We start from the raw sequence: 68,934 nt of genomic DNA, 5'->3' as shown, positions 1-68,934 counted from the left end.
TGAGTACTCACGATAAGGGAAGTGATTCAATGGCCAAAGGACCTATTATCAAGAACATACAACATGTAAAGTAAGTGCCTGCTCCTGGGAAAAGATAGTGCGGTGTTAAAAAAAAAAAAAAAAAAAAAAAAGTATCTATGTTGTAATTAAAACTACAGGAGATAATGTGAGTGCTATGCATTACTTTGGCTGTCAGCTATAAAACTTCTTATATCTTCCACTTTATTACATGATTTATTTTATTCTTGTCTGCATAAAAAATATGTATTAGGGATGAAATCCACGAGAATGATTTTCAGATAGACAGGCGTCGAAATAAACACACAATGAAGGGTGACCTTTCAAAAGGGGGATTACCTATAAATAGCAATGGTTATCCCTGACAGTCTTATGACATAAGCCTGCTGGGAGTATGAAAAGAAGACCCCTTCCACCAGTTCCTTCAATATGATTTCAGACTGGCACATGACACGTTTTGGCCATGAATAGCTGAAGAGAATTTGCAAGGGATCAAGAAAAAAGCCTCAGCAGCTGGCTGGCTGTTGATATTCCCCTGTGTTTAAAAATTAGCTCAGAACTTCCTCTTTTTTTTTTTTTTTTTTTTTTTTTTTTCCTATGAACAATGGCACATAGTTCTCTAGAAAGGAATATTAAGGTTTCATGTTTGAAATATGTCACTCTGGGAGCTAATTTATGAAAAAAAATTAATTGTAGCAATTCTTAAAATTAACCAAGCACTGTCAGCAGAGTTTGTTCAAACTCCAGAGGGTTTAGTACCAGGCAATTCTTAACTATTATTTTAAATTCTTCTCTCTGCCATGGATCTATCATATCCTTTATTTGCGATAAGGAAGAATTGGTATTCCTGGTCATTTACTGTTGTTAACGAGGTGAATAAATTAATCAGGAAAAGATATAGTCTGTTCTGTTTCTAATACATACTCTTTGCTTATTTGTCCTGTGAGATTATCATAAAATATTTCAGAGTTCCTATTTGCTGAGGTTTGCATGAAATAAATTCCCTGGCCACACTGCAAGAAGGTGGTGCACAGAAGACAGCAGTTTTGAATGCTTAGAAGTGGTCGGTGTCTGAAAGCCCATGTATCCATTGCATACATTTGTGCCTCTCTCCCAGGTACATCCTGCATGCAGCCTGAGATCACCAGTGGTAACCACACAACATGCAAAGCTGTTCTGCGTTTCTGACTCTTGTGACCTGCTGTGCTCAGGATAACAATTCTGATTGAAAAAAAAAAAAAAAAAAAGAAAAAAGTGGCTTCACTGTTGTTATAGTCATATGGGTTAATTATGTTTAGCACCACTATTAAAATAATGATTATTAGTGACCAGGATCTGTGTACAAGACTGGAGCCCATGTGCTATATGCTGTTGGTAAACAAAGTAAGAAACAGTCTTTGTTGAAAGATATTTACTGTCTAAATAGACAAGCAGACAAGAGGTGTTATTATCTCCACTTCACACATGGTGACCAAGATGCGTGAATATGATGTGCCAGGGGACACAGGCAACCATGAGGGGGCAGGGAGGGAGCAAGACAGGCACTGATGCTGGGTTACCAGGCTGCCCTCACTCTGGCCACTCTTGCTATGGAAGCTGCTGCAAACGTAAGACATGTTGGGTTTCCCTTCTTCTGCAGATGCGGGAGCATGACAAGTAGTTTCCTCTCTAGCTGCACTGGTTTTGCACTCCAAGTAGATTGCTGACCAGCAGTACCAGGTTCCTGTTTACCAGGAAGTATTTGTGACTGTTTGGCTCCACAAAAAAAAAGATATTTTGATTCTGCCTTGCAGATGTTATTTCAATGAATATTTGACAGTTGTTTCTCAGCTTTACCATCATGATCTGGAGGCTATTCACTTTAGATGCTTACAGCTGTTGTTGCATTTAATGGCAGTACTTCATTCAAGCCTTTCCACAGCAGAGAATTCCTCTCTGAATTTATGGCAGGGAAAAGTTGCCTTAAAAAAAATAAAAAAAAAAATAGGGTTTTTAAGGATGAATTAGGGAAAGTGGTTATATAATATTGTGCATGTACTAGAAGCAGACTCTATGACCCAGAAGATAGCTTGCAGTCCTATGTTGCTGCTGCTTATGAGATAATGACTTATTTTCAGTGTAACAACACTGATCAGAGCAACTTCTTTTCTGACATGAAAGCCCCTAAATGGTTACAGAGAGCAGACCTTTATTTTTGCTATCATGTGTTCTTACTCACATGCAACCCGAGTCAGGGATTGATGTCCTATTATGACCTCTCTAATGAGCAGAGGTATGAAAATGATCCCTGTCCTCAATGACCAGGAGAATAGGAAATGCCAGCAGATGCCAACTGACAATTTGCATCTGGTTTTCCTTTCAGTGTAAAACTGAGGGTGGCTTTACCTTGTAGTTGCCGTGCAGCTCCACTCTAACTGGCAGGTTAGTTTTTAAATGTGATTTATAATGTGGATCTTGTTTCTGTGTTGGAGTGCTTTTGGATTACAACATGAAATTTGAATGTGTCTAAATAAAGGGAATGCAGTAGTGGCGGTAGCTGGGAGGCAGGGATTATATGAAAGCTTTCAGGACGCTCTGAGCAGTGTGCTGCAGTCACCGAGGGATTTTTACAGGCACCGAGGCACAAAGTAACCCCTCTAATCCCTTTCTCACTGGCTTACAGACTCTGAAGAAGCTTAATAATTACAGGGGAATGCAGTCAAAGTGTTTTTAAGGACATATGTGCAGAGGCTTATTTTAGTCATTTCCTAACAGCAAATGCACTGGCAGATTCTCAAGGAGAAATCTGAATGTAAATTCTCCCTTCTCTCCCCCCAACAAAAAGATGATGACTTACACTTCTATCAAAAATAGGCTTAACCAGTGAGGAGCTGGAAGAATATTTCCCAGCCTGTAGGTTATGATTCCTTCAACACCACACCACTCACCTCTCTCTTTCTGGTGAAATGCAAGGTGTCTCTTTCTTTTGTTGAGTTCCCCAGATTGACATATTGAAGCAAAAAGGCCAATGGAAGTTCTGCACATTCCCTTTAAAATATTACCTTTCTGGAGGAGTATTTCGCCTTCTCTGAAATTACTGGCTCAGCTGATGGTGACTTTACTGCATATGTATCATTACCCGTAAGTATGTCCCTAGCTGTGTCTGTGCTATATATATGCACAGGCAGGAGGTGTCCAGGAACTGTTTCTGTGCTGAGCTTTCAGTTTCACAGCTATGTCATTTCTGAAAGAATCTGTGCCTCAATGGAGAATGATATGGTGTTACTCTTTCACCCTGGAGACTCTGATTTTTTTTTTTTCTTTTCTTTCGTAGTCTTTCCCAATTCAAAAATTGTGGCAAAGATTTTCCTTTATTCTTCCTCTAATATCACTTCCTCTGTAAATTGTACACAAAAAAAAATGCTATAGCAGCATGATTTTTTTTTTTTAAGTGTTAACAGTAGAGGAGAATCAGAAGTATTACAAGTACACTTATTTTATGTTGCATGCTAAAGCAGGGTTTGATATCCCACTGTTGTTTGGATTATAAACTATAACAGAAGTGAACTCTTATATCTCATAATCGAACTGCTAACTAAAAATGGCCTATTTGTTCAGATTTATTATCAAAGATAAAGGTTTTGTCCATCTACTTGCCACTTCTGTAAGACACTTCTGAGACCTATAAATCCAAACAAAAATATATGAGGAAATACATGAGGTAAGAATTAACCTCAACTGTCTGGAATTTCTCTCTGACATTTTCAAATTGCAATATTTGCCTGCATCATCAAAAAGGTGCTGACTAAATTCTTGATCCTTTTCTGCTGGGAAATAGATTGCTTATGTTAGGATATCAAATTCACTTTAGTTTGAACCCATAACATTTGCTGTGCTAGGTCTAGTTTACTGTGTGTGAACCTCTGAGATGAAACAGCATAAACTAATCCAAGACCCGTGTTTCCTTTTTTTGATATTAAAAATTTGTAGCAAATTTTTGAGGCGTTGTTTGCTGAAGTGCTATGAACTTGAATCTTCTGTCCTGTGACCCCGAGCTTTTTTTCTGGAGGACCAACCCCCCCCTTTTCCTTATCACTTTCACACCAAAGGGAGGATATCCTGGCTCATGTGCTCTAAGCAGTTTAGATTTGGGCTGATTTGGCACATCCGCATGTTCAAGGTTGGAGTCTAGAGGCTGAGCTGAAGCAATAGTCCCGTGGCCTACAGTGCATGCTCAGGCCCTGGCTGGCATCACAGGAATGTGGGTGCTGTTGCACCCACATCAACCACCTCAGCCCTCTCAACCCTTCCTCTTGCTTTGCAAAAGAAATGCCAGAGACCTTCTTGACAGCAGTGGAAAAGAGAGAACTTTCATGTTGTGAACAGAAAGGTCTCCTTCCCTGTGTGGTGGCTGTACACCCATCCCTCAAACAGAGCTTTAAAGACAGAAAGCTTTCAGACAGACTCAGTACCTTTGCTGATTTTTTGTGGATGGTGTAAAGTAACCTGCTCAAATGTGCAGGTTTATACCAGTCCTGTGATTACATCCAGTATGCTACAAACTCCTAGACTCTGCTATCTAAAATTACTCACACTGAACCATGCTTCTCGTAACTGGGTCTGTAGACTTCTGTGGAATGACTTAGTGTGAGCACAAGTGGCTTAATTTGGCTTTTATCACTTAGAATAGGAGTTACCAACTTAAAAAAAAAAAAAAAAAAAAAAAAAGGATGGATTTGGATTTTAAATACCATTACCCCAAGGTGCTGGCTGTGATCAGGTTTTATTCTTTTTGAACGTTTCCAGAAAAAGTGCTTCCTGGGCAGGAGAAACATGAAAGATCAGGAAAGTGACTAACAACACAGAAACCTCAATGATGCCTATCAAGAGCAATAACTGAAAACAGTGGATTGTGGAAAGGATAACAAAATGGGCTGTTTAACACAATGACTGTAAGCTATTTTTTTTCAAGCAAATGTCTGAAAGTTGGAGATGATTAGTGTATAACCAGAAGAGGGAAAAAAAAAAAAATATATATATATATAAAGGGTTTGTAAAAAAAAAAAAAACAAAACAGGAAATAAAACACATACAAAATTTGTATAAATGTGAATTTCATTCCAGAAACAGTGATCCAAATTTACTCCTCATATATGGCAATAAAGTCAATGTATTTTCACTGGATTAGGTTTAATTTAACGAGCTCAATCAAGGGCTATCTATCTTTGGCAATAAATAATTATCTTTGCTTGAACATGTTCAGTCCTAGCTTTTACACCTTCACTCTGCCCCATTGGCTTTATTTGTAGAAGGGAACAGAGGTGGTATTTGCTGATGAAAGAACTGTAAGCCTTTGCAACAGAAACTTACCACTGATGACAACTCTTCATACAAAAAAAAAAAAAAAAAAGCGTCATCCAAAAATGCATCCGTTTCTATGTTGTCTGTCTGCCCCAGCAGGGACCTCATGTTACAGAAGGAATACAATCTAAAAGGCAACATGGCATTAAAATATTGATGGAACGATGTTAGTAGGAAGGAGAATGCATATTTAATAAGTGTCTAGATGCTTTTCATGTACACATGTGACACCAGATCTCTCAGGCTAATCAGAGTGAGGTTGGGTCAGTGCTTGTGAGGGGAAGGTTCCAGATGATACATGGGGATATTCTGTTGTAGCTAGCTTGAAGGCACCTTTCATTGCCTTGACAGGAGGGAAGGAACAGGGTAAGCAATGTCTTGAATCTAGCATCCTGCTAGGGACACTGTACTGGTACCTCCTCTCAGGTCAGGTCTCAAAAAGATCATTTTTTCCATTACAATCTTCTTTTTAAGGAAACACATACTCTGAGTTACTAGTGCTGTAGTCTTCTCTGGGATGATAAAAAAGGTTGGAAGATATAACACTCATTGTGGTTCCTCACCAAGAAACTAGCAGGTAGCAGGACTCCTGATCTACCAACACAAGGAAGTCTCTGTCTGCATGGAGAAAGCATCTGAGGGGGTAAGACAAGCAACTCATTGTGTCCTGAACACCTCACAGAGAAGGGTCAAGAACAACATGACCTAGGCAATTACTGGCAATGAGATATAAAAGCTGTGGCTTCTGTGTCATGAATCTATGGTTGTGACTAGGATGCACATTAGAACTTGCAAATTCACCTTGGCCTGTGCCAGTCCTCCATGTATGGGACTGTAAAAATGCACATAAAAGGGTGTGCACACCTCTGTGCTCTGGCTTTGCAAAGGTGTGAACTGTCAGCAGCTGCTAAGTTTTATAGACATGACACACCTTTCAAATAGTTGCTCATAGATGCATGAATGTTAGGCTTTAAATTGCAAAATTGTCCACTGTGTTAAAGCACATAAGTAGTCCCATGTGTGCTACCGTGTGTGCATGTGTGTTTAGGTACTTGCTCCTTTATTTGGCTAAAAGTGATTTCTGACATTCACCAATGGTCTTCTGTACATTTTTATTATGACCAGCTCTTCTTTAGTTTTCACACACCACACACTTGATATGAGTAATAAAAACTACTTCATTGTCCCAATAAAAGCAAATTTTTATGCTTGAACTTTGATATTGAAAGATTTTCCATCATAAACTGTTTTTGTACATAGACAATAACATAATGATTTCATAGAAGAATACTTGGAAATAGTGATAAACCTTATGAATGTCATTTATTGGTGACTAAAGTGAGCTCTAGATTGCTTTTCAGTCTTAATCACAGCCACCACATTTTTCCATATGAGAGTTTATGTTTCCTTTCAATCAATTAGGTAGTGGATAGAGAAAAAACTAATGTAATGAGAAAAAAAACAGTTCGCTTAAGGGAAGATAGTGTTTTCACAGAACCTGGACAAAACTGAAGCACACTACAGGCAATTATTTCCATTATATCCCAAGCAAAGCATACTAGCAATGCATTAATAGTTGTATTCTCCAAGCCAGGATGATGCTTTCACCATTAATGTACTCCATGTTCTAGCAGAGCAGCGCAGCCAAAAGTCTCTGAGGATCATTATGTTATCACAGAGTTCCCTTAAGATGCATTCAGCGATAATGTTGGTTATAAAGAGCTTTAGAAAAAGATGGAAATATCCCTATTAGGCCAACTTTTACATATATTGTCAATTTACCATTTATAGACTTGCTAAACTTGGGTTTGATTCATTTTACAGCAGTTTGTTGGTTTATAAAGTATTAACAAGAGTAGGAGAATTTATTTGTCATAGAAGTATTGGAAAGTAAGATGAAATAGAAACAAACTGGCATATAAATTTGAAGACTTGAAAACTTTTCTAGGTCCATCTTTTACTAGGATATTCAGGAAGTGTTGAGTAAAATCTTTTTATTTTTTTTTTATTTTTATTTTTTTTTCTTCACTAGAATTAGGTGAAAGTGCAGGACTTTTGAGGAATCAAATTACTCAAATCACTAGTGCCTGATTTTGACCCTTTCCTGGAGTGAAGGCATGACGGTGAAGAAATTTAACATGTGCATGGAAACGGACAGGCAGACACTAAAAAGGGGTCCACAGCAGCATCTTAATGTATTTATGTGGCAATTGAGATCTACAGAAGGAACAGAGCAGCCTATATAAAACACTTCCAAATGAGCTACAACAGTAAATATACATACTGATGGGAAAATTCAAAGCATATTACACACTAAAGTTGGAAAAACTATAGAGCAACCTCTGTATTACAGTAAAAATGCCAGTTTGGATCTATATCTAGTAAACACACAACAAGGTGAAAAATGTACCTTCATTTCCCTCCTGGGCTTCTCCTGTTTTATTTTCTGGGACAGACTGCCTCCAGTGGAAGGGGCAAGAGTGGCAATATATATGGGAGACCAGGATGACGCTGGTGTAGACCTCGTGCCCCCAGTGTTCACCTGTGACTTATTGCCCCCAGTCTTTATCCTGGAGGCAGCTGTTAAATGGGATTGTAGTTGCAAGGGCTATTAACCTGGCAGATGTTCCTGCAGTCCACTTATATTGAAATCCCTGACAGGGAGCTAGGATGTCTTTTGTATGGCTTTTATTTGCAAGGCAAGGTCAAAAGGGAGGACATACTTTCATATTCCTTCTTCCTTCTTCTCCTCTAGTCTTATTCCAAAGACCTGGTGCCTCACAAGGGTACAGGGGCAGAAGTTTGTCTGGCAGGACAGAGGACCAGACCTATACACAGAGACTTCTCTCTATGTGTTGATCATGAAGACTGGGTCAAGGGGGGCTGAGCTGCCTGGATCTAGATGAAGGTCTGCATAGCTAATCTTCCTGAATTGAAAGGATTGGACAGTATTTTACTCACTGCAGCTCTAGAGGAGAATAATTTGTGAATTAAAATGGATTTTCCACTAGGCAACACGTTGCTGAGGCTAGTTTTAGGAGGATTTTATTTCCTCCTTGTTAATAAAATAAAATGAAACTTAAAAAAAAAAAAATGGGACAGCTGTCTTGTGAAGGATCTGTATTCAATATTAGAAAGCTACACAGCTGTGGAGTCTGGATGCTATCATAAAAATTGAATAGTAGAGACATGGCATTTCTGGAGTACAATCCATTTTATAAGTGTGCTGGGTGCTTGGAATAGGCCTATCACACAATGAAAGTGCTGCTCTCATCTGTGTTCAAAGTAAGAGAACCAATAGGCCTGTGGAGCTGATGTAATGAGATTCAGGCTGCCCTCAACAGCTGAAATATTCCGTTCAGCAAATGGATATTTCAAATGTAAATATTTATATGGGCCAAGGGCTCTTTTTTGCTTTGCTATTTTGACATTTTCTAATCCCTCAGCTTTACTTTTGTTACAAAGATGGTCTATTTGCTGACTAGGAGAACAAAGGTCAGTGGCTAGTTATGCAGAAATGGTGTTATTATCGTAGTAAAATACCACTTCTCCCAACCCACAAAGGTTTGATTCCATATCCTTCAATATCATAACGTACATGTTGGAAATAATGCATCCCCCTGGTGGTTATGAGGAAATAAAATAAAATAAAAATAATAAAAAAAAGTTGGTTGAGGTCCTGATTGGATAGAATTAACGGTTCATCAGGAAAAAATGTTAAGTGCATTTACCTTTCATTTTAAAAACATTCCCCAACTGCTCTTAATAACCACTTGTTACATTTTACTGAACTGATATTCACGTTCAATACCATAGCTGTTGCAATTCTTCATTCATTTAACAGTGTGCTCACCTTTTGGGTTTCACACAGTTTAAAGATTTAGGAGAGGTTTTGAAAAGTTTTATTTTAGCTAAAATTATTATTTTCTAATCTCTAAAGCTTTAAAATCATCATTCCATTCTTTTCAGTGTCACTTATATGATTGACTCCATGTCTTTTTATAGCTGGGTATCACTGCCATTGTTTTTTCCTCTTCCTTTGTGTACCACCATGTTTTGACTTTCTGTCTCCTCACCTCTTCACTTCTCCTCTTCCCCCTTCATCTCTTTTCTGCTTTCTTCTCCTTTTGCCTCCAGTTTCTACTATCCCCAAGCAATGTGCCTCTGGCTCCTTGCTTCCCACCTTGCTGTCTTCTGCCATTCTCCTGGGCTGCTGCTAGCTCCTTCTCAGCCCACTTACACCAACTCAGATCCTCAAGTAGAGTTTCTTAGTTTTGTCTTCTCCCCACTCAGTGCTAAGTCTGAATTTTCTTGTTGGGATGTATCATTAGTGGGAACTGCTGAATTATATATAACAGCTTCTTGGAAACTTGAAACAAAGACTGAATGTTTACCAAACCACTCTTTGGCAGATACCCAGATTTATATTCATATTGTTGGACTTCTGCCATAAATTGTTTCTATAAAAAGAGTGTACTCATAGTTTTCCTGAGGAATATATACATCTGGAGAATAAATTCTCCCAAGATGATCAAAGAAATTATAGGGTGATATGGCCTTGCTGCTACCAGCCTAGGTTTGGTAGGTCACATTCTGATGTTATTTGAGCCCACTTAAATGTTTGCGACTTCAGTATTAATGGTTACCTGGTACTGCTTTTGGTGAGTGATGCATTGAGGAATCATTTTTCATATTTGATTGTGTTCATTGCCTAATTCAGAAACTGAGAGTTAAACTTTCAGTAGGACTCCAATTATGATTCAGATCTGGAACTGTTTTCAACTGGCAAAACAAAGTGTGGTGAAATGGTTCTCTGTAGGATTCCTTCCTCAAGCCTTCAGCATCCTGTGTGCACAGTCCTCTGCTCATTTCCTCCATTCATCAGCAAATTCTCAATCCTGGCAAGTGGTTTAGATTCTCCAGGTTCTCACTCTCCACCTCCCCCCAACACAGAAACCTTCCTTTTCAGAGCTAAAACTGAGCTACCTTAATTGCCAAGGGAAGGATATTTCTAAGAGATAGCTGTAGAATTAGCCTACTGTGAGAGTACATGGGAGGTCAGAAGCACATGGATGCCCTAAGAACATACGGCAAAGGTTGGGACAGTGAATATATATATTGTAGAGTAATGAGTGTAATACAGAACTGCACTATAATTTCAGAGCTCCAGCTACCCTTTTAAGAGAGGAAGCCTGAGGTAAGCAACTTCCATTCTCCATTTGTCCCTTCACTTTTGCTCAGTTTTCAGATATGAAAAATTATGTCATATCTGGACTGTGACTAACAATTGCATTTTTGATGAAAATGTTTGAATTTCCGCTTGGAGCTAATTGCATGTTTTGTTAAAATCTTTAAGATACTCTAAAGTCACAACATTGTCTGCATACTCTGATGGGAATGGATTTGGAGAGGCATGCTGATATGGTTGTGAGAGCAATTCCTTGATAACGAGGTGTATCATGGTTCAGTGGAACAAAAATCTCAGTCTCCAATCCTGCTTTGCCAAAGAGAAAGTAGGCACTGACAGCAATGCTCTCATCAGGCAAAGTGTTTCTTGAGAATGTTCTTTCCAGGTCACTGAGAAGCTTGGGTAGTTAGTGACTTCATTTAAATTGTTCTGGGTTTTTGTATATTTTGCTTATGTCTGCATATGCATGTACATTCTGGCTTGCAAATTGCCCTAGAAGAGTTGTTCATTGTCAAGTTTTACCTGATTATAAGGAGGAAAATCTTGGCTTTGTAGTGTCTCCATGCTCTTCTAAATTTTTTTTTTTTTTTTTTTGGGAGGCGGGCGGGGGCATCCACATTCACAAAGTTCAGGAGCTGTTCATTTTTTTTCATTGATTTCCTGAAATATAAGCAAAAGATACTGAGTTTTTCTTTTGGTCTCACTGATGTATAGTTGGAATTTTTTAAGCACCATCCAGATTCAATGTCTTTGGGGCTTTTTTTTTTTTTTTTTTTCTTTTTTTTTAGCACTCTACTGTCAGATATTTCTTAGTTTGTCACTAATATCACATAGTCGTAAAGTTTGTCAATGATTTCTTTCCTTTAAGTCACTACACTTACTCCTCCACTTCACCTACTCAGCCCTAGTGAGACCACAGCAGGACAGCTGGGTCTAGATATGGGTTCTCTAGTACTAGAGAGATGTGGACATCCTAGACTGAGTCCAACAAAAGATCACAAAGATTATAAAGGGACTGAAACATCTTTTATATGAGGAGTGCCTGAGAGAGCTGGAAAAATTGAAGACAATGGGATCTTCTCAATGTGTATCCAATGAATAGAAAAGAGGCAGTAGTCACAAATGTTTAAATATAAGAAAACACTTTTTTACTCTAAGGGTGGCTGAACCAAGTTGCTCCAAGAGTTTGTGGAGTCTTCATCCTTGAAGATATTCAAAATCCATCTGGATGTAGCCATAAGCAACCTGCCGTAGCTGGTACTGTCTTGAATGGAAGATTTGGAGTAGATCATCTCCAGATGTCCCTGCCAAACTCAACCATTCTGAAATATTCCCCATACTCCCATAAGGTCCTAATTCTTTTCTCATTTTGCACACCCTCATCATACACTATTTTGAGACATTTCATATCAAGAGCATTTGTGTGTACATCACATGTGGTACTTATATCAATATGATTTTGAACAAGTCTTTTCTTTTGCCATACTTTATATCTAAAGAATAGTTTGCCTAGTGATTTTCTTTCACATCTACTTATGCTCTTAAATAAAAAAATATGTTTCATATATATTTTTGATCAAATTTTCTGGTGCTTTCTTGGACTGTATATATCTTGTTATTATAGAAAAAAAATAGCTTGGTGTAATTTTCTGACTTTGCTTCTCACTGACATTTCCTTTTGCTTGTATGTGTTGCCTTGTTAGGTATTATGGTATGTGGTGCTTGGAAAGTTGTATACTCACAGATATCAAAGCATTACTTTGTCCCAAGTCCCACAATTCCACAGCAGTTTCCAAACAAACTTTTAATGGAGCACTTTCGGCTCTTTTGAATAGAACAAAATACCTCTCTATTGCCAGCACTACCTAAATGCCATCTGAACCACACCCCTGTATTTCTAGCAATGTTTACTCCCTACAAGAAAGAGCTTTTATGCAGGTGACTGAGAATCTCAGATCCTCCTTTGAAGGAGGGAAGAATGCAGCAGTTGTAGCTGCTTCTTTCATCACAAATTTCACCTTAAACTGGATAAGTGACTCACTAGGTTTTTGCAGAGCTTTGTAGCTGTCTTTCTCTACATCTTAACAAAATCAGTAGAAATACAGATTTCCTAAAGAACATGAAAAAAACATGGTGAGGTGAATGGCAAAATTTCCAAAGACTTCTGGGGGTCCATAGTTTTACCTTACTCTGTTGCACTTTATCTTCTGATCAGTTTCATCCTCCTCTTGGCTGCCCATCAGCTCCTGCTTGTCAGTGCTGGGAAAATCATTCTCAAGCACTTGAAGTTACTCAGTGCTATTGATCACTTATAAAGTCATTTCTACAACGCAGTCCTTCAGAAATGGGACTGACAGCTGGGCTTAGCTTGTTAGTACAAAAAAATCTTTCACAAAAGTGACTAGAACAACAATAATGCCTATTCTGATCCCTCTCCCCCCCCCCCTCCTTTTTTTTTGGGAGGGGGTCATATACATTGTACACCTTTTTTTTCCTTCTACAGACTCTTCCACAAAGGCAGGATTTCTTTATTTTCTTCCTGATTATAAGCTGACAACTGAGAAATACGTAGAGGGGAACAGAGCCCTTCTGAGCCATGGCAGCTGATAATTACCTTGCTCTGTGCAGGGCTCTCCATAACCCCAGCATTGTGAGAAGTGTACTTGATTACAGCATGTAAGCCCAGCTCGGTGTGAGAGTTCTGCTTCATTAGGGAAATAGACCTGCAGTGCTTTCAGTGATCTCATTTCCATCTCCATTTTTGCCCTTGCATGTAGCGTTAAACTACCTTTATGCTCAAGTAGCTGCCATCCTTTTGTCCTTGGAGAGCACTACAGGTAAATGCATGGAGGCAAAACAAATGGTGAAATATTTGTAAAATGGGGTAGGGTAAGGAGGGGATAACGTGGACGACCACGGGATGCTCTCCAGAAAAGAAAGAAAAAATTGATAGGCTTTCTCTGGGGAGATAATAGCATATCATTTGAGTGGGTTTATTTGTTGAATCTTGAAAGAAAACAAAACAAACTTCTATCCCACAGGGAAGGTGGAATGATCACCTCCTTGTGGACTAAGCAGAGACTAATAGTGTACAATGATAATGATGATGATGATTAGAGATCTTTTAATTGAGAAAAATGGATACATTGACCATTGTGGTTCAGCAGCCTGGCTCCAGCTTGGTGCATGGAGAGTCTGTGGCACTCCTGAGCACTCTATTAAAGTACATAAGGATGTGGTGCATAAGGGGGGCTTACCTAAAGCGATTGTTTATACAACAGACTGATGTTTGCCAGGATGCATATTTTCTTCTGCCAGTGATCAAATATTTAAATGATAATTATGTGGATTTCTGATTTGTCAGCATTTAGGACACTCAAAATGGCATTTAAAGGTATCTCCCCTCAGCTCTTTTGCTGTTTCTCAGCAGAGAGTGTGCAGCCCTGAAAGCAAAGCAGAGTACTTATCTTGGAGAGGAAAATTATTTTATCATCTTTAGACCTGACTGCAGATTTGTAATTAGTTATTCTTTCATGACCACTGTGTTCAGCCCTTAGATTGAGAGTATAGTTTCATTGGCATTAAAGGGATGATGCAAGGTAAAGGGGAAGTAGAGTGTACTTACAAGTATGAAGCAAGGAGACACCCCTCCCCTCTCCCCTTCCCCCCCCCCCCCAACTGAGGGCAGATTGTGGCTAGTGCATACACAGTATGGCACAGTCAGCAGCAACTGGTTTGAGGCTGAAGACAGGCAATATCCTCCTGAGACCATCTTGCTTCCAGATAATTCAAGCACAGATGGCAACTGAAGGTGGGAAGTAGGAAGAGTGAGTTTCCCCCTCCAGGTAACATTGCTCATATTCTATGCAACATAATGTGTTGCTGTCACATTTTCTGTGTCTGTGGAGTTCCCTTGGAGTCAGGGCTGGGTACGACGACTGTCACAGATCCAGCTTGGCTGTCACCCCACTGCTAGCATAGCTATGCCCTTAGTTTATCAAACCTCACTCCTATGTTATACAGACTATAAGGTAAGCTATTCAATTCCTCAGTCGTGTGTGTCTTCAGCTGATACTCCAAATGCTGCTTTTCATCTCACAATAATTTTATGTATGGTTTTGAAACCTGCAGCTATAAGAAGCTTTTCTATTCTATTCTATTCTATTCTATTCTATTCTATTCTATTCTATTCTATTCTACTATTTTATTTTATTTTATTCTTTTTATTTTATTTTATTCTTTTTATTTTATTTTATTTTATTTTATTTTATTTTATTTTATTTTATTTTATTTTATTTTATTTTATTTTATTTTATTTTATTTTATTTCCCTTTAGCCTATTTTTTTGCTTCATTTACACCATTAGCTTTGAAAGAGCTCCTCTCAAGTTAACTGTACAAAGTGAAGGAGGACTCTGATCTGACTGTCAGAAAATATGGGCATTAGCTCTCATTTACATGACCATTTATATCTGCTCCTGAGAACCCATTATAGTGCTGGGTCTGCTGTGAATTTGTGTGTGCTGCAGCGTATTAAGCATGACAGAAACAATGAAATGGGACTCATTGCCTTGCTATCTACCCATATTCCTTCTGCTTCCTTCCACCTTCATGGAACAGTGCTGATCCTCTGTGGCCTGTTATAATTTCCATGTCTGTAAACTCAGCAGCTTCCTCTTTTTTAATGTATAGAAAAAGAAGATCTACCACATCAAAGCTAGCCATAACGGTACTCTGAACAGAGTAATGTTATTTAAGTGAAGTCACCACAGAAGGAAAGAATGGTCCATGCAATTATAACATGGAACAAGAAGGTATTACTGGAAATAGGGTAAAACAAACAAACAAACAAAAAAAGCCCTCATTGCAAACAAATCTCTAACCTACTTTTTAACATTTTCCCAAAGAAGAATGAGTTTTATTTCCACCAGTGACTGAGGTTTAAAATAAGATCTTTCCTATTATGCTGCTCATGACCTCCTTAGATCTTGTCTCAGTCATAGTGTGTGGAATGAAATGGAGTATTACAGTGTTTGCTCCCAAGGGACGCTTGAGTCTTAGTTACCTTTTGAATTAACTAAACCATTTGGAAAGATTAAGCCATTCCCATGCTATTGTGTTTCATCTGGTCACTTTATTGTTTCAGTTAGCATTTTATGTTTTACCGACTTTGATCAATATTGTTAGGTCTCTCCCTGGATCAGAACAGTCATGAAGACAGTTCACCTAATCAAATTCCTCTCTGCTTTCTCACCTCAGAAAGGTCAGCAGTCACATCATGAGCAGCACACATGTGGCTGCCAATGCAGTCTCACTACCTTACTATTAAATGTAGCATTTTCCTAGGACTGAGGATATTTATAATATAAGGGATGCTAAAGGTGTTTCAAAAAAAATTCTTGCAAAATTTTCAACTCTTTCTATAGAATAAACACGGTGGAAACCTTGATCATGCACTATATTGTCTCTACATTTGAATATTGGCCCCATGCTCTGGTTCTCAGGTAAGATTCTGCTTTGAGTCAAGAATGGACAGGGAAGAGATATAGGCTAGGCTAGGTTTGTAAGGGCATTTTAAGGCCTTTTTGAAGCAGTGCCAAGGCCTGCCTACTTCATTTCTTCCTATAGCATTCTGAGTTTCTCTGTGTTGAGACACAGTCTGCTTTAACTGTTACCATCACTCCAGAGAAGTAGAGAGTCACCAGAAGAGAACTCTTCCTGCTCTTTGCCTGCATCCTCTTTCTGGTTCCATCTTGGATCTCACATTCCTCTACAAAGGGAAATAAACTTATCCAAGGCTCTTGTACAGGATGCAGGAGGGCTGCAACTGCTTTTTTAGAAATCATGTGGACTTGTTTTCTAGCTTAAACATTCCCTTTAGAAACCAGGGTTCAATAGTTTTCCCTGAATAATGGAAAATCACCCTTAGTACTTTTTTTTTTTTTTTTTTTTTATCTCCTTGGGCTGACAGGGTATATGGAAGGAAATATCATGCTGTGAGAGAAAACCTTCAAAACATTCTAGGAGCAGGGGTAGGTGTTGGTGTATTTTCCAGCTGATATAACTGGGGGGGGGGGGGGGGGGCAGGGGGGGGCTGGCTTCTTAGGAACATTTTCCTACTCTAGTAATGAGTTAAAATCTGGTGGGCAATTAAAGCATCTGATCATTCAGAAATTACCTTCATTTGATAGGTAAATCATTAACAGTTCTTAGGTAGGCAGTTGTGTGAGACCCATGGCAACTGGATGGTGCACTTAGCTGTGGCTGTGCCCCTCACGCAGTTATGTCTACACTATAGTCTGAAGAGATGCAAGACATCTTTAAATCAGCTAGCTTGAGTCTGGGAAATGGTCTGGTTGTGGTTAGAGAGGGTAATTAAGTCTGCCAAGAAACAGGGAAAGAATCACAATAAGGTTTAGGTGGTGAAGGTTTGTGCTATGCAGGTGAAAAACAATGGTATTTCAGTCATGTAATAATGAAGTCAGAGAGTGTTGAATCAGGCTTTTTTATTTTTAACCATGGGAAGCAGACACTGAAATGTGTATGGGAAATGCAACAGAATGTGCTATAGCTGAGGAATCTGCAGAAAACCTGCTTTCACAGTTTGGATAGACTGTTAAGGTAGGAGAATTAATAGCATTAGCAGCCTCTGAGGAGATACACAGCTTTCAGATTTCCTAAGTGGGTGGGTGTTAAAGCAAGGTGGATGATGGCAGGATGATTTTAAGCTTTAAAGAGAGCACCAGAGCTCCAGTGAGCAGCTCAAACAGCTCACTAGCAAGCTGAACAGCAGTGCTAGAACTGGGAGGGGGGGAATGTGAAAGAGGGAGAAGAGAGGGATGGAAGAAATAGCCTGCAGATTACCATCAGTCCCTGGCTGAGTTTACTGAAATACAAAAGGATGACAATGTTGATTCAGCTTCACCTGCTGCTGGGAACCTTCTCCCCTGCCCTCCCTCACTTCTGATCTCAGCTCTATATTTAAGAGTGTCAAGCACAAGGGAGAAAAGCTACTGAATATTTTGGCACAGACTGTTTCTTTGTGAAAAGTACAAGACATTTTGAGACTGAAACATGTCTCCTAGAAACACCTTTTCCATCTCCTTTCCAAACCAGTTGTACTTTTTAAATTTTTTATTTTTTTCCCAACATTTGTAATCTGGACTCAGGTCAATCTAATTTTAACTGTAAAACCTACCCTGATTTATCTTTTTCCCTGGCTGCTGTTTAGTAACACTTCCTTTACAAACATAATTCACAGTGCTTCAGCAATTATGGTCTTTTCATCCTCACCACTGAAATTGTGTAGTGAGGTATCATCCATTTTGTAAAAGTGCTACACTGGTATGATATTATGAACAAGAAGAGTGCCTTACATTATTTACAGTCCTTCCTCTACAGAAACATCAGACACTTGTGGATGAATATTTATGGTACCAGAGTAAAGAAGATGTACTCTTTACAGAGTCCCCTTTCCTGCTGAGAGAGACCCCAGCTGCTGGGTGCATGGGCCTGTGTTTCCAGCCTGTTCTGGGCACTGCTGCAGCCTGTGGCCCACTCCCAGATCCCTGCTTCTGTGGCAGAGAATGGGCAAGGGTGGGACACCTAGTAAATGAAGACAGATTTGGTTTGGGATATCTTTTTAAAAATATATTATTTTTTTTTGACTAGCTTGGCAAACGCATACATGATGAATCTGTGCTAGCACACGTTCCTCTCATTGCCACCCCCTCTTTGTCTGTTAAATGTACTTGTCAAATCCTGCCTTAAATCAGACTGCAGCAGGGAGTCCTGTGCAGGAACTCTCTCTCCTTTTTTTTTTTTTTTTTTTTTTTTTTTTTAATGATTCTTTATTTGTTTGTTTGTGTGTCCAGAGCCCCCAGGACTATGGGACTTCAGTCCTGATTAGTACTTCATCCAGTATGACTATAAAAGCAGGTCTTCAGCTCTCTGTCTATTAACATTGATTTTTGCCAGGTCCTCTTGACAGTTACAAAATGAAGATAGGAAACCGTCATTTTTCATGCATTCTTCCCTAATTGTACTACTTCATCTATATTTTAATCATCTTTAAAATGGATTTTTCTACCTAGAAGGCTGCTCTGGAAGATCACACTGAAGTGGCTGGGGCCCTGGACATGCTGCACAAAAATGTATTTGTGCCTTCGGGCCCCATCTTTTCTGCCAGTGGGAGCCTGGTGGCAATAGGCTGCCTGACAGACCTGACAGGTATGTGAGACAAATGTGAAATCTCAGTGTCTGCAGGCACTACATGTGTGCCAGGTCATAACTCAGCAAGAAAATGAGTTCAGGTCAAGACCCAGCTGGGTGGTGCTCCTCACCCTCCCTCGCTTCTGTCAAGAGAAGCTGAAGACCAAGAGGTGCCTCAAGGGAGGCTGTAGCGAGGTGGGGGTTGGTTTGTTCTCCCACGTGCCTGGTGACAGGACGAGGGGGAATGGGCTTAAGTTGAGCCAGGGGAGTTTTAGGTTAGATGTTACGAAGAACTTCTTTACTGAAAGGGTTGTGAGGCATTGGAACAGGCTGCCCAGGGAAGTGGTGGAGTCACCATCCCTGGAAGTCATCAAAAGATGTTTAGATGTAGAGCTTAGGGCTATGGTTTAGTGGGGACTGCTAGCGTTAGGTCAGAGGTTGGACTCGATGATCTTGAGGTCTCTTCCAACCTAGAAATTCTGTGATTCTGTGATTCTGTGATAGGTGGCTGATGCGTTCCTATGTTCCTGGATCTGGGTGAAAATGGCCTGTGCCTGTGCTGGGTTGGCTCTTTGCATGGCTTGGTGCCTGGCAGGGACCCCCACACACCACGAGGGAACCCCTGGGCATGGGGAACATGTGGGGCTGTGATGCAGCAGGATGGCCCCAGGGCAGTAGCCCCATGCCATCATGATGGTCACTCCATGCCATTGTGGTGGTCACCCAATGACACATGGGGTGATCTACCCATGCCATGCCCCATGTGACCTAAGGTGGCTGTAGTGCTCTGTGCTGCTCTCACACCACCTGGGACAAGTGATGCAGAAAGTTCTTTCCTCTCCTGGGCTGCACTGGCTATAAATAGCTCATGCTGAGGAGAGTGGAAGGGGCCACCATGATGCTGAGAGGACACAACTTGTATGAAGAGATGTGGCAGGACTGGCGGCAGCAGCCTCCCTGCCAGTGGCACCTCTCAAAGCCTCCTCTGTCTCATCTGGCTCCCTCTGAGCAGTTGCTAGGTGAAAGCAGGTGTGTCAGCTGAAGTAGTGGAAATTTCTATTCAACTTATAAATAGTTGAACAGCCCGACTTGGTGAAATGTGAACCAAGGAAACATCCCATCTTATCCTTGGAGGGCAGATCGGGATTCAGTCTATAGTGCTGTCATGTCAACTGTGTCAGCGTTACTGTTCATGATGCCAAGGCCCTATAAGTTATTCATGAGAACACAGCAAACAAAGGCTTAGCTTAACTGAGGGATGAACATTCCTCTACCTGCAGCTTTCTCCACCGCTAGATGCAAAAAGCTCAGAGGTCACTTAATCTGTGACAGAAATAGATTGCACTGTCTTTGGGGTCAGTATGCTTTGCAAGTATGGTAATACGACTGCAGGCAGCCCTGAGGGCTTCTGGCATTGAGTCCTTGGTTGTAAGAGAAAATGTCATTAAAATCCTAATGCAGTTTGGCTGGTTTACTTGAAATTTGCTAGGGAATTATAAATTTCCCTTATAATCATGTTTATACACTAGACTATTAGAAGGCTTTTTCCTTTTCCAAATCTCCAATGCTTCTTGAGTGAGTACATTGACCCTTGTTCTCCGGTGTCTTAAGACAGACCCCCATCAGAGGTTAATACTCCCTTTGAGACTGTGGAAGCTTTTCAGGTCTTTCTCACTGACTGAAGAGTTTCTGTACTTAAAAAGAAGAGAATTCACTCCCTGAATTAGAAGCTATACATCAGCTTCATAATACATTAAATGGAGTTTATTGTAGTATTTCAATCACAGTCAGTTTTAAAGAAAGAAGGTATCTCTGTGTTATTGCCTGGAAATCAAGGTGTATGAGCAAGCTTTCATATACCTCAAAGAATCAATTCGTCAATGGCATTTAGTAGTTAAAGCAGAGGGCTGTGAATGAAGATATTTAGATCTCAATTCTCCCATAAGACCTTTAGCTGGACTGACAAACCAATTCTTCCCATATCTTAGATGATAAGATTGTCATTCAGATGCTGAGAATATCTAGCACAGCAAAGCGTGTAGCACTCATGAGATTAAAGGGAGGCTGTATGTACAAGTTTTTACTTTCTTTTGTTCCCCTGTTAATCAGGTAGCATAATTTTGCCAGCCATAATTGGTCTGAGCCCCAGTGGAGCTCACACCTTCCATGAAGGAAGGGACACTGGAATTGCTCTGGGTAGTAGTTACTGCCAGTTATTGTGGTGACAGTGACTGAGGAAGATTCATTGAAACTGAACAAGTGTAAGGTTGGTGTACAAAACCGAGCACATCCTTTCAGCTGATTAGTATCTTGGTGAATGGCAAGGACCTGCTCTCATCTGCCCTTGCTCTGTGTAGTTGCTTCCAGAAAGGGGTGACTTGTGGCAAGCCAAAGAAGTGTGCTGTAATGAGGAGCCAAAGGAGGTATGCAAATGAAAACCAAGCCACTTAATACTGGATTGTGCTGCTAGTGTACTGTTTCTTTTTTTTTTTAGATCCACATTCACAGAAAAAGCAAAATTCAGCCTCAGCATGCTAGCTGCTACTTTTAACCAATATCTGCCTGTAATCTTATCAAATAGAGGCAGAACAAAATCAATCAAAATTAAGATAGATGACAATGCTTACTACAGTGCTGGTGCTTTGCCCTTTAGCATGCAATGTAGGCTGTTAAAAAACCTTCCTACCTTTCTGGGAGACAGGTAAATAAGTGCAGCAGTCATATTTAGCAGATGTAGGAACATGAAAGCTTATAGCTACAACATGAAGGGGGAGGATAAACAATTTATAAGTACTTGTAAGTGATGATGGCACAGCTCTGAGTTGCAGTTCTAATTTACTGCTCTCTGCTTGTCTCCCCCACAAGCTTCAGCCAGCAAATTGCAGAGCCATCGTTTTTTTGAGCTCTGTGCAGTTTCAGACACATGCCAAAGGCTACACTGTACGAACTGCACTTGCACTTTTGAGAACGTACACGAAGAGCCTCACCAAAGTCAGTAGGATGCTTTGCACAAATACTCACTCTGCACAGTTTACATAGTGTAGCACTTACGAGGTGAGCCACTTAGCTAAAAAATGTAGCAAATGCATAAAAATACAACTACTTTTTATATAGAGCTACTGTAGAACATTGGCCTTGAAAATCTTTGTTTTTAACATGATAAATACCTAGCTCCCAAGAGCAGTCACTACTGTAATGGAGTACAATCTGATACAGAATGGCAAACAAGGGTTTAATTGACGTGCAGTGTTGTGAAAGAATTCATGATTTTAATACTTCTTTCTCTACTGGTCTAAGCAAGCACAGTGTTCATCATTGTGCAAATAAATTACTGATGTGAACTTTCAATATGCATGTTAATATGGTAGTGCTTAAAGTGTTATGTGGGCTCAGTTAGATGCAAGAAGCTATTTCCTGACAGGATTGCTCATCACCTGAATGGAAGGATAAAGATTTTTTTTTTTTTTTTTGAGGAATTTTGTGCAGATCAAAGATGCTGTTTGAACTGTACCTTGGTGAAGCCTGGGAAATGAATTGTTACAGGAGATGTATTTAACTGTGAGGGAATATATATCTTACAGCAGGAGAAAGGAAATTGTAGTTTCCTTAGAACTTCAAAGGGAGGAAACTTTATAATGAAAAACTAATATACATCTTCACATAACTGTTCAGATTTTGTGTCTCCTGCCATTGTGTAACCTTGCATCAAAGGATACTTGGGTTATTACTTGAGGGAAGCCATTGGCAAGGACAGCAGCACAAGCTATGGAGGGAGTGAGAAAAAGGGAGGTATCAAAAAGATACATGATTAAATAAAAAGAATAAGGGATAGAATACATTTTGTTTCCCCATATTAAACTTTTATAGATGAAGAACAGCCTTAAGAAACTGTTTAGACATGTCATGTGACATAGTTACCATAAAAACATAAATCTTCATATATCATTAAAGTGATTGTTTCCATTATTGTATTGTGCTTGCGCATTGTATGAGATTTGCTTCACACTGATATTCATGAAAGTTCTTGGACATAGCGGCTTTCAAGCAAATGTTGAGAGATACTTTCAATTGTCAGTTTTTGAATTAATAAGATACTTGATCTAGAAAAATTCCTAAAATTCTTAAAATTTCTTCGGAAATGCATATATACACTCAGGAGGTTCTGTGGTGATGACTGTAGTGAGATTGTTCTCCAGAGAACAGGTTAACCCAATGATGTAACCCATTTAACCTTACAAAAAATTGTATACCACATTATTTGAAAAATATAAACAAAATAATTTTGAATAGTAATTGAAGACTGCAGTGTGATCATGGGCGAGCCTGAGTATATAAAAAAGAGTTATTATTATAAGGGGTTGTTTGACAAGTTTAATCATTTGCCATTTTTTATTTTTCATTTTTGTCTCTCTTTCACTTGAAAGTCATGAACAGCAACTTAAGGTACGTGTAGGTACTCAGAAATCACATGGCTTAAATTTATTTTATGGTTGCTTAAATTTTCTTAATGAAAACTGAAGTCATGCAGAAGCTACATAACATGATTTGTATCCTACTGTTCCATTAAATTTGGACAAATTCATAATGAGTATGCAGAGCTGTGAGAGAGAATCCTTCCCTTTCTATAGATGTTACTTGGAACATGAAAATACAGATTTCTCTTATACATTTGGAGTTAAGTTGGTGAGCAGCAGCAGCACTTGCTCAAAGCTGGTTTCCAAGGGATTTGTGTGGTAAATTTGAGTTCATATATAGTATCCATGAAGAAAAATGAGTTATGAGTCTCATTTTAACTTTCTCTTCACTAACTTTCTGGAAATTTAATAAATGTAAGATACGGATAGCCCATCCACCATAGACGGTAAAAAATCAGCAGTGTGTTCAGAAGCTATTAAAGGAACTAACAAATAGATACTTATATGGTATAATCTTTTTGTTTGTTTGCTTGTTTGTTTTCTTATTTTTTCTCTTTTTTATTTTTATTTTTATTTATTTTTTTTTCCCCCAACATTGAGACAACAGCCACCAAACAAGATATACTTCAGAAGAATTCCCTTGCTAGGTTTCTTCCTTTTATCTGCAACAAAATCATGTCCTTCAAACTTCAGTGACCACTCCTAAAAATCAACCACGACGTTCTTAAGCACACTTAGTAAAAGCGTAGCAGCTACGGCAATGCCAATGTTATTTTCAAGAAAGTTGGAAATACACTTGATGCTATTTACTTCAGAGAGAATAGAAGGAAGCCAGAGCAGAACACCAAAGAAGATTGCTAGGCTGGCTACTGACAGTATGACTAATTCAGCTCTGACTGAACAGTACTATCCTGCTTATATGTTGTGTTATGCCTTTTGCATATTTCCTTTATCAGCACTAAATGTGTAATTTTAATTTAAAGAGACTTATGTTAATAGTTTTGTCTTGTTAGCAAAGAAGGAAGGGAAGTACAGGTCTGCCATTTTGGTATGATAATTCATTATTCACCACTGGGATTGTAATGTGGTGCCCCCTAAGATCTTCCTGAGTGCAAAGAATGTTTTGGCCCCACTCATGTTCACCAAGCTGACAAAAAATTCTTAAAAAAAATATGTGATGGATTACTGATACTATGTATATGCCATTCAGCTATTTGGCTGGAAAGAGAACTCTTTGGCTCATGAGGAAAGATTTTACTATCTGAAGTCTCTTTTCCTCTCCCCTTCTCTTTGCACGATATTACGCCAATTCGGCCTAAGGTCATGGAACAGGAGAAGAAAAGGGACTCCATTTGCAGTGTGCAGAAAACTGTGTATCTGTGAGAAGAGAGTGTTTTAACAGTCTAGCTGGCACTTGGTAACATGCAGTTAGTTCCCTACCTGTAAATCTCTATTTTAAAATGTCCCAACTATAACACTGCATAGCTTTAGAGAACATCAGATACCAGGCAGTTTGATTTTACCTTTCTTGACTCCACAGGAATCTGCAAGAAGCATCTGTTCAGTATGCTGCTCTCTTGAGCTTTTTGGTGAACAGCCCCCACCTGCTCTCAGGAGAGACTGTGATGTCTCCTCAGCACCATTTTTTGTTTCTTTCTGGACCATGAGAAATTCTTCTTCTGAGCATCTCAGCTGAGTCAGAGCTCCATTGAGATTTATGGCTTAGTATGGACATAGAAAGAATGGAAAAAAAAGGGGGATATTATGCTCTGCTGCACTGTTGTTTTCAGACTAGCCAGATCACTCCTGGAAACTAGGACAAGTCAGGCTAGGCATTAATACAGCTCAGAGCTGTATCACATCCTTATGGAGCTACTAGATGTGCTGCTGAGCAGCTGCAAGGGGAGCCAGATCAAAGGCAATGAACATTTGCATGCTGCAGAGAGGATGGAAAACCATGCTCCACAGAGAGGCAGATGTCCATGCTAAAGAGGATTCCAGTTTTGAGGAAACTTTCTTTGAATTGCTTAAGTCCTAATGTTGTTGTTCCAAAGCTTTAGAGGATGTCTAGCGTGGCTTTAAATGTGAAAGCCCTTATCTGAGGTGCTCTGAAGGAGAAGGAAGTGAAGTATCCAATTCTTTTGCCTGAGAAATTTTTCAGTGCTCACTCATGACAGCAAAAGATTATGGAAATAGCTGCTTACTCTGGCATCAAACAGGAACTTTATCGATGTAAAGAGAATAGAGTTTTCCCCAATTTTTCTTTTTATCTGAAAGCACGTAAAGTGCATGACTGCAAGCTCTACAATAAAAACACTTAACATGCACTCTAAAATAAGAATCCAGGCCTACAGTAGTTACTTATGTTTGAAGAAAGATATAACCCAACATGAGTCATATCGAAGGATGGCCAAGGTTGTCACTAAGTGAACTGAGTATATTTCTTTTGGTAAGTATATGTTTAAATAGCTGGTCATATGCAGCAATCTATTTCTCAAGGAAATATTCTCAAGGAAATATATTATTGGGAAATAGTTCTAATATACTACAAGCTGCATTCTTATTGGTGGTCAAATCTGGGGTGTAACTCTCTATTCAACATTCAGATTAAAAGCCATCCTTTTGCCATTGCATCTCGTACAGCGTGGGGCAGGGTAGATGATTGCCCAGGGAGTGGAAAGACAGCAGTTAGGAAATAACACTGAGGATGGTAAAAACATAGTTTTGACACTTGGTGAAAATAGAATTACCCTGGTTAATTTTATTGCATCTTCTATACTGAACTGTAAGGAATAAAAAAAAAATACTGCCACAAGGCCAATTCCTGTTGTAATTACTTAACAGTCTGTCGTCTCAGGAGTTATGCTTCTTTCCATTGTATCAGGTCTTTTTTTTTTTTTTTTTTTTTTTTTTTTTTTTTTTTTTTTTTTAAAGCAGTTACACAATGAATATTCTGATGCCTGGTGAACTCTGTGCCTGGTCTATCTTTCTGGCAAGCATTCAAAGCATAAGAAATTATAAGTGCTTCTGGTAAACTAATGAAATTAGTGCTGGTGCTTGACATTTTTATTGTTTTTAACTTATCACTTCACAAATCATTTTACAGAAGAGTGCAAACAACAAAAATAGCATATTCATTTATTAAAATATCCTGATATGTACTGTAGATACTGAATTTTACAGATAAAATGAGCCAAGCTGTGGCTGTATATTCACTTAACGTTTGTTAAGGCAGAGTAAAACCAACAGTTTACTCAACCTATCAACCACAATGACAAAACTGGATTATGCCTAATAAGAGTAATTCATATATATATATATATATATATATATATTTTTTTTTTTTTTCCCTTGCCAAAATTGACATGATTTGAAAAAAACTTTTGGTCTTTAAAGTGCAATCACATGCACTAGGAAATCACTCACTAATATGTAGATGACTAGAAATACATTTTCTTCATTCCTACTGCATGCATTTCTGCATTTAACATGTGGAAGCACTATCTCTTATGTCGTTGATAACAAAACAGTGCTGTAAGAGAATTATTTTTATTATTATTATTTTTAAAGAGAGAGAATATATCCCAGAGTTAGATTTCCTTCCTGTTATTTTCCTAAATGCTTCTCCCCCCTCCTTTTTAGAAATGTACAATGAGCCTTTTAAAAAGTGGAGTTGCTTTCAGAATTGCTATCGTCATCCAGATCAATTTGGAACAAAGTCCGGCCTCCCGATCTATTTTAATTTCAATGTACACACTCTGCTGGCTGGCTGCCAGCATGGAGCTCAGGAAATGATAAATACCCATTTAGTCACAGACGCACAGACTTCCCTGGTATGGTAGGTTGGGGCTGCTTTAATATCCCCAAACTTACTGCAAATTTACACATTCATTAACGTCACTCAGAGTGATATTTATATGCTGGGGGTGGGGGGGTGGAGGGGGCAGAAGGGGGGGCAGGGAAGGACATAACTTACACATGCTCTTCAAGAGGACTGAAGCTCTGAGTCTTGTTTGCCTGCCCTGAGATGATAGCCTTCCACATCAACTAACTGTACATAACATGAATAGAAAATTAGGTTGGACTAATCTAATTTGAAAGAAGCTGCCCACAGCCAGATACTGTGAATCCCAAACAAACTTCTTAGGAACTGGTTATGGTAAATATTTGACATGCTCATTAAATATTGAATGCAATTCTCTATAAAGTACAGCACAATATGCAAGGAAAATAACCTGTATGTATTGACTTGTTTGCTTTTATTATTATTATTATTATTATTATTATTATTATTATTATTATTATTATTATTATTATTATTATTATTATTATTATTTCTTCCTGAGTTGCTGGGGAGATTTTGTTTTTCTGTGTTCATCTGGGATATTTCCAGAAAAGGGATGAGACTGGAAGATTTTTGTATATAGTTAAATATCATACCCTCTTTCCAATTATTTGAGAACTGGATGTTTTGCAGAAGCTGAATCTGAAGTTAGGGTACTTTCCAATATGGTTTGATTTTTTGGGTGCTTTTCTTGCTGGCATGTTACATAATTTAGTGCTATTAAAAACATCAGATTATTACCTTGTATAAAAGCTAGTAGCATGCAATGCAAGCAACCCCAACAACTAATATAAGGTTAATGAAGAATTAAAAAAAATAAATCCATTTATGTTAATAAGTAATTGAAAGACCAATTATTTAGTTAAAAAGTAATTATGGATGTTTAACTAATTATGTAGGCAAGAAAGGTCCCCATAATTAACTTATAGTATTGTAAAATATCTGATCTACAGTGACCCATGTTAAAAACACATTCTTGTTTTCATCAGCACTAAGCACAATCATATGTTTTGTATATAGGGATGATATATGGGCTGGCTTCTTTGGTGTCCTGAGTTTCTTATTGGTTTACTAAACAAGGGACTGCTGTGACTCTTGTAACAGTTTCTGAGTCCTCTGGTCCCATATTAATGCAGGTGTTAATAGACTGTTATATGGTCATCCATTATATGGGGATTAATGAAGTTTTGCTCCTTTTCCCCTGTCCAGCACAGTCCTCTTCCACATGCCTGTTGTGGCATCCATATAGAACCTCTTTATAATACTTGCCCTAGAGAGAAAGAGTTTCTTGAGGGAAAGCTGAGTGGTATTTCTACACCATTTACATTTGAGGATTGTCTCATCAATAGCTGAGTGAGCCAGAAAAAAGGGGACGGGAGGGAGGTCTTTGATGCTATATGAAGTTTCTGTCAGTGAGATTCCTCACTGCTGTCTACATGGGTACAAAAATTAAAAACCAAACCAAAACAACAACAAAACCACCAAGCACACTATCTATGTGAAGCATACACGTATCTCTGCCTTTATTTTTGTCAAGATTTCACATGGCTGCTGTCTTTTTAAAGTGCAAGAAATGCACTGTGCAAGAAATGCTTTAGGCCGCAGCCTCCCTCAGCCACCACCATTTTAACCAAGCTAGCAAAGCAATGATCACATTGCCTTGCAACACTCTGAGTTTGGGCTATGTGGTGTACTTCCCTGGCAAGAGGGAGCAAATGTGCTGAATGGTGGTATCTCCATTGTCTCACAGTTATAAGGTCATGATTAAAAGAGACACAGGATCAGACAGGGTTCACAACTTGCTCTGACTCAGTGTTGGCTGCATTAAGAAATCTGTGGTGGGATCATTTCTCTTGGAGGTCTATGCTGCAATGTTTGCAGGTGAGCTGGTTACTCTCAGTTTTCTTTATTTTCACTGGGAGAAACAGACATTTCTAGAACACAATTTACAGGGTTTGCTTTAGACAATATGGCCTGAATCAGCTTAAAAGTGCCTTAATCTATTGAGGAGAGACCAGGAGGATTTGTTTAGACAGATGCTTCTACATTATAGACATGTAAAGTCAGTGACATGAAATGTCACAATTAAAATGTTTAACTAGATGTTTATACTAGATAGTAGAGAAATTTTATTTTCAAAAATCTTAATAAGACATTGCTAAAATGGAGTTGCTTTTCACAGAGTGTTTACTAACATTATGACTCTGATCATAATGTGGCAGAAAAGCAATTTAGCTTAGAAATAAGTTCCTAAAGTTTTAACCAATGAATACAGGCTTTATAAGCATTTGGAAATTAAATTACTTGAGAATACAGTCAAAATTTTTAGAGAGACCAAAAGTAAAGAAGGAATCCCTGGTAAGTGTTGTTTTTCATGTTTTTCATGTTTCTATCGAGCCAAGAAAATAATACAAAACAAACAAACAAACAAAAACCACCAACAACAAACAACAGCAACAAAAAACTTTAGAATTGCTCAGGATGTGACTTTGTTAGAAAACTGACTTGATAATTAGTATTAATGAGTGCTAAATTTACATCTCACTTTCTTCTGCATAAAATATCCTTTTAGTATTTCATACACTGATATAGAAGAAAGAATCTAATTAGAAACAGGTGTTAAATTAGGCCATCCTTATCTCTAGCTCCATCTTATTCTTAAGATCTAAAAGCATTAACTAGTTTCAAGTGTCCAAATTCACCTGCCAAGCGTGAAAAAAGTTTCATATATAATTTTTTTAACTTTTCTGCAAATCAAAAAGTATGGATGGACCTAAGCCTTCTCTGGAAGAGAAGATATGTGACCACAGCCATGTCACTGGACATGAGATGTTATGCTTGTCAAATCTGATAACAACACGTGGGGGTTACTGCAGCTTGGACTTCAGCTTGTGCCTAACATTTTGTGTGTGAATAATTGCTAATTGAGATGCACTGTAAAAATTAACTTGCAATCATAATGACAGGAAAATATGTGCATATGCTTTGTGGAGTAGCTGTATTTCATAATAAATTAATATTGAAAATGTTTCACTAAGCTATATTTTCTCATTCCAACACATGCCAATTTTTTTGTCTTCTTATAATGAATAATCACAAGGGCACAGTATATTGACAAACATTACCATTAGAGAATGAGAGATGAAAGAAAAGTTCTTCTTATCTCAGTGAAAGGAAATGTATTTTGGAAATGGAGTAGCTGAGATGCAATAAATTAAGTTTAGCACTCACTCATATCTATACAGGGATGTTTGTGCTTTCCTAATATTGGTCTGTGAGTCATTGCACTCTTTATCTAGTAATATGGTTAAATTCCAGGGTTATCTTGGATTTTTTTTTCTTCCTCTTCAACGGAGACATGAAGATTTCCTTGAATGCAATATTCTACAAGGTCAGCAATATATTGTTTTCTTTCAGTGATCACGGAAGGAAAACATTCCTGGCCTTTAAAAATATGTATTGTCTATTGCTGGATCTGCAAAAGAAGCATAATGAAATCTGTGTGAATTAGAAAAGTTGTTTGTTTTGTATCAAAGCTATTTAAAACAAAAGGTGAGTTAATAATAACTTTTTTTTTTTTTTTTCAAAATTTACAGAAGTGCCTGTGAAATAGAAAACACTGTTCAATACTGGTACTTACAGGAAGATGACTTCAATTTATACTTTGGTCACCAGTAGAGGTAACATATATAAAGGTTATCTGTCTTAATGACTTCTAGTACGCATCTCTATCATAGTATGCATAAAAATACACTATGTTTTTCCACCCCCTCTTTATTCTGCTGAGAGAGCCTGGTAAAATTCTGGCTAAGTTGTACAAACAAATATAATTTAGTAATGCTAATTCTAATTTAAAATGTGGCTGGCAGTTCATCTGCTTACTGAATGTCAGGATAAGTTTTCCATGAACATTTCATTTGCTGAGGTTAAATTCCAAATATGCTTGCAGAAGGTGAACTGTAGGCTTGTGTACTAATGTGCATATAGGTTGTTTGCTTAAATGTTATACACATCTGGTGTTTTGGTGATGTGAACAAAACTCTGCTAACACTCAGTACCAATAATAAATAACTTTTCAGAATTATCTGGCTGTTTCCCAGGTATAAATTACAGAAACAAAGTCTAACGTTTTCCCCAATTGTTTTTGAGTTTGTAATTAATTCCATATGAGAAGAACAGCTTGTTGGATTGGAGTGAATAAAGTGGTAATAAAAATAACTTTAATTTCCCGGCCAGTCACTGCTTTCATTCCTTTGTGCACCAGTGGTCATTCCAGAGGTCTTTGCCAGATCTGCAGCCATGTCCCCTGGGGCTTTGGTCTTGACGTGTCTTTCAAATAAGCAGGACAGAAGATGTGAACAAGCTAACCAGTTACACAGAATGAAGTAAAGCTTCAGAAGGAGACCACAAAAAACTTGTTATTCTTCTTGCACCTTGGTATCTTGTTTTAACTATGTACCGTGGAATAAGACATAGATATATGTGTTTCAAGTGAGGTAGTGCTTAATTCCCATCCTTACTTATTTTGGGAATGTTTCTGACTAAACTGTGAGCTTGATTAAAATGCTAATTCTGCTGTATCTCCTGTTAAAGTTATCTTAAACATTCCCATTGCCTCAATGAAGTTGAAATCAAGCTTATAGATTGGCACCTCAAAGGAAAATGTGGGCACTACAAGAAAATGTTGTGGGTGAATCAGTAGGTGTCAGATCGCTGAGTCCATAATGAATAATTACCTCAGCATAATTATGTGTGCTGTTTTTCATACAAGATGTAAAACTGAGGTCCTTTTGTCTCTTAGTAATTAAAAACACATCTCTCATGCAATTTCACATTACAAAAGAGTCTCTCTGTTAGAGAACATGGTCTGCTAGTGGTATCCAAGGTTGGATAAGGAACTATTATACTGATAATTAGCATTGGCTGCCCTGTATAATTTTTAGTTCCAGCAGCTCAGATACTCATTTTTGCATTTTAATTTCAGCTTATGCACATATTTTGTAGAAGTAGCTCATATGTTTTACTTTCTTTGACTCTTTTTGTAGTTACGTTTATATGAATAGGTTAGTTTTGACACTCCTCCTAGGTCAGCATTGATATAGCCTTGGGTTCAAAAATCACCTGCTGGATTTCAAAAGCAACTGGATGCACACATGGGATAAAAATACCTAAAGGAATGTTAAACACAAAAACATAACTTTTGGCTCAGGATATCTCTGAGTTACAAACTGATAAAAATTGGAAGAATATTCTTGAGACATATCCTTGATTGCTTGCTGTTCTTAAACTCTTTCCTCAAAATCTGCTGTTGACAATTTTCAAGACAAGATCTGGAGCTATACACATTTTTGGTTTTATCCACAATGGCCATACATAGGTTCCTATGTAAGATAACAGCTGAAAATAAATGTCCCATCGTCAGGATATCATAACAAATCAAAGAAATAAACTTGGTTTTCAAAAAATTCTGAAAGTTCAAGTAGGTTATATTCTCTTGAAGAAATGTTATAGGGGAAATATTTTTTTTCTGTTGAACCATTTCTGTTCTTTTATATTTTTATGTTATGGGCATCTCTTATCAAGATGGCTTGTACTTTCTGCAAGTTACGGCATTTTTTTTTTTTTTTTTGAAATGACTCTTTTGCCTGCCCTTGGAGCTATTATGGGTAATTAGATGTAGGATACTAATTTCTCATTTACCATCCAAATTCTTCAGAATATCCTCTTGGATATGTTAGGTGCAAATACAATTATTTTGAGTGGAAGATCCATGAGAGAGGTGAGATAAAGCTATTAGCACTTTTGTGTGCCTATCCCACAGATAATAGTTAAAAGATACTTTTTTGAAGAACAGTTAGTTTGTTGAAATAAATTTGTGTTTCTGACTTGTGGCCTAGAGCCAGAGTTACCTCTGTACACAATGAAAAACAAGAAATTTGGGATTTTTCTAGAACTTTTTGTGTGATTATTGCATGACCACAACCAGTAATGGCTGATTTTGGCTTTATCCTTGATTTCCCATAACTACATCTGTACTGCCTCTACGTGTGAAGATTTAAGATGAATATATATTTTTCCTTGGTAAAACTTAAGGAGGAAAGATTAGAAGACATGAAACCTCTAAGTCTGATGCCAGTTGCAGAATAGGAACTCTGAGATGAAATCTATCTGATCTCTTTATTTCTTCATACCTGAGACAAGAATGAAAAGGATAAGGTCCCTTTCATTAACCAATGTGTGGGAAGAAAAAGAAGACAGGAAATAAAGGGTGAAAAAGATGACGTTGCTTGGCCATCATAATGGCAATTATGAGACAAGAAGAAAAACACTAATTACTCTGTGACCGATATCCCAGAGAAAGAACGGCCACATGCTTTAGTAATTCAGACATCAAAATCACTTATGAGACTCATAACGTGTCATGTTTGCTTTGCAACACTCATCAATGAGGTGGCTTTAAACAAAAAAAAATGACTTCTCTATGCCGAAGCTTGACTGATCAGTGGTGAATGCAATTTTGTGCTTATCAATAACTTAAAAATCATGGAGATAGACCTGCTTTTGATTATATGTTTTAATTAAGGAAAACTTGAGGCACTAGAACTTCCACAAAATATTTTGAACTCTTTGGAAAATGCCAGCATATATATATTTAGGTCCTCATCCCACTTTCTTGGTATAATACTGAATAATGAAATAAAAAATTATGACTTTATTATATTTCAATGCATCTCCTAGGCTGGTGGAAGCACAGAATCAAATCTTGTAGTCAGGTGAGGTCTGCAGTGAGCTACACCTGGGGCTCAGGTGTACCCTCTGCTGATTGAATTGCCAGACCTGAGCTTGCCACGAGACATTGTCAAAATAAAAAGACATGTCATGTACTCAGAGAGGTATGGAATAAGACAGGTCTCAAGCAGGAGGCAGAGGTGTTTTTTTCTCTTGCACTTGCCAAGTGCATTTACACATGGAGTTCTTGGCCGCCACTTGTGTAGACTTCCCTCAGAAACATTTTCCATCTGTCATACTCACATGTGAAAGAAACCCTGGAGATTCCACCCCTATCCCTGAAATGGAGCCTCTCTTTGTCTTTACAGTTTTCAGCAAGCGCTTTATTAAAGAAGTAGGGAGGAGAAGAAAAAAAAAGGCAGACAAGGTACTTTCTAGCATTTCATAATAGAAGCAGCAGCCAGCCAGATCACAAATGCCTGGGATAGCAACGAGAAAGAGATTCTATTTCACTTTGACTCCGTGTTTCATCCACCAGCAATCCTCCCTTTATCTGCAGCACTCTATGCTCCATCAGCTGCACCATCCGGGCCTACTAAGAATTAAGAGTCTCCTTATCTGTGGAGGACAGTCAAACAAAGTACAGCCAGAAATTCTTGACACTGCCTTCTACTATACTTAGAACTGCATGTAAAATGCCAGCCATCTTCTTCATAATAGTAGAAAATTATATTTTAATATGTTGATATTCCCACTATTGTACTACAGCTACAATAGAATGACTGAAAAAAACAGTCACTGAAAATATACCCCGGGAGTATCAGTCATCATAACCCTAATCAATAATGATGCAGGGGAAATACATAGGTTTATTATGTTTCTTTTCTTCCAAATAGTAAATATTTCACAAATAAACTTCTCCCTTTTCCAGTGATTATGATTTTCAGAAGATAAATTTTGTGACAATACTTTGTAATATATATAAGACTTACAATGAATGCATTGAAAATTAGTACATTAGATGGCAAGAAAGCCAGTTGGCATTAGGGTAACTAGTTTTTGTTTGCTTGTTTGTTTTTTGAGTAAAATGAGACTTTCTTTAATAGAATTTCCTTGATTTAAATCTCTGTTTTACATACTATGTGAAAAGAAGTTGTACAGAAAAATGGAGCACAGAGCCTATTTAAAATTCTGGCTGCTCTCCCCAGTATTGACATGGAAAGTCTGAAATTTCAATTGTATTGTAGTTATATTTTGGTGATAGGGACAAATAAAATTATCTTTAAGTATAAGTATATTGGAAATAAATCTCTCTCATTTTTCCAGTGGATTTTTTGGCTTTCCCTGTCTATTCTCACCTCCTGATTCTACACAAGCCACCACCCTCGAGGCACAGAAAACAATGGATTAACACATTTTCCATGTGGACATATTGGAAAGCCACACACGAACTGGTCTTCAGCTCTCCTGTGTGACGCCACATGGTAAGCCAGGATGTGGCAGGGCTGACAAGGCTTCATTATGTCTCATTATAACAGGAGGCACAATCAGCTGGTGCAGTGAAAAAAATACAGGTTTATCAAGGGTAAAGAAAACAAGTTATTCATGGGGAAATGATCCGTAACTGCTTGTTATTAAAGCCTTTAAGAATTACTAGCATAAGAAGAAAGGAGTTGCATAAGAAATTTAACTCTCTGATTTGTTCTCAGAACAAGAGTGAGTCAGGGCATAACTATCTTGGGAGCCAAAACACACAACTGGTGAAAGTGTTCTTCAGCAGGCCTCTTAAAGGTGTTTTTACTGAGTTGAATGCCATTATTGATTCATTCTGTACTAGGGAAAAAGAGGAAAAGAAGAGAGAAGAGAAGAGAAGAGGAGAGGAGAGGAGAGGAGAGGAGAGGAGAGGAGAGGAGAGGAGAGGAGAGGAGAGGAGAGGAGAGGAGAGGAGAGGAGAGGAGAGGAGAGGAGAGGAGAGGAGAGGAGAGGAGAGGAGAGGAGAGGAGAAAAGAGAAGAGAAGAGAAGAGAAGAGAAGAGAAGAAAAGGAAAGGAAAGAAAAGGAAAGGAAAGAAAAGGAAAGGAAAGAAAAGGAAAGAAAAGGAAAGGAAAGGAAAGGAAAGGAAAGGAAAGGAAAGGAAAGGAAAGGAAAGGAAAGGAAAGGAAAGAAAAGAAAAGAAAAGAAAAGAAAAGAAAAGAAAAGAAAAGAAAAGAAAAGAAAAGAAAAGAAAAGAAAAGAAAAGAAAAGAAGGAAAAAAGGAAGGTGGCAACTGTGTGAAAATTTCATTTTGTTTGAGAAGACAGAAGAAGGAATATAAATTGGAAAAGTTCCTTTGAGAGCTCCCCCCTCACAAGTCCAAAAAATGAATGCAAATCTGATGATATCATTGCTAATGAAAAACATAGGCATGAGAAAGTGCTCTCAGCTTTACCGAACCACCCCCATTGCAGAGCTCATCATTACATTCTCTTCATGCATTTTCAGATTTTTCTGTACATTAGTTTCTGCCCACTGTTATCCAGCATCCATGCTTTACCGCAGAAGAGGCTGCAGTTCAGTTTTGGTGGAAAGATTCATAGTTTGCAGGGATGAGAGTGGAAAAGGTAACACAAAATGGCAAAAAGGGAAGATAAATTTTGCAGTGCCCTCTGATCTCCACGGTCTGCTGCCTACCAGCAGTGACCCCAAGCAGAGAGCAGATGAGCACACATGGATCTATATCGCCAGTCTCTCTCTTCTCCCCTGCAGCCGGCTTTGCCTTGCCAGCTGTCTAACACCACAGGAAGGCATTTCTTATTCTTCAGCCTGCAGGAAGGAGAGGATGAGGGAAGGAAGAAGAGGCTACTGCCAGGATGTGAAGGCAGAGTCGTCCTGCCAGATGCTCCCCCAGCTTCCCCACAATGAATGTCTTGCTGTGCCCATCCCATCTCTGGGGAGACCTTTGGCCACAGAGAAACATGGACAATTAGATGGGATACATCATCCTGTGTCTGATGGACAAATTGCCATGTTACTTGCTTATATCTTGTATACACAGCAACTGGTAGATTAGTGCTGATCTTTCAAAACCCTGGACAGAGTGGGCCAAGACAGAAAAACTCATATATATATGTGCACACATTTTTAAAGATGCAAAAGGTTGATGCCATCTTGCTCTGAGTGCCAGAATAATTTATTATGGTCACAGTGCTGAGGTTACATCATGTTTATATTCTAATATCCTGCTTTTAATGGCTAATAACATTCAGTTTTTTTTTTCTCTGTTCCAGACATGGTTTCTATCCAAACGTAATTTTATTTGGAAAGTTTGGAACAAGAATGATTCTTCCTTTCCTTTTCCTTTTCCTTTTCCTTTTCCTTTTCCTTTTCCTTTTCCTTTTCCTTTTCCTTTTCCTTTTCCTTTTCCTTTTCCTTTTCCTTTTCCTTTTCCTTTTCCTTTTCCTTTTCCTTTTCCTTTTCCTTTTCCTTTTCCTTTTCCTTTTCCTTTTCCTTTTCCTTCTTTCCCTCTCCTTTGAACTTGAGGAAAGTGGAAAAACAAAATTGCTTTTAAGTAAAAAAAAAATAATAAATCAGCTCTATGCTTTGGTCATGGGCTGATGAAATAAAGGATCTGAGTCAGGCTAAATAATCCACCTGCTTTCTGTGAGGTTATGCCTAGGGAGAGGCACCAGCAAGTCTTCCATTATAATAGCCTCTGACCTCTGAACTTCATTTGTGTACATTGAGTGAGTGCAGGACAAAAAGTATCTCTGTCAGAGAGAAAGAAAGGTGTATGGTAAGTATGAGAAAACATGGGAGATATGGGTGCAGAAGAAAAGCTTGGGACATTTCTCTGGAAAAAAAAGGGAGGCAGGACAGAAGGGTGAATTACTGGTATCTCCGATCAAAAAGACATTACTGTATTTTAGTTGTTTCTCCTCACCAATTATGGCAGTTTCATTGCCTCTGGGAAGGCCCTTGGCATAACTGCTTACTTTGTTCCTGCAAATGACTTTCTGTCAGCTTATGGTGAGTGCTTCTTGTATACCTTGACTGAGCTCTTTGCAGAGCTCCTCCAGGGGCCACAGGGGTGTCATGTAGTCATGTATTTTTTTTTTTTTTTCAGGTTTCCAATGTCACTTGCACTGTCAAATCCATCAGTGAACAGAAATTAGCATTTTTTTTAACTGCTACTTGGAATGTGAATGCATTACTTCATTTATTATTTATTTTATTTTATTTTAAAATTTTATTTTATTTTTTACAGCAAAGGGGGCAGATAAGATATCCATGATACTGCTCAATCTTAAGTAAGTATGGAAAAAACTGTGTGGGACATTTCATTATTTTTCTGCAAGTACTCTGTGGGTGCCATTTTCTGCTGGTCTGCCTGTTCTTACATGATGTTACAGATGCTGCTCAGCAACGTGACTGTTTTCACCCCTGCACTATACAGCGCCTTCCTCCTGCTACTGACTCAAATTTACTTATGGCTTTAATGACTTGGATTAAACTCTTTCTGAACATTTTTTCACTTATATGCATGTGTTTCCCACCATGTATGTGTGTTGTGTCATTGCTCAAATGACATAATTTGTTTCTAAAATGTTTCTCTTTTCTTGTTCAACTCCATAAGACCAGACTCAGCTATGTGCTTTCTCTGCTTATTTATCTGACTAATCTCAACCTCTACCAATTTACTCTAGCCCATATGTTATACAAATCCTTCAGCTGGCCTTTAGAACATCATGTTTGGGGTGAGGACCATATGACTGGCTTTGCTTGTGCTTGCAACCACCACCAGCAGTTTCCTAGCAAATTGCCTAGGCATTGTAATTAATTTGGAGCCTATAAAGAGTGACACTTTTGTGAAATGTGATATTAGAGATTGTAAACTTATCTAATTGTTAAATCCTGCATTACATTACTGTCTTTGATGCAGGGAGAAGAAAGTTAAGTTATTTCTGTCTTTGGAAATAGTTATTTCCAAAGACTTAATAAAATAGTTGATTTTTTTTTTTCAAGCCATTATTGCAAAAGTTCAGGATATTAAATCACTTATAATTCATTTTTTAATTCAAAAATTCTGAAAGAAATTTAGTGATCAAGCAGCAGAAACTGGGACATATGGATAATTCAAATATTTCCAATTGAGTACATGGGAAAAAAGAACCAACATCACCTAACAGTCTTTTTAGATAGTTTTTAACTGTGTATGTTCAGAGTACCTTTTGTCTCTTATGCACAGTCATACAACCATATATATGGCTTACTGTGAGAAGGAACTTTCCCTTTTGAAATCCTAAATGAAAGGTAAGGCAAGAGATAGCTGCAGTGATCCCTACAGGGAAGCCATTGTACATCAAGGCATGATTGATCCACAACACAGTCTTCCTGACAGACCTGTCCTGTGCTGCACACACAGCATGGCCTTCAGGCCAGTGTTGTGCTACACAAATCTGGTGGCTGCAGGGCAAGCTCAGGTGGCTTCTTGTCAAGGAGGAGCTGCAGGGCAGCTCCTATTCAGTGCCGGTGATTATTTCTCTTGCATGGCCTTGCCTTTATCTGACAGTGCTGCAAGAAGTTCTCATGAGAACATTGTTTCTGTTTGACAGTAAAAATGATGAATAGGGATGTTTTCTTGTAAGAAAAGCCTGTAATAGCTCAAATGACTAAAGGTTGGAATCTGTCCTATGGATAGGTTCTGTCCTGTGTCACCATGGATGGACTAGAGTCTGTTTCGTGCTGCATCATCTGAGGCTCCTACCATCTAAAGGGTTGTAAGAATGTCTACTCTATACTTTCCTTATAGTGTTAGCTATAATAAGCATTTAGAGAGTCTGAGTGCCTTTCTTACTAGGATCGTAACAGACTGGCACTTCCTGGTGCAAAACATTAGTACAAAAAAGAATTGCTGTATAGTCCTCTTGTATGCACCAAAAGAACTTTTGATACAAACATTTATTGATAGGCCCAAAATATGCTTTACCAGATCCTGCCGTGCTGAATCTAGAAACAGAAAATTTAGGAGAGGTGACTGCTCTAGGAGACCAGAAGTGAACTGGCAAGTAGTTGAATGGAGAAGGTTCAAAAACTACAGATGCAGGAAAAAGTCAGACTAAATTGGATCAGTTTTTATGTAGGGTTAAAAAGGGAAGTAGAAATGTAGTGCTCCTTCAAAGATGCAAACTATTTTTGTCCAGTCTGAGAGTGACTCCTTTATGTGAGAAGCTCCACTTCAGGAAAGAGTTATTAATGAAATGTCTAACAGAGTGGCAGAGGTCCAGTTTTATTCTAATGTTATACACTTCATGAGCAAAAGTGAGGAAATGGTTATTACAAACATCACATCATTTGCAGACCCAGTGGCAGGGAAATAGGAAGTTTTTGATGCAGTGAGACACTTGCAATACATCTTGGATTCCTGTGAAGTGCTTCAGAGAGATGTCCTCAACACCCACAGACACCAAGGGCTAGAAAATCGCAACACAATTAACTTCAAGATACAAAATAATTTTATTTTATTTTTACTGCAAAGACTAGTGCTGAGCGGTAAACAATGCAATAAAATAATTGCTGCCCAATATTTACTGATCACCATAAATGACAGGGAAAGTGAGATTGGATGAATCCGTACTATATGCTCTCAGGAGTTTGAAAAACTGAAGAAATAGGTTAACAAAGATTAAGGTTTTTGAAGATGACAAATTTAGATTAAACCAATTATTTGATAAAAGAACTGGATATCTGGCTACAGAGCCTGTTGCCTGTGTTTGCTGACTACAAACAGGCGTACATATAGAACAGTGCCCTTCTACACTCATTATGAGTCACAGCTTGGAGCTGCACCAGTGGAACACCAAACTGGACATTTGGTTTATGAAATCTAAGGCGTGCAGGAGAAAGTTGTGAAAAACAACTGTAATGTGGATTGTCACAGCATCAAGAATGGCCACCAATCTCTGTTGGAGGGTAGTCCTGCTGACAGAGGTATTACTCATATGGTTCAGTGCAGCTCAGGAATGATTATCAGTGATCTGACTAACAGTTCGTCATAGAAGAGGATCAGAATTGATTGTCAATGAGCTTACAGGCAGCAGTAGCAGAGCACCTTCATTGTTAGGTAGTGACTTGTGCTTCAACAGACTTTTTGGATTCAGTGTGTCTGAAGGTGTTAAGTATAGGATACCAGTTTTCACTTGGTTTACCTCTCCAGAAAGGGACATATGACAAAGGAGTGTGCAGCTTCACTACAGAAAATGTCTCTGTCTCAGAGTTCATTGGGACTGACTTGAAAGGGCTGCTCTTGGAAACACCAACTGGAGATCAGCCGGTGCTGACAGCATGTGACAACTTCTCCAAGTATGAGATACAGCAGCCACACATACTTAAAAAAACCCTGACACTTAGAGTTACATTACATAGTCTATGTTGGCCTTCTGCCATCCTTTTTGTTTTTCTTCACTGGATTATTTTAGGACTCCAGGAACCTACGTTTCCTTCTTACCAGATCTCTGTAGCTTAGTGCTGTGGCAGAGTTGGTAGTTCTGGGAGAGCAGGTAAAGTACAGTCAGGACGTCACTGACAAAAAGAATTTTTTGATACTGAAAAGATAATAATGATGTGAACATTCAGGATATAGAATAGATGTGGCTAAACAGACAGAGAAAAGCAGAGGAAAAAACATCATAAAATACTCATTTTAATGTTCTTTTACATATCTAATGTGGTTGTTATGGATCCAGAAGTTTATTGGTACAGAAAAACACAGTCTGCTCTTTTGCAGTGTATCAAAACCTAGTATGGAAATTCCCTAGAAGTGAGAAGGGCCAATAAAAAGAAATCTCAGTGGCTGGAGGGACATGGAAGAAAATCTAGAAACACTTTGGTAAGTTCTACATATCCTAATATGTTTTGTTGCATTGGTTGTAACAGCAATTTGCAGCAGAGAAGGAGTTGCCACCTGAACCTCAGCTCACTGCAGTCTCTGCGTACCCAGAGGATAGGCTGGACTCTGCAAACCAGAGACCTGTGACCCTAATAATACAGATGCAAATTTGAATGGTGACTTTGAGGCTGAATTTAAGGCCTGAGCTTGTACACTGTTTAGGAATGCTATGTAAATGGATGAGCATGTGTATTCCTAGGGGGTTAAAATACTGATAAATGCTTACTAAATCTGGCTTGAAGAAAGTAGTTGCAAGGCTCAATACAGATAACACAAATAAGTAGTAATAGTTTTAAGTTCTGTGTGATTTTGTGTTGACATATCTTCTAAGTTATAATCTGCCTGAATGTGTTGGCAGCAGTATTTGTGTTATCACTTTAAATCAACTGATTCCCGTTTATGAATTTACCTCCATGATACAGTGCCATCCTTCAAATGGTTACAAGACTGTATTGGATCCAGTAGCTGTGTATGTGGGTATGTATTTCTTCCCTTAAATTTACTTCAATAACTAATTGATGCTCTTTTTGGAAAGCAGAATATAAGGTGTGTTGCATTCAGTTGTTCACTCCTAATTTTTGCATGAGGATACAGCTCTCAGAACTCCTATAAACATGTTTGATATTAAAATAACCTTTTCAGACAAAAGCTGCACTGGTACAGATTAAATTGCAGGGAATGGTGTGTCCCTTCCCATTTCTCTTTGTGAGCCATGTACATGTAAATATTTCCTCAGATGATTTTGATTTAAAAAAAAAAAATATTGCTGAGTCTCCTTGAGTGGAAATGTCCCACCAACAATCCCAGGAGGATTCTCACTCAGCAGGCAGAGCAGGCTTGTAGAGAAGCAGAAGTTGTTCTCTTCTTGTAACATGGTTTCTGATGATGATGATTTTCTAGTCAGGATGTTGTTTCTTTTTCATTCCTTTTGTTGAATGTTTCACCGATAGACAAGAGTAATTCCTGGTAAATGGAAGAGTGCAGCAGCTGGCTACAGCAGAGGCTTTGAAATGGTCAAAAAGTCTTCCTTCTTTTTCATAGAGGTTATATTAGCTGTCAGGACAAACACAAACCCTTGGGAATCAGCAGAGTTCAAGGAATCGTGGCCACCTTGAGCACAGAAACAGTGTACCAGGCCAAAGTCTCCTGAAGGCAATGGAGCCAACAACAGCTTGCAGGTCTGTGGAATGAGCTCCAGAGATGGATGCCAGAAACATCTAATTGCCTTCTGGAGATTACAAGGGCAGCAAAAGGGGCGTAGTGTCTTAGAAAACCACCTGAAGTCTTAAGCATGATTGGTTTCAGTTTGAGAATCTGGCTAGATTATTTTCTTGAATTATTTATTCTTCTATCACTTTGAGAAAAAACAAGAAGAGTGACTCAATCCCCTAGCATCTTACATCTGTCTTAGTCATTGTCAATCACAAAAAAAGTTACAGTCTGGTTCTCATGTTGAATTGAAACACTTCCTGAGAGAATGGGCATACTTGATGCAATGCTGAGTCACTCTCAGCTGCTCACCATTATTAGGTATTCAGCATTGCTAAATTGATACAATTAATTTTCCTGAAGTCGCATAAAAGCCTTTTTATCCTCCTGACACTATTATTTCTTTTCTTTTTATTACACTAGTCAGTGTGGTGCTAAAACAAAAACAAGGCAGCTTTTTCTCTTGCTTTTATATTTGAAACTCAGAGAGCATTTTTTTTAACTCTCATTTTTGTTGGTTTGTGAATCACTACATCTTTCAGAATATGAGTACGTAGAACGTCATGCTCTTAGGTATAAAGTGAAAGAAAAAAAAAAACAAAAAACAAAAAAACACAGAATTACACTTCATCTGTCATCTTCTGAGAAAGTCGCAGAAAAAAGTCACTGGAGAGGCTGACCTACATACCACACAGTGTCCCTTAAACAAAACAGAGTTGGAATAGTTTCAGTGCATTACCAAGGCAGATATAACCATTGAAGATATGACACATAGAAATAGCCCAGAAGGCTTTCTATTTAACATTTAATTCTTCAGTTCACTGGACCAATAACAAGTGTTCAAAATTTACTATCTTTTCCCTTCCCTTCCCTTCCCTTCCCTTCCCTTCCCTTCCCTTCCCTTCCCTTCCCTTCCCTTCCCTTCCCTTCCCTTCCCTTCCCTTCCCTTCCCTTCCCTTCCCTTCCCTTCCCTTCCCTTCCCTTCCCTTCCCTTCCCTTCCCTTCCCTTCCCTTCCCTTCCCTTCCCTTCCCTTCCCTTCCCTTCCCTTCCCTTCCCTTCCCTTCCCTTCCCTTCCCTTCCCTTCCCTTCCCTTCCCTTCCCTTCCCTTCCCTTCCCTTCCCTTCCCTTCCCTCCCCTCCCCTCCCCTCCCCTCCCCTCCCCTCCCCTCCCCTCCCCTCCCCTCCCCTCCTCTCCCCTCCCCTCTTTGACTTTTTCTTTTCTTTTCTTTTCTTTTCTTTTCTTTTCTTTTCTTTTCTTTTCTTTTCTTTTCTTTTCTTTTCTTTTCTTTTCTTTTCTTTTCTTTTCTTTTCTTTTCTTTTCTTTTCTTTTCTTTTTAGCCTTCACTTCTTATCATTTTTGGACATGGGTGGTTTCAAGTTATAAAAGGACAGCTTGAGAAAAGCTGGATCTGAAAACCTAACCCCAGGAGAAAAGCACAATCACCATGTGTGTCTTTCTCCCCAGTCAGAAGAACTGGATGAAGTATGTGCCTTGATCCTAGCATTCAAGACACTGTGACTCTGTCTGATAACAGCAGAAAGCAGGTTTCAGAAAGGAACACTGTGGCTGGCTTCTTAGATCTGCTCTAGCTTGACTCAGCTGCCAGTCTGATTTGTTGGGAGAGACTGATTTCAGGGGAGGCAGATCCCAAAATGTGGTTGCCCTCATTGGCGTCAGACAGTGAGCTCTGTATGTGATAATCACAACGTAGGGATTGCAGCTGTTAGAGGTCCACCTCTTCTTGAGGAAAAACGTATTACATTTTGCACTTCCTGAACAACCTTTCTAGACTTCCTATTTGTAAAGTACAATACTAGATTTCAAGCTGAAGGGAAACAACATCTCTTCATCTCCCTCTGAAAAACAACTGTTTAACCACGGAAAATTATTGTGAAATCCTTACTGGGGTGGAAAATTTTCACTCTCTTCTAGTGCATTTCACATGAATGAAAAAAACATTCCTGTACTTCAGAAGCTGTTAACAGGAAAAAATAATAATAAAATAAATAAAATGAAGACATTTTCCAGATTTTAAGTCACCTAACAGAGGACAGTAATAATCTTTCCAAAAGAGAAAGAACATTACCTCTGCTAATTGCAAAAGCTTCTTTTCTCCAGAAACATCATCTTCTTTCCTCTGTCAGTTCATTCACTTTCTTTTCTGCACTTTCTTGAACCCTTTTGGCCTGAACCCTGCAAATTTCTAATTGCAGGCTAAAATAAAGAGTTGAGTCCCATCATATGACTGATGAGCAAGGAAATGCTTTTCTTTTTTCTTAAGGGTGATGTAGAATTTGTTTTTAAGAGTTGTTTCCTGTTCAGAATCTTGAGTCAATGCAGGCAGTGAGCATCAGTGGTTCCAAGATATGGGGTAATGTGTTTTGGAAAATGGATTCCAGAGGAATAATGTTTTTCTCATCCACTGTATCTCATTCACCACCACTGTTTGTTCAGACCATCAGACCAACAAAGAATGAAATGACATCACAGCACCCATTTTTGTGACTAGGGTTTCCTCCCCACACCTTTTTTTTTTTTTTTTAACTGTCTAAGAAAATCTTCTGTGCAAAGATCTTATTTTCAAACATAGGCTAAATATTGTCACATCTTTTGTTTGTGTGGACCTTTCCCCATGTCAGATCATAGCTTGCAGGGCCTTGATAACGTCTCTTGAATCTGTTTGGAAGATAAACAGGAGTGAAACCTGAATGTAAGTAATCTGACTTAGAAGACCTCCAGACTTAGCACTTTCACCAATGTAAGAGTCTGGTCATTTATTACTGTGTTTCTATTTATTTTATTAGGAAAAAAAAAAAAGTGTGTAGTTTAGAAAGACTTTTATAGCAAATTCTGGACAGTTGAAGCATTTTAACACTTTTAATGAGAGATTTGCCTTAAGCATATGAAGTTAACTGTATTACACTTAAATTAATTAGGCCATTGAAACATTCTAAATTTTTTATACTTTAGATATGGATTTGAAACTCAGTAAATGTGAAATTGTGGCTCACTTAGGTTATATCTATAAACTTTTAGACATAGTTTTTCTGCACAAAACATAAATCTGATCACTTAATTTTCTTGTTCTCAGCTCTCTGTGGGACTTTTGGTATTTTTCCCTTCTAAGGAAGGCTGCTGCTTTTGTAGCAGACTGCAATAAATTTGTGAAATGGATACACATATGGTAGAAAACAAAGGGAGAATTTCAGCAGTTATATTTGTGGCCTAAGTTTGCTTTAGGCAGGAGGGATTTATGCAAATGAAACATTCTTACAGCACTATGATTTGTCTATATGAGGTAGTGGATACCTTTAATACTCTTTGATTTCTTTTTCTGGTAATTAATTAAAACAATTGTAATTCAAACTTCCACTTTCCAGAGCCTCACTTTATTATATTAAATAAAAATTGGAAGTTCAACTGTACCAGCATTATACAAACACTGTGATACCATTGTGTTGAAGGCAATTTTTCCCTTGTTCCTTTGCTGGAAGTTCTGCATACATGGGATATTAACTTTCACAATTAGAGACACTCTGAGAAAACCTCAGCAAGTCTTCCTCTTTTTGCTAGTACTACTCTGGGGGATGATACTGCTGGTATTTTGCAGCCACAATGTCACATTAACAAGAGAAAAAGAATCAGTTTCCACAACTAACTGATGGGCTATTGAAGGACTTTGTTCTATATCTGTGCCGACACCCTGTGGGTAACCAAAGTGACTTGCTTTATATTTGAAAGCTTAGAGAACTAACTTATATTCATGTTCTGTCCATTTATGCAATGAAAAAAAAATCATTAGCAGAAACAGGAAATGCTAGACAGAGGCTTAATTTGCCCTCTGTGCAAATTACGTGCTGATTTTCAGGGCAGGCTTAGAAAACTTGTTTCATTCTTCTAAAAGAAGGCAATGGAGGGAAAAGCACCATTGATTATATTCTTCATCTATTGCAGAAAATCTGGATTCAGTTTCATGCTCTGCCACGACCTCAAAACCTTATGTGATCCTAGAATATTTTTTTTCCTGAGAATTAAAGGGCATCCACACCATTTGCTTTTGCAAATGCATATATCTTTTCTAGATCTCATCTGTTCTAATGTAAATACATAGTAGAGCTGTTTCTGATGTGTGTTAGAGAAGCTTTTAAATGTTAGCTCTGTAGATAGGCAAAAGGAAATTACTTTGTGGACTGAGTCTTTCTAGCAATGAGACAAGAACATGGGGTCCTATATACTTTTATCATTTTGCCAGGTTTGCGTGAAGGACAGGCAGAATTACAGGCTCTGAGCTAAAAGTGGAACAGGAATTGTTCTCCATCTATTACCTCAAAAGGGGCAGAGGAGAATGGAGAGCAGCAGGATGAGGCCTCAGCCCCAGATTTTATTGGCAGCCTGTATAAAGGGAAATGTACTGCACCATTTCAACCCAGGGCTTGTGCTCCCCCTGTACTAACAGAAATTGGAAGTTCTTCCTTGGCTGGCAAGGTGCCTGCTGCCCCATTGATGGTCCATGCCTACAAAATATAATCAGGTATCTTCAGGTTACCTTTGAAAAAGAACATCTTATCTAGATAGCGTGAGATTTTTTGCATGTATATGAACTGCATTTATATGCATTATATATAATATACATATACCAGTATATGTTTATACCACTGTGGGCTGGAACTGCAAAAGAGTAGGATTTTCTTTCCAGTGTATCTGGACTTGTCATTTTACAGTGTCTGAAATCTCATTCTGACCATCATCTACAGGTATCCATGTTTTCTCTTGCTGATTGGAGCAAATTTCTTAAACACGTTGGACCCTCACATGTGTGGAGGTGCCAAGTTCTTGTCCTGACTATGGAGAGTGCTGCAGGCCCTGGAGCACTGCATATACCAGGACAAGACAACCTAGCTGTGGCATGCAAAGTACTGTAGGTATTTTATTCATTGAGGGGACTAATACATTAGTTATTGGTCATTGAAGTAATTGTGAAGGTCGTCTTTTTTTTTTTTTTTTTTTTTCCCCCTCCAATTTACCACCCTGACTGCTGTACAATCCTGTGATAACTTTGCCACACTGAGTGGTTGATAGCCAAGTTCATGTTGGAGCAACATGCCTGGAGACAGTAATGAGTAAAACATAGCCGGAGACCCATGTCATTCTCTCCACCTGTTTGCATGTATACTTATACCCATGATATACTGTTATATCCCCAGCTTATTTCAGGCTCATGCATCCTCCAGCTCTGCAATGCAGTGCTTTTAAAATTTATTTATTTATTTATTTATTTATTTATTTGCTTTTGCTAAACAGAATATAATGATCAGAATGAAAGCAACACATCAAATCAAATCTCACTCAAAAGTTAAATATTGTTCTCTTTTACCATGTTCAGATGTTTCAGTAAAACAATGCCTTTCTGACATTTTTGGAAATCATCATCTAGAGGCATCACTAGAATGACATATCATTTACTGTTGTGTCAGACCTGCAAGCTGTTGCATAAGTTAAATTCCTTTTTGGCCCTCAATGCTTAGATATGTGTTAGAGATCTTTAACATGTCTGCATGAGAGAGGAAGACACTGTGATGCAGTTTCAGTTTGTTTGCCCACTGACACATTTTCAGAGACTAAACAACAAATGAAAAGACCACATAGTTCTGTGTCTGTTTCTCCTGCTCTATATGTATCACATGTATCAGCCTTTCTTTTCAGGCTCAATAAAATGCTGTCTAACATGACATTCCTCAGCAATCAACACTCGTTCCTGACACATCTGCTTCTATTTGGCTTTAATCCTTCTTTGCTTCATCTGTATTTAGCAATATTTCAGAATTTTGTTGTCAGCTAGTCTCATACTCTAGCATGACTGCAATTTAAAATATTCCTGCAATTTAAAGTATTGCAAGCCTTGAGAACCAACTTCTGGGCTCACAGGATTTGTGGAGTTTGAACAAGTTTATAAACTTGTCCCTCTCTAGTACATGAAGACTTTTTTTTTTTTTTTTTTTTTTTTTTCCCCTAACTTTCCTTATGTACAGTTTGTGTTTTGTATTATGACATGGTGATCCCTCCAGATGCTGTGCTGGCAAGGCAGATGTGCTCTGCTTCGCTCAGATACATCTCTAGAGTGTATATCTGGTTATCCACTACTTCCCCTTTTCTTTTAAGCTTGTGCATTAAAGTCTATTGGGAACTTCAATACATACTTCCCCATACACTCAATATGAAACACTAGCTATGAATATTTCTTCAGTTAAGGTCTAAAAGCATGAACTGTGGTCTTCTTTTCTCCATAGCCTGCAGATGAACTCAGATGTCACAGAAAGAGCAAGACACATTAGCCCAGAATATGTACAATTTTTCTTAACCAGTTCTGTGGGATTTGCCTACTTCTTGTTTCTCATTCTCTTCCAGGGTTCAGCTGAATTTGATATGATTAAAGCATTAACATTCCAGACCCCACAAAAGATCCCCATGGAAGACTTAATGTTTAACAACAAAGTCCTTAAAAAGATATTTTTATATCATTTATAGGGATAAATCAAATTTTCTATATACATAATGAGGTTAAAGTACCGTAATCAGATCGAGCAGGTAGAAGACTTAAACCTGTAAGAGATATAGCTGAAATGTGGTGGACAGTTTCAAAATATCTTACATTTACATTATTTTGGCCACTGTATTGATAGTTTTCTGCCTGTTTGTGCTATCATAATAAATCTAACCTCTATTCTGATTTGTGATAACAAGAATAAGAGCCTATAGAAAGATAAAAATAACTGATATTCTCAGCTTTTTATCTATTTTTGCTTTTGTTTGTTACTAGTTTTGATTACTTTCCCATAAAGCATAAAGATTTTACTATTTTATATTTTGTCTCTCTGAAAGTTAACTCACCCAATTCTGTAACTGATCAAAAATCCTTCTTTTAAAAGGTCCTGTTAAAAATTTCCGAGGCCTCATGTTCTCATGGAGCCTGCAGAACAGGAAGAGATGGTGTACCAGTGGCACAACCTTTCCCTCCTGCGGTGGGACCTTGATGTACTTGGATCATCTACCTAGTGTGACCAACCCCTTCTCTTTTTGCAAGGGAAATTCTGAAGTGATGTTGGGTCATCCTTGGAGCAGTGGGAAATATTCACTTACAAGTAATTTTCTCTGCTGAGTCAACAACACACAGTTCACAACAACAGGAAGTAATTAGGTCTTGAAATTAATGGATTTCCCTGTTACCTCAAAATGCAATCTTTTTTTTTTTTTTTTTTTTTTTTTTTTTTCTAGCCTTTGATAGAACTGCTTTATTATCAAGCTTTGGACTGCTCATTATAGCTATTGTCTCAAACTGGGTGCTGGCAGATACTTATGAGTTTTATTAATGATGGAATAACTAATGAGAAAATGTTGTAGACCTTGTAGTTTTTTAAATTAATCACATTTACCTTAGAATACTTCTGCCTTTTTTTTTTTTTGATAGAATATAATTCAGCTGAGACATTTTTCTGCTGATTTGATTTTTTATCAGATATTTTTTCTTCTGCTCTTGAAATCAATTACTTGGATAACATAATAGGTCCCCATTAATCTCTATGGAGCACAGTACAATCTGTTTCACTTCAAGCCAAGGAGGCCCTATTGGTGTAAATCATGGAGTCAGTCATTTTGTTGCTATTTATAAAATTAGTCACCTGCAACATCATCCTGGATGAAGTCCATTGAATGAAACAGTGTTGGAACAGTCTATGTACAAGACTTAGTGTTTCACTGTCAAGCCTGCAAGGTGCACATAAATGTATCTTAATATAAAAATGGGAAGTCCCTTTCCATTCATTTTGAACCTATTATAAAAACAAAACAAAAATTAATGAAAGCAATTTAAAAATGAAATATGTTTTTCATAAAATTTTCATTTTTATAGAGAGATAAAATTTTATCTCTCTCGACTCCTTCCAGTTATTGAAAATAGCAAAACTGCAATTAGAAACATGGAAAATTAATATCAACATTTTGTGAGTCTAAAGGATTAAAAAGAAAGGAATCATATTTTCACTTTTGTAGTACAAAATCAATCTAGCATATCATCCAAGTTATACAAACCAAGAAAAAAATATCCTCAGAAACTTAATCTAGTATGACTTCTGTTTGCTCAGAATAATCATGACTTACATTCCTATTTTCTGTAAGTAGTGTAGTTATGACTTTCTCCCACTTCATTTTTGGTAGGCAAGATGAAAGACAGAAAGATTTTGCTGTTTTCTTTTACTTGTGATGACTACTGCCTTAGTAGTTTTGTTTTTCTGAAAGAATATACACAATTCTATCATGACAAGATGTGCTGTAGCATTAATAGTAACAAAGAAAATTCAATTCTTATTCAAAGTAATATAAAATGAGAGTAATTCTTATTCAGAGATGTTAAATTTACATTCACATCAGTGAAAACAGAACTTGTTCAACACGCTTCTCATGTAATAGAAGTTCTTTTCCTCCTAGTAGCTACTTGACCTTATGAGGTAGAAGTTGCATTGTGCCACTAACAGGTGCCAATTTTTCTGGGCATGAGTCAGGTAAGCAGTACCATGCTAATGCTCTTAGCATAAAGGCCTGCCAGCTGCTTCAGTTCAAAGCAAAATGGCTTAAATGTAAAATATGTATGTATATTTTTATACATATATATATGTATATATATACACAATTTAGAAGTAGAATTATATAGAAACAGTTTACTATAACCTTGTGCAATAAAGAGCTGAAAACTGAACTGATGATGCAGACATAGCTGGACTTGTTTTAATGAACTTGTTAAATGCACGGGCAATTCTCGGTGTTGGAATATGAATGTAAAGATTTGGATGTTTCCAGGTAATTCCTGGCAAACAAATAAACAAACAAAAACAACAACAAAAACAACAGCAACAACAACAACAAAAAACACTGACTAACCAACCAAAACAAAAACAAAAGCAAAAACACCTACAAACATTGATTCTCATTTGACTTAATATAACTACTCGTTATGAGCAGGAAATTCCTTCTTTCAAGAAAAAAGGAGGTTCTGCTGGAAAATGCTACTTTATCATTTACTTCGATTAGTGAATTCCCCTAAAAATCCTGGAGCCAGTAAAGAAATGCCAACAATCAACAAGTGTTCTTGGAAGTGTTAAATTTGATGATGAGCTGACACCACTTAGACTGGAACCCTGACTTATGCACTAATTTTGTTGTCCAACGGTAGGTGGTAACACTAGTTAGATCTGACTAATCGATGAAGTTATGGTTCATGCTTGAGTCACAAAAAAGATAAAGGGTTAAAAATTCAGGCCATCTAAAGTCAAAGTAGAACAAAGAAGCAACGAAGAAGAACAAACAAGTTTAATTAAATTTTATTTTTCTTGAAATATTTGAGACTGTGCAAAATCAAATACTGTGTCTGGTTTTCAGATTTTTGTATGAAAAATAACTTTTTTTTTTTTTTTTTAAATATACACTTGAAGTATTCTGTGGCAACTCCCTACACTATAAGACAATTAAAAATTAAAAATTCAGACCAATTAAACAATGTTCTCTTCAATAAACATGCATCCATTTGTATACCAAAGCTGCAAACCTTTTTTGTTTATTTGCTTGTTTTTATCCATATTTATGGATATTCTTCAAAAAGTAGTTGTAGAATTATCATGGAGAGACTTTTTTTTTTTTTTTAGCTTATATTTTCCAGATATTGGTTTATCTCCAGAAACATTTAAATCGTCTCTTGCTTTGTGTTTTCTCTTTTAAATCTACTACTTTGAGCAGGACATTAAGCAGAACTCCTGAGGTCCTTTCCAACCTGACCAGTGACATAATTCCATTTGTATGACCAATGCTTGTAAATACCTTTTTAAAGCTCCCTATTCCTGAAATATATTATCTTCTTCAATATTGTCGTTATAAGACAGAAATATTTCACTCATCCCAATAAACAGTCTTGACAACTCAAATCTTTTACCTAGATACAGAACCGACATACCATACAGAAATGCATTTATTGTGCTTGAATTCTGATAGGTGAAGCTACCACGAGCCTGTCCATTTTACTGGCATGTTCACTCAACTTTTGAGTTATCCAGTAGATATTTCAATGTAGTTTGAAGATTCACTCGAGATAAAAATGGCAGCTTCAGTGAAGAGACACCAGCTTTTGCTGTGGGAGCCATCAGCTGTGTTCTGCAACATCTCCCTAAAGTAGTTAGTGAAACCCATCTTGCACTATTCATCTAAGTACAGCTGAGAGAGAGTGAAAAGAACATCTCATCTGTTTTGTACCACTGTTAGGAAGGAGGTGTCAATTTGTCTCCATTGCCCAGAAAGAGAGCCTGCATAGTTACTGTAGCCTGGGCAACTAAATCTTACACTGCCAAAGTTAAGCTGTGTGGGTCTCATCTTCAGTTACTATTGTGAACAAAAAATTAGAAATTTGGAGTTTAAAGCTTTGACCGTTTTACCCTGCTGGGTAGCTAACCTCCACCACAGCTACTCCCTCACTCCCTGTTCTCGAAGAAAAAGGGGGAGAAAGTATGATGCAGTGGATTAAGGGTTGAGATAAAGACAGGGAGATCACTCAGTAATTATCATCATGGGCAAAACAGACTCAGCATAGGGAGATTAATATAATTTATTGCCTACTAGAACAGTGAGAAAATAAATGCAAACTAAAAACACCTTCCCCTCCATCCATTCTCTTCTACCTCCTTCCCACTAGCGGCACAGGAGAATTCAGAACTGAGGCTACAGTCAGTCCCTAAAGTTTCATCTCCACCTCTCCTTTATGGTCCCTCTCTGCCCCTGCTGCATGTGGGGTCCCTGCCGTTCTTTCTGATCTGATCCTGCGTGGGCTTCCCACAGGCAGCAGCTCTTCAAGAACTGCTCCAACATGGCTCTGTACCACGGGGTCCATCCATCAGGAGCAAATTGCTCCAGCACAGATCCCCCACGGTCAGCAGCTCCCCCCAGACCCCTGCTCCTGCATGGGCTCCTCTCCATGGGCTGCAGCTCTGGCCCAGGGCCTGCTCCTGCGGGGACTCTCCTCTCCTCTCCTCTCCTCTCTCTCCTCTCCTCTCCTCTCCTCTCCTCTCCTCTCCTCTCCTCTCCTCTCCTCTCCTCTCCTCTCCTCTCCTCTCCTCTCCTCTCCTCTCCTCTCCTCTCCTCTCCTCTCCTCTCCTCTCCTCTCCTCTCCTCTCCTCTCCTCTCCTCTCCTCTCCTCTCCTCTCCTCTCCTCTCCTCTCCTCTCCTCTCCTCTCCTCTCCTCTCCTCTCCTCTCCTCTCCTCTCCTCTCCTCTCCTCTCCTCGCCTCGCCTCGCCTCTCCTCGCCTCGCCTCTCCTCGCCTCGCCTCTCCTCGCCTCGCCTCGCCTCGCCTCGCCTCGCCTCGCCTCGCCATTTTCAAGACCCTAAAGTGCATCTATTGCTGCTTCTACTGAGAAAGGGCAAGTTACTATGTATTGATAACAAGAGTCAAAATAGTAAAGGATAGGGAATTATAGATCTATCTGTTTAACTTCAGTTCTCATAATAAATCTGGAATAACTTGCAGCACCTGGAAAACAAAATGGAGATGAAAAGCATCCAACATGCATAATTGTCAAGAACAAATCTGAGCAAATGAAGATGATTCCTCCAATGACCAGATAACAGGTCTTGTGGATAGATGAGAAGCAGAATTTGTATAGCTTTATTCAAGTAAATCTTTTGACAGACTCAGTTGATATTCTAATACTAAAGCAAGGACAAATATGGCCATTATTCTGTGGACACAAAACTGATTAGATAACAACACCATACAGTAGTTAATAAAGTCTAATTACACTCAGGGTTCTGTGGGGGATCTGCTTTAGATCTGCTTCTGGTCAAGGTTTTCATTAGCAAAACAGATGGTGGAATAGTCAGAATAATCATTAGTTTTGCAAATGACACAGTGCAAGGAAGGACCCCAAATTTGTTGGAGGATAACAGTAAAAATAAAATTATGGAGAAATGGACTGGAAATATAGGATGTAACTCATCCTAGAAAAAGAACTATGGCAAGGTTAGAAGGTGAGGGCAGGATATTAAAGGAAAAAAATAATGATGCAAATCCTGGATAGGAAACATTAGGAAGAGGTTATCCAAAAAGATTTTAAGATTATAGTGGATCACAAATTGTTTCTGAATTAGCAACATTACATTCTTGTGAAAAGTCACCTGCTCATGGTATACAAACAGAAATATGACCCAAAAGATGCACACTATGATCAGAGATTGTAGAAAATTTGAGCTAGGAGGTAAGATATAAAGAATTGATGTTATCAGGACTAAAATCAAAAAGACAAGGAAGGATGTTAGTGGGAAGAAAGGTTGATAATGTTAAACTTCCCTGTTGTTTTAAAAGGGAAAAATACTGTTCTCTGTATCCACCATGAATGAGGACAAGACATTTCAATTGACACTAGAAGGATTAAAGTTATTAAAAATATTTTCTTTTCCTAAAGCTAATTGAGCAGGGAACATGTAGATTAGGAAGACTGGACACTGTCTGTATCAGTCTTTAATGAAAGTCACTCATACATCTTTTAGAAATGACATCAGTATTGCTAAAACTCTTTAGAGCAATGGGATGGATCAAACTGATCTGTGTTCCTAATTCTGCTGGGGGTCCACAGCACAGTATGTAAAATTAGGATGATTTTTTTTTTTTTTCTTAGGTGTGTTACTGTAAATCTGTATGTTACTTATCCAGTAAGTCAGTATTGGACATTGGTGCACCATTTTGGCAAGGCTGGACAGTTATTTTTATGTTTTAATTTATTTGTCTTCAGCAATTCTGCCTTTGCTTGCCTATTGTGTCAAAAGTGAAGTTGTACATTATATTTGAGCTGGGCAGCAGCAGCTGTCCATCACTCCTAGTTCTTGACTCCTTACTTAGAATTAATTTTGCACAAGTATAGCTGTTAGCAGTGGTGTGTAGTGCTGTGTATAATCTATTATATTTTAATTTTATTCTAATTATGCAGCATCCAGATATGTCCAAAGAACAGGAATAATTAAAAAAGCAATATAATCTTATGAACACCAGTGTTTATTACTATGTGTAATGGCAAAGGTATAAGCTAAAATTTTTTAAGAATTGATAGAATTTGTAAGAATTTTGCCTCCGTTGGACTGGAATGAGCATTTGTGACTTTGATGACTTTAGAGTTATGTTTGTGACTTATAGATAAAATCTGCATAACCAGCATAATAATCCCGCTTTATGCTGCAGCTATGGAATACCTCTTCCTGAAACAGTCTTGATCCATAGGGTCCAGAACTAATGAAACCAGGGACTTGTGTCTTGTAGTTGGTTGCCTTTTTAACCTAATTAGCCTACAACTGCAGTGGAATTTCAAGCTGTTTAGCCTGGAAGATGACCCTGACAAAAAAAGCAGGTTCTCAAGATCCCCATAGGGCACATTTTCCAGCTGAGGCTTTCCTGAAGCTGGGATGTGCAGAAAGTTTTCCCTCATTTGGGTCCTCCCATGTCTATCACAGGGTAAATGTTGCAGTTTTTCCCTCAGTGCTGTGTTATCAAAACTCCACTCAATCAGTTCTTTTGTTTATTTCTGTCTTGAAGCTTACAGGACAGGGCATGCAAGTCAAATATATATTTGGCTGTTGGAACTAGATGGTTTTTAAGGTCCCTTCCAGTCCAAGACATACTGTGATTCTGTTTCAGAAAGCATTATGGACTTCCTTATACTATTATCAGATTGCAAACTTCCCAGTATTACAATAGCCTTAGTTTCCCCAAAAAAAGTTTATACCATTCTCACAAATGGCACTGTGCATCTCACTTCTCTTCCTGTACTGATTAACCTCAGTTCTTTCTCTTTTCCTCTATTTTCAATCATAATAGCACTTGTTCCTTCCTGTATTCCCTACCTATGTTTGTTTAGCCTGGAGGCTGGCCAAGAGATGATCGCTGCTTGCCTAGTCCAGACTCACGTGCTTGTGAAATGGTCAGCCTAGTGCTTCTCATGCCTAGGTAAATGCACAGTACTTTGATAAGGATCTATGACACAGAGCTGGCCCACCAGCCGTGAGCACCGTTATCGTAGCCACATCTGTGGATATAATTTTAAAAGCTTGTCAGGAACTGAGAAGATTTGGGTGAAGCTGGAAGAAAGACATCCTCGTCCCTCAGACTGAACAAAGAACCTAATAAAAATCCTTCCTATTCCCCACACATATCTGTATTTGCCATGTCTCTACAGCTGCACATCTTAATAAATTAGGCTTGGTAGGACAAGGAGAAATCTCCTTTCACATAACACAAACTGTGGAAATGCAAACACAAACTCACAATCTGAGTTTAAAGGAGTTGTCAAAATCACCTTCAAAATAATTAGCTTTGATTACTTGGAAACATCCAAAAGCTCAGTACCAGTCTTACCAAATTTAGGATGTATATTTTTCTACCAATGAGAACAAACTGAAGAATAAAGTTCTTTGGTGGAGCTTCAATTATAAGAAAAAAAAAAAAAAAAAAAAGAAAGAAAAACAAAACAAAACATGTTTTATATATTGTTCACCTGATGTCTATTGTTTAATGAGTCATAAGCCTTTCATTTATAAACAGAAAAGTTCTTAGAATTTGAGGGACAGAAAAATATTCTGTGCATAACTACTTTGGCAATAAAAGCACTCCTGACTAAAAATATATCTCAAGCATTAGCTAAAAAATAAAATAACTCAAGATATTATAACTTGGTTTAACTTTAGAACTCTGTCACTGTACCTGTCCTGGCCCATAAACTAGCGTTCATTGTGTTATATGATTGGGAAGGGGCTAGTGTGCCACTTATATCTACATATTTCTGTTATTCCTATTTGTGGGTGTTTCTTGGTACTTTTTCCCACCTTGATCCCACAAGCTTCCATCAGTCAGTGGGTATGCAAGAGGCCATGGTGCCACACTATACATGTGAATAACATTTGATCCTTGCAAGGGAATGGGCCTGTGGGGTCAGTCAAGCACATGAAGGTCACAGACATGGTACGTTGGTCCAGCATAAAATATGTCTCTATTTGCTGAGGTGGGGATGAGGGCAGAGGTAGGTGAGGTGAGCTGACAGGCTTCTGGACATTTGTACCAACAAATAATTTTCTGATAGAGTTTGGTGCAATCTGAAGTCAAAAGAAATTTCTCATTAATCCCTTAATCCCTGAAGGACCAAGCAAAGTGTTGCTTGGCATTCATCTAAGAAAGTGAAAGCAAATTCCTTCCTTCCTTCCTTCCTTCCTTCCTTCCTTCCTTCCTTCCTTCCTTCCTTCCTTCCTTCCTTCCCTCCTTCCTTCCTTCCTTCCTTCCTTCCTTCCTTCCTTCCTTCCTTCCTTCCTTCCTTCCTTCCTTCCTTCCTTCCTTTCTTCCTCCCTCCCTCCCTCCCTCCCTCCCTCTCTCCTTCCCTCCCTCCCTCCCTCCCTCTCTTTCTTTCTTTCTTTCTTTCTTTCTTTCTTTCTTTCTTTCTTTCTTTCTTTCTTTCTTTCTTTCTTTCTTTCTTTCTTTCTTTCTTTCTTTCTTTCTTTCTTTCTTTCTTTCTTTCTTTCTTTCTTTCTTCCAGAAATGTGCTGATGGAAACTATCCTAAATATAATGGATATTAGTTATATATAATTAATAATCTAATATTTAGGCCTGGATTATTTCTATCTTTTTCTCTGGTTAGAGGAAGGACTTTGTTATTTCCTGCTCTGCATGGGAATCCAGGCACAAGCAGTTCATCTCATGACATTTCTTTACACTCAAACAGACAAGGTGACACATAAAGCCCAGGGGCAAAGGGAAACCTGATAGCTATATAGCTGAGCTGCAGTCGGAAGTGGTGAATTCCCTGGACCACAGGGAAAGCTTCCTGTTCTTTGTAGATGAGCCTATTATTGGAATACACTTGCCTGCAGTTAATCCTCAAAGTAATTAAATGGAAAGGAAGCAATTAAATCACTGAAAAGGAATTGCGTCTGGTTCAGAGGGAAAAATCCAGGCCTAGGAAGTATTTCAGTGATAGTTGGATGTGCTCTGTAAACAGGTATCCTCCTGTTTGCACAGATAATTAACATTTATATGCTAATAATATCTTGTGGTAATCTGATGAAACTGAAATGTAGAAATTCTCATTATTGTGGCCTATGAAGTATTAAGCAATGAAAAGCTGATATGTATTTTTCCCATAATGAGATAAAATTAAAAACCAAGCCCCATATCCTCATCTTGTCAAAATTAGTCTTGTGCCATGGAAACTAGTAAAGCAATGTTCATTTACATCTGCTGAGAACCTAGCTCAGCATTTCAGTAAGCACGTCCCAGAGAAGGAAGACTACAAAAATTAAAGTGAGGAACATGATTATTTATTCATACAGCTCTCCAAAAACAAAGATTAGCCAAGTTCATAAAGAGTTTAGAGTGGCTTCTTAAGATCAAGCGTCAGAGCAATGCTAAGCACTACTGTATCTTTTAAAGATTGACAAAAGTCTTTAAATAATTACCATTTCATATATTTTGAAAGCACCAACTGCTTTAGAATTATCTTTTACACCTGTTGGCTAAATTTACTAATTACTGCAAGACAGCAAATGTTATTTTTAAAGTATACTTTTTGTTCAGACTGCTCCAGTCTGTAGGATAAATGCTGGAAAGTCATCAGGAGGATCTTGGAGAGATCAAAGCTCTGACTGATAGCTTCCTTATTTTCACTGCTGGAAAACAGGTAGTTAAAAAACAACTATGCTCATTAAAAATCTATAGTAGAGAGTAGCATAAGGATTCTATTTTGAAAGCATAAGGAATGGTAAGTTGTTTTTTTCTCCTTCTCCTTTTTTTTTTTTTTTTCATTTTATTTTTTAACTTATATACTTTATTTTTCCTTTGCCTTGTTCCTTGGCACAGTGTTATACTGCATGTCACTGTTCTCACTGTTACCACCTAAGAAGCTGGAAGCTGGGCTGGCTGAAGGCAAAAGATGTTGTCCTGCTAATGAATGGACAATGATGGGTAAGGTAGCATAAGCTGCCTGGGACTCTAGCAGTGAATACCGACAAGTGGTATTGGCTGAGGCTGATAAAAAGGGATTCAGGAAAATATGTGTGTGGAAAAAAGACTAGCAAGAAAGAAGATGGTGGTAGTAATTGAGACCTGAGAGGATTAAGATATGGTGAGAGCTGTAGGTATGCAATTGGACCAAAACATCATAGCTGACAGATGATCCAGTAGCAAAGATATGACCTTTTTGTTCAGATGAAGATAAGTCTGAGCTGAAAAATATGCCTGGATTATCGATCTGAGAGACAAGCATTTGCTGCTGGAAGAGGGACATTGGAGTGAGACATTGAGATGTGGGAAGAGAACAGGAATACTGACTGTCCTTTGTCAGCATATGAATACATACAAACCTTTTCATTATTTAAAATATTTCACAATCTGGCAATAAAAATCATTATGTCCTATATATGAAGAGCCATATCTTACTTTTAAGTAACTGTTAGTGTGCTCTCATTTTTATTAATAACAAAATATATCCTTGCTGTAGCCAGATCAGGGACATTCCAATTTATCTTCAATTGGTCTTTACCTTGTTTCAGTTTTTCCCCTGCTCTCAGAGAATCATATGCAAGATATCCAGTAGCTACATTATCATTTCCTTGAAGATCAGCACTCTAAGCTATACATCTTCACTGTTGTAACACGGATAGTATGGATAATGTGGTCAATTCCCCATAAAATACTGTCCAGTTGTGTCAGACAGGAAAGGAAAGGAATTTTAATCTTCAGGTTGCTCAATGTAGAATTTATTCAAATGGGGCATATGAATATATTAGATAGTTTAGTCATGTGGTTTTACTGTATAATATTCACTTGCATACTTAAAGACTTCTCTAGAAGGACAACTACAGTTAAAGTTAATGTGGTGCTTCCAGAAAGGTCCAGTTTTTGGTACTCATCTCAGGATAATCACTAGGGATGTCATTTTTTTTCATGTTCAAAACTTCCATACACTGTTTATTTTCTGCCTCTTGGTTTTTGTTTGTTTGTTTGTTTGTTTTTCTATTCAGATATTTGAAAAAAGGATTCATCGCATTGTTTCGACTGTCTCAGAAAGGTTTTTCCTCAGTAGTATTAAGCTTCTTATCTTTGAGACAAGGACAAGCTATGTTGCAGCAGGAAACCTTTGTAAGTAGAATATACTTTCAGCTGTCTGTGATCTTTGCCAAGCTGGAAGGCTTCAGAAAAATTTCTGTTTGTTCAGTAGAGACTACAGAGACTTTAATGAACAAGCCCCATTCCTCCCCCATGCCATCTGCAGCAACAAGCTAGAAATCCACTGAACTGCCAGAAAATTATACTCCCTGTGTAAATGCAGGTATTGCATCTGCCTACCACAGCTCAGTGGGATGCTGGCCATAAGGAAGAAGAATGAGAGGGAAGGAGAGGAAACTGCAGGACTTGGCACATAGAAAGGAATATGGAGCACAGAGAAAGAGGAAGCAGAGCAGAAACAGGGTATATAATTTAAGACTACATCTCAAAGTATATACATGAAGAACTGAATTAAAGTTGATGAGACAACCTTTAATTAATATTGTAATTTTGGTGTCCCTTTCTATACAACTGTGATTGTCTTTTAGGCTCAGTTCTGCTGCCCATACTTTGGCACTTATTACTATTTGTAAATCCTTGGATTATCTGTTGGGAGCTGACAGTTATAACAGGACCTGCAGGAGATCTCTGCACTGCTGGAGACAGGCAGGATACCCTTCCGTGTTTCATGTGGTATTAAACATCTTCCTAAGGGCACATGAATCCTAAGGTGCCTTAGTGCATTTCTTGGTGACAAGATACAGGTTCTTAGGGTGCTAAATGTTATCTTTGTATAACTCAAAGTCTACAGGTAAGATTCCCTCTTGCAATGAACTCCCCATTTGTCAGTGATGCTCCAGCTGGCCAGTTTAAGTCATCCTGGCATGGCTGACAGAGAACTGGAAACCTCATTTACCAGTAATTCTTGTTTCTGTAACGGATTCAAGGGAAATGTTGTCATGTTGACACAACTGAATGCTACTTTCATTGGCTTGAAGGTCACACCCAGAGAGGTGTCAATGGCTCTATGTCCAGGTGGAGGCCAGTGACAAGTGGTGACCCTCAGGGGTCTGTCCTGGGACTGGTACGGTTTAACATCTTAATGACATAGACAGTGCACCCTCACAAGTGCACCCTCAGCAAGTTTTCAGATGACACCAAGCTGAATTGATACAACAGAAGGAGAGGATGCCATCCAAAGGGACCTGGACAAACTTGAGAATTGGGCCCAAGTGAAGCTAATGATGTTCAACAAGTCTAAGTGCAAGGTGCTGCACCTGGGTGGGGGCAATCTCAGAGAGGAGTACAGACTGAAAGAAAAACTCATTGAGAGCAGCACTGCTGAGAAGAACTTGGGAGTTCTGGTGGATGAAAAACTTGACGTGATCCAGCACTGTGCACTTGAAGCCCAGAAGGCCAACTGCATCCTGGGTTGCATCAATAGAGGAGTGAACAGCATGGCAAGGGAGGTGATTGTCCCCCTTTGCTCTGCCCTTGTGAGGCCTCACTTGAAGTACTGTGTCCAGCTCTGGGTCCCCCAGCACAAGGAGGATGTTGAACTGTAAAAATGGGTCCAGGGGAGTGCCATGAAGATGATCAGAGGACTGAAGCACCTCTCCTATGAAGAGAAGCTGAGAGACCTGGAGATGTTCAGCCTAAAGAAGAAGAGGAGGCTCCAAGGTGACCATATTTCAACTTTTCAGTACTTAAAAAAAGTACTCAGGCTTATAAAGAAGATGAAAACAACTTTTTGCTCAGTCAGATAACAACAGGACAAGGGGGAATGGTTTTAAACTAAAAGAGAAGATATTTAAATTAGACTTTAGGAGGAAATTCTTCACTCAGAGGGTGGTGAGGCACTGGAACAGGTTGCCCAGAGAGGTTGTGGATGCCCCATTCCTGGAGGTGTTCAAGGCCAGGCTGGATTAGGCCTTGGGTAACCTGATCCAGTGAGTGTCATCCCTGCCCATGGCAGGGGGCTTGGAACTAGATGGTCTTGAAGGTCCTTTCTAACCCTAGCCATTCTATCATTCTACATGATATCAGAATTGTATTTGTATTTATAGTAGGAATATAATTTTGGTCCCTGCCTGTTTAATTCCCTCTTTCCTAGACTTGTTCAGAAACAAGCATCTTACCAAGAAATGGAACAGACGAAGATTGTGCAATAGTTTAAGATAATTTATAAAGTTGTACGAAGGGCAGAATTTATGACAACAATTCCTCTATGTACATTCTTGCATGTATACCCCTTAGAAATATCAGCTGAATTTACCAGTCCTAAAGTCGTATCAAATGTAGATGTTGCCCATACTGTAGCTGTTGATTCATACAGTGTTTTCTTTCCTTTCCAATTCTTTCAGATTCATGTATCACCTTGAATACATTGGCTCTTCCTGCAGCTGTATTACTGCAAACAAACATCACTGAAACAATGTTGAACCAAGTACGCAGCTGTTCTGTTAGAAGTGTTACACACTGTCATCAGAAACAAAAACCACAAAGCTTTATCTGGAATCCTAAATGGCCAGATAGAAGGATTATATCGGGAGAGAATACAGGACTCATGGAAGATGTAGGTCAATTATTTCTCTCTTCTGGTAGTGTTAATCTTTGGGCTGAAATTTCAGATAACAACAGGTAGTGCTGTTAACACCAGTCCTTGGTGCTGTTAAACTTCCTTTATGTTAGAGTACTGGCAATAAAAAACAAAAACAACAACAACAAAAACATCATTTACATTTTTGTGTATTTCTAACTTACTGTACCTGAAGAATGACTTCCTAAAGGCTTGTAGAGAGCAATTATCTCTGCAGTGTATTATTCTGGCTACTGTGAAGAGGGAATGAAACCCCTTAACTATATTACTGTGGCTTTGATAACTGTGGATTTTGTCTTACTTTGAACTGTATGTCAGGAGATGCTGTGGCCATGCTATCTCTGTGCTGTGTGGTAAAGGCAGAATTTTGGAAATGTTGAAGGTTGGTTGCTTAATGGTTTTGAGAGCAAAAAAGTAAATGAAATGGATATATATTTACAATTGCCTTAAAATAGTGTGGCCACACTTAAGTAATAGAAGATGAATAAATATTTCAGTAACGCTGCAAAATTTTCCTGTCTTCTCCATTCATACTGCAGTAAATGAAGTTCTTACAGACTAAAAATTTGGAAAACTCATGATTCAAGCTTGTTTTTTCCACCACTGTCATCCAAGACTTTGATGAACATGGTGTAACTGCTAGGCAAGTAGGCTAAAGCTACAGGACTAGCAAGTACAAGTGTGAGTGCATTAAAGCTAGCTGAGAGAGCTGCAATATTTCATGTCCTTATAAATCAGAATGTCTGTTCAGCTTTTGTCTGCTGCTGAACAGAAGGATAAGATGCATAGCAATGAGCAGATTACGTAATGAAACCAAAATATTTTTTATTAAGTTCTTTCAGTATCGAATATATTTTATTTCAATTTACAAGTGTGAATAATCTGTTTGGTGATGTCATTTGTGTAAAAATCTAGTACTTACCACAGAAAATGCTAGATAAGAATAAGGACTGGTGCTGGTACCCAGGAGTGCTGTAACCATACATTGAAAGAAGAGCAAGGCGCAGAAGGGATACCTTCTGCATTTTGAAGAAGGATCCCAAGGATCCCAAGGAAAGGTATAGTAGAAAAAAAAAAATCACTCATACATTCATACACATTTGGAGATTGAAATGTGTGCTAATCTAATATAGGAATGTGGTGGTTTTACCGTGCTGGGCAGCTAAACCCCACAACCGCTCTCTCACTCCCCCTCCTTTAGATGAGGAGGGGGAGAAGTAAAGCAAAGAACAACTCACGGGTTGAGATAAAGATAATTTAATTAAAGGGAAATAATTATAATAATTAAATAAAGACTACCATGAACTAAACAATTTAACTAAGGGGAAGTAAAAGGGAAAAGGGGAAAAAGGGAGGAAAACAAACAAACAAAATACATGAAAGCTATATGGAAGTGCAGAGGAAAGAAATTACTCTCTACTTCCCACAAATGAGCGATGATTGACCACGTCCTTGAAGCAAGGCCTCAACGCACGCAGCCGGTGTTCGAGAGGAGGACCGACGTCTTCTCAACGAGAGCCCACCCCTCCCCTCTTCTTCCTGTTTCCACCTTTTATTGCTGAGTGTGACACCACATGGTATGGAATATCCCTTTGATTGGTTTAGGTCAGCTGCCCTAGTGATGTTTCTCTCCTCACTTTTTGCCCACCCCCTAGGAGGGTTAGAGAAAGGCCCAATGCTGTGCCACTGCTGCTCAGCAGTAGACACAACACTGGTGTGATAACACTGCTGTTCCAGCTACAAGTACAGAGTACGGCACTGAATGGGCTGCTGCCAGGAAAGTTAACATTCCAGCCAGACCCAGTACAAGGAATAAGGATCCTCCATTCCCAGACTGTCTGGTAAAAAGAGATGTCCCTTAAGGGGTCCTTTAAGTACAGGGCTGGTGTGACAAGTCACTGTGCAAAGTCAGGCCTGGTGATGACATAACCTACCAGCTGGAGGGGACTTCCCCGAAGGAGCCCATGTCATTACTCACTTCTCAAAACACTCCAGAGGCTTTCAAGGACTTCTGGAAACTGGATATAGGCAAGAGCAGCTGTTGTAACAGGTGTGCTGTTCAGTGATCGCTCAGGGTTAGATCCACAAGAGAGTGAAATCTCCACTAACTCCAGCTTTTAGGGGCCAGCTTGTGAATCTGTGATCCTCATACCCATTTAGTTTCAGTTGTCACCTGTCTCTGGAGGTGTTTAAAGACCCTACAAACAGACACAGGGAGGAAGAGGAAGCTGAGTGCCCCATCATCACAAGAATGGGACCACAATTTTTTTCTCCCTGGTGAACCAGTGGAAAGCTCCTCCTTTGGTCTTTGCCCAAGCAGAAATTTCATTGTGCTGTACAAACTGGAACAACCTCAAGACAGAAGGCACCCATGCAGCTTTTTTACCCTTTGGATGGCCTGGAACAACGTCTCCAGCTTCTTCCACCATGGTGGTGGTGGTGGCAGCAGCTTTGTCAGTACTCAGGTGAGAGGAGGAGTTCAGGCACATATTTGCGCACTCTGCATGAGTGCTGTAATCACAGCATGTTTCTGTAGATGCGGAACTACTGACAGGGGCAGGCACAGGACACACCTCCAGTCCAGTGGATCACACAGTAGAAGCATGATGCATTAACTGTGAAATATGTCTTTGCTGATTCATACTATAAATTAAAGGTTATCTTAATTCTTTTGAGGACAAAATGTATTTTAAAGAGTTATTCTCCTGGTATGAATCACCATACCAGTCCTCCCTCTAGGTTAGATATAGAGACTAAACTACAATGGTCAGGAAAAATAATATATCTTGAATTCTGGGGAAAATATTCTGTTTAAGCTTACCTTCTCAAAGGAACTAAATATCTAAGAATGAATTTAGGTACCTCTTAGGCTGCCTCATTTTGTTCAAAAGTTTTGACAGAATTGCATATTCCTGCAGAAAACAGAATATACTTTTTTTTTTTTTTTTTTTTCCTTCCACTGGGGAAATATTTCAACTAGTGTTTAATTTCTTGATTCTTGAATCCTGGAGGCTTAGACCCTTAAACACATTGACAGAAGGCTTTGAATACAGGTGTCATCTTCAGCCCATCCACAACTCTAGCTATGTGTTGCCCTTGAATGTTCAGATTAGGTTTGAGGTTTGAAACACAGGGACAGAGCAAGACCTCTTGTTGTGAACTTAAAAGCAAAGGATGAGAGAAATAGTAGGAGGAAGAAACACCCACACTCCAAACAGAACATAAATAGTGTGGTTATGCACTGGAGGTGTTTTAAACAACAAGGCCTACTGAGCTCTGCCAAATTGACTGCAGCACATCCCTGCACAGTTCAGCCCCTGGAGAAGGATTTGACTCACACAGCTGCAATGTCTTACACAACTGAATACTCATCAACCATTCAAGCCTTGATGAGCCCTGGAGTCTATTCCTGGCTCAAGGCTAGAGAGTGAGGATGAGGATGGGAAGAGTTCAAAAAGATAAGGATATCTACAATGTTTTAGCATTATATTGTCAATATATTGTCAAGCATTAGATAAGATTACAGAGAGTTAAATGTGATCTGGAGATGCTCTGCAGTAAGAAGGAAGGCATAGACAAAATATTCTATAAGTTACTTTAAAAACATACTGATTTTACCTTTGATCTGTTGAGGTTCTTGTCTGTAGTCAATAATAAGAAAAAGGAGTTCTAAAAATAAAAATCAGGAGAAATGGCAAGAACATAATTTTGGTCTGGGCAATTACTTCTAAAAAGGTATATGGATCAAACTCTACCACTGTATCAACACAAGAGAAGGCAGAGTGTGGATTAGGGACAGTAACCACAGACTATCTATAGAGAGGAAAGAAATCTATAGAGAGAAAAGAAATGAGTTGATTATTCGGCCAAAATTGGTCAAGTCTTCCAATTTTAAACTCTTTTTCTTTCTGTAATATCCAAAACATTTAAACTTTTATCAGACCACTCGAATAATTTGACAGTGTTCAGGATTTATAAACTGTGGTTTACAATTTGCAATAGCAATAAGATTTTTACTCAAGGAAAGTTTAAAGAACTGATGAAAACTAAATTATTGCCACCAAATCATATCTTGAAAGTAAGAAATACACTAAACTATTAAATGCACCAGAAATGTCCAGTTTGCTCTTCATTGAGTATATTGTTCCTTGTAATAGGGTTACACATACAAAATAGTGGTTATTACAAGCAGCTGCTATCTCTAACTGTCCTATTATTAGCACTTACTGCTTTCAGAAGTCTTAAGTAATTTACATTTTTATTATAAAAGAACACTGTACTTTCTAAAATTGGATCTACTCTTTCTTTATCAGTCTTACTCTTCAGCTTTCTAAACATGTTTCTTAAGCATGTTTGGTATTTTTATTGCTTTCTACTGAACTTCTGCCCATACAAGTATCATAAAACTGTTTTTCAAATTCAAAAACAGACCACTAGATGAGTTTTAGACAGAATTGTTATTCTGTTATTTCAGAACATACATGTATGCATGCTTTCCAGAGGACTGTGTAAAGTCAAGCTCTCTTAAAGATGAGAGAAGGTAGATAGATCTTACTGTAAAAAAGTGCTTAGCTATGCAAGTACCATCTTCAATTTTATGACTTCAGATCTGAAGATATCTCATTATATTTCAAATAAAGTGCAAATAATTAGAGGAAAAAATTAAAAATTTCTGAACACTTTAGAATAATAAAATAAAAATAGCCTTACTGGACAAGTTAAATTATTATATGACTAGGAAAAACTTTTATATTTAATTATTTATTCTTGAATTGTTTGTATTCATAAGTCACTCATATACTTTTGCAGGCTTACTGACATATATGCTCGTTAGGCTTGAGAACAGTTTGCAGAACATAAAACTTTAAATGCCAAATTGCATAGCTCTCCAAAGTCTGTTAAGCTTCTATTGCACAGCATTGTGACTGTGAAGACATGTTGATGCTCATCAACACACATCAAAATACATGGATGTATTGAAGGCAGGAGTTGTAGATGAAGAATTGATCGAACCTCAGAGGAGAATTTGTATTCTCTAGTCTCTTCAGTGTGCTTTATCATGATTTCTGTTCTGGAAAAAGAGATGTTCATGGAAGTGGCTAACAGATGTTACATTATTTTTAAACCACTGACAAAATAGTAAGAATATCATGTGATACTACTTCTCCGTATGATTTCTTTCTTTACTTAATTTCTTCTTCTTTCAGGTTTAAAGTTATTTCAGACAAAGCAAAACAAAAGAGCTGGTGTATTGTGTGTGGTCTTTAGCTCAAATATATACTTTGGTATTGTAAAAAAAAGATGAAAGGATAAATTCCTACCTTTTTTTCTTTGGATAGCTATTATTGG

The 68,934-nt window shown here is 38.3% G+C and overlaps 1 long non-coding RNA gene across 3 annotated transcripts; it reads left to right on the top strand.

Annotated features, from left to right (window-relative positions):
• The first annotated feature begins 14,266 nt into the window (after positions 1 to 14,266).
• Positions 14,267 to 50,106, top strand: LOC116496239. Of its 3 annotated transcripts, XR_004254000.1 has the most exons (8): positions 14,267 to 14,391; positions 30,612 to 30,695; positions 35,071 to 35,228; positions 37,987 to 38,029; positions 39,421 to 39,499; positions 41,506 to 41,607; positions 42,090 to 42,144; positions 49,804 to 50,106. It is a non-coding gene; the product is annotated as an uncharacterized LOC116496239 (long non-coding RNA). The 3 variants fall into 3 exon arrangements; XR_004253998.1 differs by lacking the exon at positions 39,421 to 39,499; XR_004253999.1 differs by lacking the exons at positions 30,612 to 30,695; positions 39,421 to 39,499.
• Positions 50,107 to 68,934: the final 18,828 nt, after the last annotated feature.

This window comes from Aythya fuligula, chromosome 1 (assembly GCF_009819795.1).
Source record: "Aythya fuligula isolate bAytFul2 chromosome 1, bAytFul2.pri, whole genome shotgun sequence".
Taxonomy (NCBI): Eukaryota; Metazoa; Chordata; class Aves; order Anseriformes; family Anatidae; genus Aythya; species Aythya fuligula.
This window is presented reverse-complemented; position numbering and strand designations above follow the sequence as displayed.